We start from the raw sequence: 72,089 nt of genomic DNA on the forward strand, positions 1-72,089 counted from the left end.
GGGGAACGGGTGCACAAGACGGCCCTGCTTCCAGAATACCAGCTCATGTTTGAGATGGTGAACAAGGTCCTGCTCCCTCATATGGAAAGATATTCCATTGCATCAATAGCGGACTTGTTCCTCCTGGAGACATTGGATGGATACACTACTATCAACCTACCAGGAATCATGATTGAACATATGAAAAATGTGGCAGACTTCAAGGATGGGAACCATGGTTTGCCTTATGGGTTCCTTCTCACCAAAGTGTTTGAATATTTCAAAGTTCCCTTAGGGAGAGCAGCTATGGGAACTCAAAAGAAAATGTTCTCAATAACTACCTTGGGGGAGTGCGAGTGTATTGACAAGAAAGGGGAGTTGGCAGCAATTCTACGATTTCTCAGTTGATTGATGCTCAGACTGCTAACGAGGAGATAATTTGGCTGAAGGCTAGGAATGCCATTCTTGAGGGACAACTCAGTCAAGCCAAGGAGGAACCTGGTTCGAGCAGTGCTCAAGGTGTAGAGGTTATCCGCTTGACGGCTGAAAATGCAGACCTGAGGAAACAGGTTGAGAACCTAAAAGAGCAATTGATCAATGAGCAGCGGTCCGCAAATGCTCGAGTGGATGTTCTTCTCAAAGCCCTTGCCCCTTAATCCTTCCCTCCCTCTTCGAGTGCCCCTTAAACAGTCCCCTTGTCAGTGTCCAGTGTATCGGTGCATGTCTTAGTCCCAGTGTCATGCTTTGGTATTTTGTTTTTATAAATGTGGTACTTTAGTTTGTTTATTTTGTAGATGTTTTACAACAATGGTACTACTACTGCCTATGTTTTTCTTCTCTCCTTAATTAATGAGCATCTACGTCCTTTGCTATGCATGTTATACTCTAGTATTCTATTTTTAGCTATGTTATGTGCACACAAGTGGTATGAATTAACTTTGCTGGACTTTTTTTGCGTTTACTTGAAAAAAATCTTTTTATGATGCCAAAAGGGAGAAGAAAAATTGAAGGGGGAGAAACAGGTTCTCAGGGGGAACATGCCTAATCTGCAGGGGGGATCATATGGAGATCTGGTTCTTAGGAGAACTTCAATTCTAAGTTTGTCATCATCAAAAAGGGAAAAATTGATAAGTTATATGCCTTTGTGTTTTGATGATTTAACAAACTTCATATGAGAACCACATAGAGAACCTGATCCAAAGCCTCTGTGTACTCAGAACAATAAGTCACATATCTGGCACAAGTTCCAATGATATCAGTCAAGGGAACAGTACAGGGAACAGATGGATATCAGTTCCTCCAGTCACAATACAAGTCAACTCTTTACAGCTGTTAAAGCAGCTGCACTACAGACGCAATAGTGCAACAGTCACTGTTGAAGCATGTAGTGTACCAGATACTTGCTTGCATCATCCTAGTGACCTCACTTATATATTACCAATACGAGGCAAGGGATTTGATACACTTGCAAAACCTAAAATGTTATTTTCTCTCAAGTGTGCAGCCGCCTTCATTTACTCCAAAGCTTGAAGAACAAAGTAGCAATAGCACAAAGGACCAGATCCCAGCACCGATTTCATCGTGTGTCCTTAGTATTGTTGTATCTTTGTTAATGTTATTCACTTGTAATTCCTACTCAGCTTAGTTAGAAGCATCTCGTAGGATATCTTTGTAAACGATAAACGTTGTGTTTGTGTTTGACTAGAGTTAGTCAAAGTTGTGAGCTTTGTAATAGAGTTATTTCAAAGAAGCTCGCAATAGAGTTATTGCAAGTAGGTGAGGGATTAAGAGTTTAATTCCTAGGTTCCAATAGGTTGTAATCTAAAGTTGCTCGGTTAGTAAAGTTGAAATACTATGAGTGTAGGTCGTTGTTTTTTATCCCGCGAGTTGGGAGTTTTCCACGTAAAATACTGTTGTGTTATTTACTTACCGCTATGTTTGTGTTATGTGGGAACTGATAGAGAACCAAATTCTCTATACAGTTTGGTGGATTCTTAGTACTCTTAGTTTACATTAATTTTACTCTATTTAGACTCATTTTATACCAAAATACTAGTAATCGATTTGTTCTTCTTTTTTTTATAGCAAATTATGGTTCCTCTAAATTTTAAGGTTCTCTGAATTTCACTTATTCATATTTGAATTAGATATACTGCAACGACAATTAAGCATTTACTCTTCAATTAGGTGTATCGTCTATCTCGTATGATGGTTTATATACTTAGAGAAGATCGTTTTACATAATCATTGAACATTCTTTAATATCTTTATTTTAGGGAATAACTTGATATTTCCAATATTACAGTTCAAGCTTTTCAAGTAGGGACAGACATCATCGAACAAAACAGAGGTTTTGTTTATTAAAAAACCTTGGTAACTCTTTCTTGGAGAGACAATTGATGCTTAACAAATTACACTTGAATCACGACGCAAAATGGATTAAAAAAAAAATAATCTGTTCATATTATCCAATAAAAACAGATTGAATAATGAACTTTTTAAAAATGTGTCATATATGGATAAGATCTATATTATGTACTTAAAAATGAATAATGAATGAATTTAACTTTTACATTTGCAAATACTCAAATTGCGAGTTATTCAAATTTGAAAGACTAGAAATTCTCTCAAAAATAATCATATTCAAGAAGCGTTCTGCCGGTTAACCCACTTTCTATCAATATTAAATATGAATCGTATCAAATATTTTATCCGTTTTCAATCCGTCTATAGCCAAAGCGACCCCGTTTGCCTCCCCTAATCGTGATTTTGAATCTTAATCACCTTGTAGTCATTGTTGTTCTATTAAATCCCTTTTCACTTAGTAGCTATGTGGAAAAGAAAGTTTGATAAGTCCCTTTTCTTTGTGGTGATGGGGGATGGGGGCAAATGAACGTGCAAAGTGGAATCCATATACATGATTGCTTTTGGTTTTGGGGTTGGGGTTGGGGGTTGGGGGTTGGGGGTGGGGTGAGGTTTGGGGGGGGGGGGTTGTGCTTTGTTGTGTCCAGCGCAAATGCAAAATTGATGTCCATGGCTCTCCCGTCAAAGTAATGAATGCCCTATCTCTTTATTTATTATTATATTATAATGGACAAAATTTTATGACTTTATTATTATAACAGGTAAAGCTTAATTAATTAAATACGGTAAAAATTATTTTGTCGCTTGATTGTTAAATTAGATAAAGTTTAGTTACTTACAAAAAATATTTTTATTACTTTGACGTTCAATAATATTCAATGATCGGAACATGAAATTAATTCAGGGATCCAATTTTATGAGCTCTTGTCATTTAATGTTGTCTAGCTAAATGCCCAAATTTCCTTTCAATGGATGAAAGTATCCAGATAGAAAGGTTTGTCTTTCTTTTTAATTACGAAAATTGGGGGAAAAAAAAATCCATCTTCCAAATAGAAGGATCTAGAGTTATAAATAAATAAAGTGGGTGGGGTGGCTGGCAAAAATTTGAAGCCGCCTAAACAGGCAGATCACACTCATTTGAAACTTTATACAGATATAGATGCTTTATTCCAAATGAACAAAGGACTACACGACAAAAATGTTAAACGTTTTTCCATTTTTTTGCCAATTTGGTTAGTTACTCAAGCAAAGAAGTACTCCTAATAGTTCTATAACTAATTATAACAAGTTTTGAAGTAATATAACGATTCTTAAAATTTTCCTCTTTTCTTTAGATATTCTTGTTTTCAATAGCATCATAAGGTAGTGTTGTTTGCATTGTCCAAACATTAGGCCAAGGCACATCAGAGAAAGCTGGTCTTGGATTCACTCAAGAAATGTTGTATTCACTTTAATCAGGCAGGCTGATTCATTAAGTTCTCGCTATGCACGTGATCCGAAAAAGTATCGGATCACAAAGGTTTATTGTACGTATTCTTACCCTGTATTTCTGCAAGAGGTTATTTTCACGACTTAAATTTATAATCTCCTGGTCACATGACAACAACTTTATCAGTTTTCCAAGACTTCCCTCCATTCATTTTAACTTGGCAACTAACTTAAATTGTTATTGCTACAATTAGGGATATGGGTATACATGGACCAGGTTGACTCGGTTTCTATCAGAACCAAACCAAACCAACCATATCATTTTGGATTGGTTCGGTTTTGTCGGGTTTTCGGAATTTTTTTGTTACATGAATATATGATATTACTTGCTAAATTTTAAGATAAGTAAATATATGTTTAGTAAAAATTGAAAACATTAATAAATATATGATATATTAAAATATTCTTATGGGAAAGTTTTCTTAGTAACACATAATAGTATTTTTTTTGTTGTCTCACAATAATTTTTTCTTGATGTACACTTTCAAGGTTAACCGAATTTAATAATTAAATATAAAATTTAATATGATACCTAAATTATGTTCTATTTAATTTTAAATTATCGAAATACCACTTCAAATTTGAAAAGATATACGAATTTAATAGATCATGACATATGAATATGGAAGAACAAAGAGATTGACGCATTTCAATAACACTTGATAAGAAAGTGATCATATAACCCATTATTTAAAGTTAATAAAAAGGGAGCACTTCATATTCTATTAAATATTACATCCCATAAGAGAATCCCAAATATTTCTAGATATTTTTTAAAGAAAATTCTATATAAAGTCTTAAAAGTATATATAAAAATTATATATTTATATGTCGGTTTGGTTCAGATTTTTTACTCAATACCAAACTAAATCAGACCAAACCAAATCGGATTTTTTTAAGCGGTTTGGTTTGACTTTTCGGTTTGGTGCGATTTTTCGATTTGGTTTGTACACCCCTAATTAGGGACATCAAATCGACGGAATAAAACAGGGAGAAATTCAAAAATAGCCAAATTTACAAGTGGTAATTGAAAAATAGCCACAGTTTCAAAAGTAATCGAAATTTAGCCATTTTTCATGTAAAGATACATCTAGACGAAAACACTGTTCAAAATACGAAAAATATATCCAATATAATATACTGGAGTTCCAGCATAATATACTGGAGTTCCAGTATAATATACCAGTCCAGTATAATATGCTGGAAGTTTATACTTAGGTGCTCCAATTTCCAGTATATTATGCTGGAACTTTTCGCGTGTTGGAGTTCCAACATAATATGCTGGAAGTTCATACACAAGTGCACCAATCTCCAGTATATTATGCTGGATCGGTCCGTATTGCAGCAAAATAGTGCTATTTTTCAATGACTTTGCAAATAGTGGCTATTTTTGAATAACAATCCGACAACTGACTAGCCCGTGCTATTTTTACGATAAAACATATTGAATCAGTGACGAATTATGATCAATCTATTTCACTTTGGAATGGACTGCACAAGTCCGGAAGTGTTACTAGTATTTTCCTTTTAAGACAACAGGAAACACACATGAATAACATTCTTGCAATACTTTTTAGTAAAGTTAACAAAAAATAACTGATGAAAAAAGACAGAGAAATAGCAATTCGAAGGGGTCAAATTTTGTTACTACTATTTTCCCTTTAAGACGAAGAAAAACAGATGAATAACATCAGTTGATGTCTTATCAAAATAACCAACAAATAATGTTAATGATAAGCAATGCAAGTTTGGTTTATTTTGTCAATTTTGCAATAATTTTTGGGACAAGTGCACAAATAGTCATTCTAACAGCCCTTTAGAGTGGCTATCTAGTATCATCTCTACATAATTTTTAGTATAGTTAACACGAAATAACTGATGAAAAAGGACAAAGAAATAGCAATTCGAAAGCAAATTGTTTCTTCAAATAACAGGAGTAATCTTAGAACTTGAATGTAAGAATTGCTCAATATGTGGCACTATACACACTTTTGGGTGAAAACCCCCATCACTTGGACCACACTGGCATACATTTTTAAAAATAATCGACTTGTGTGTTCCTGGACTATTTCACCGATTACAACTATAATACAGATACATAATAACTTTGCCGACCAAAACTTAAGTAGATAGGACTATAATTCATTAGGTCGTTTCTGATCGGCCCACAAAATTTTAGGCGATTCGGAGCCCGTCGCCCCAATTCATAAAGATGGCGTGGACATTAGCACACGCACACGAAAAATCTCCTAGTTTTTGAACCATACAAACATACAGTAGCACTGATTTCCAACATTACCATTCTGTGGCAATGTACTATATGTTACAACTTGACAAAATTACAGAATCCTCTAATACAGGTAGAGGAAAAGAAAATGAAGAGCGACTTAAGCAGGAGCAACAAGTGTCATTGATGATGACATCTGCTCGACCCGATTGACATGTCTTTGATCGATTTCAGGATGAGCTTTTCGAGTCCTTTTGCAGCTAGCCCTGGTCTTAGAACACTAGGATCGCCCCATTCACCGCAAGGATCACTGAACCAATTTGAGCTACCTAAACACCAACCTCCAGGTGAGACCATACCCCGACCACGATTAAGAATGTGTGCATCAATCATGTCCAATAAGGGAGAATCTGCGGAAATGTTGCCAACGAATGCAACATCCCTTCTTAGTATTCTATCGGAATTTGAAGCTCTGAAGATTGAGGGATCCCGTGCAGTGTTGTCTGAGTTAACGAACCGCAAGTTGGAGTTGATGACAGCGTCTGAAGACTCCTTAGTATTGCACGCAAGAGTCTGAAAATATCCTTTATGAGAAGATCTAGTGTTCGAGAAGTATAGCAGAAGCAATCTTGGCAAATTTTCCCATCCCTGGATCGCGTACTCAACAAACTTCCTGTTCAGAATTACATGTTGAGAACCTGACGAATCAAGCAAGCTTTGGTCAACAAAATAGCATTCAACAAACGTGTTATTCTTGAAGGGAACCTCTCTGAGGATCCATAAACGACTTCTGAAGCGCTCAAAGAAATTATCAGAAAACATTTTTGCCTGACTGAAGAAGTGAAAAATGAAAGAAGCAATTAAGACCAGACAAACATGTAAAGAGGCACCAATAGATACTTGTGGAGTACAACGGGCAACAAAAGCCTAGGATTTTGAATGCAACACAGTTGTTTAGCGAAACAGAAAGTTTCAGAACTGATTTTCCTCAATAGGCAATTAAAATAATGCTCACTGCAAAAAAGAACTTCAAGAAGACATATGCTCGGTAGATGCTACCATAAATGTACTACTCCCTCTGTCCCAATTTGTTTGATGCATTTCGAACATCGAGAGTCAAACTTTTTGTGAGAAGGCACGGGAGAAAATATGTTATTGATATTGGATTAACAATACAATACAAGAGGTCCTTATTTATAGCTATACTATACAAGGACATACTACTCTTCTACCAATGTGGGACAATACTACACTATATACATGCTGTAGACTAACACTCCCCCTCAAGCCGGTGCATACAAATCATATGTACCGAGCTTGTTACATATATAACCAATACGAGGACCAGTGAGAGACTTGGTGAAAATATCTGCAAGTTGATCATTCAACCTCACAAACTTTGTAGCAATCTCTCCTGAAAGTATCTTTTCTCTAACGAAGTGACAATCAATCTCAATGTGTTTAGTTCTCTCATGAAACACCGGATTTGATGCAATATGAAGGGCAGCTTGATTATCGCACACAAGTTCCATCCGACTGATTTCACCAAATTTCAACTCCTTGAGCAATTGTTTGGTCCAGACTAGCTCACATGTTGCCATCGCCATTGCTCGATATTCTGCTTCTGCACTAGACCGAGCAACTACATTCTGTTTCTTGCTCTTCCAGGACACCAAATTTCCTCCTACTAAAACACAATATCCAGACGTAGAACGTCTATCAGAAGGTGATCCTGCCCAATCAGCATCTGAGTATCCAATGATCTGCTCATGACCTCGATCCTCAAAGAGTAACCCTTTGCCTGGAGCCGATTGTATATATCGAATAATGCGGACAACTGCATCCCAATGACTATCACAGGAAGAATTCATAAACTGACTTACAACACTCACAGGATAAGAAATGTCGGGTCTAGTCACTGTGAGATAATTTAATTTTCCAACCAGCCGCCTATAGCTTGCAGGATCGCTAAGCGGCTCCCCTTGTCCTGGCATAAGTTTAGAATTCGGATCCATCGGAGTGTCAACAGGTCTGCAACCTATCATCCCCGTCTCCTCAAGAATGTCTAAAGCATATTTTCTTTGAGAAATAACAATACCTGAGCTAGACTGGGCAACCTCAATACCTAGAAAGTACTTCAATCTGCCTAGATCCTTAGTTTGGAAGTGCCGGAAGAGATGCTGCTTCAGATTGGTAATACCTTCCTGATCATTGCCAGTAATAACAATATCATCAACATAGACTACCAGATAAATACAGAGACTTGAAGCAGAGTGCCGATAAAACACAGAGTGATCAGCTTCACTACAAATCATGCCAAACTCCTGGATAACCGTGCTGAACTTACCAAACCAGGCTCGAGGAGACTGCTTTAGACCATAAAGTGACCGACGCAAGCGACATACAAGGCCACGAGAGACTGCTTTAGACCATAAAGTGACCGACGCAAGCGACATACAAGGCCACGAGACTCCCCCCTGAGCAACAAAACCAGGTGGTTGCTCCATATAAACCTCATCCTCAAGATCTCTATGAAGAAAGGCATTTTTAATGTCCAGCTGATAGAGGGGCCAATGACGAACCGCAACCATGGATAGAGAAAGGCGGACTGAAGCCACTTTAGCCACGGGAGAGAAGGTATCACTGTAATCGAGCCCAAATATCTGAGTATATCCTTTGGCAACAAGACGGGCCTCAAGTCGATCAATCTGTCCATCGGGACCAACTTTGACTGCATAAACCCAACGACAACCAACAGTAGATTTACCTGAGGGAAGAGGAACAAGCTCCCAAGTACCACTTGTATGTAAAGCAGACATCTCGTCACTCATAGCCTGTCGCCATCCTGGATGAGACAACGCTTCACCTGTAGACTTAGGGATGGAAACCGAGGACAAAGAAGATATAAAAGCATAATGGGGAGATGACAGACGATGATAGCTCAAACCGACATAATGAGGATTAAGGTTAAGTGTGGTCCGTATACCTTTCCGAAGTGCAATCAATGTACTAGGAGCAGGGTCCGCAGCAGGAGCAGGGTCAGGTGCAGGACGAGAACCAATTGGGCCTGATGGAAGACGCAAACGACGATGATAAGTCAAGAGTGGTGTTCCTGTGGCTGGGGAACTAGGGAGAACAACACTAGACTCCTCAACGGTTGGTATGGATGAAACCTCTGTGGTCGAAGGTGGAGGAGGAGCTATAGTAAACTCCTCAAAGGTCGGTATAGGTAAGACCTCAGATATATCATGGTGGTCAGCAGAGGTAAAGAAAGGTTTAGACTCAAAAAATGTGACGTCAGCTGACATAAGGTACCTACGAAGATCTGGAGAATAACAACGATATCCCTTCTGAACACGAGAATAACCAAGGAAGACACACTTGAGAGCACGAGGAGCTAACTTATCTTTCCCAGGGGCTAAGTTATGAACAAAACACGTGCTCCCAAAAACACGAGGTGGAAGAGAGTATAAGGGTGACTGGGGAAACAATACTGAATGCGGAATCTGATTTTTGATGGGAGATGAAGGCATCCGATTAATCAAATAACAAGCTGTGAGAACTGCATCGCCCCAAAAACGCAACGGAACACGAGATTCAATTAGAAGTGTGCGAGCAGTCTCAATAAGGTGCCTATTCTTTCTCTCAGCAACCCCATTTTGCTGAAGGGTATAAGGACAAGATGTCTGATGAATAATTCCTTGAGAAGTCATAAACTGCTGAAATTGAGAAGATAAATATTCTAAGGCATTATCACTGCGAAAAATGCGAATAGAAACACCAAATTGGTTTTTTATTTCAGCACAGAAACTCTGGAATATAGAAAATAACTCAGAACGATCTTTCATTAAGAAAAGCCAAGTACATCTTGAATAATCATCAATGAAACTAACAAAATAGCGAAATCCCAAGGATGAACTGACTCTACTAGGGCCCCATATATCAGAATGAACTAAGAAGAAGACAGACTCTGCATGACTCTCAACACTACGCGAAAAGGAGGCTCGGGTATGTTTCCCAAGCTGACACGACTCACAATCTAATGTAGACAAACTAGATAAACTAGGCACCATCTTCTGAAGTTTGGATAAACTCGGATGTCCTAAACGTCTGTGGATTAGATCTGGAGGATCTGTAACTAGACATGTTGTGGAAGGACTGAGTGAGTTAAGGTAGTAAAGGCCTTCTGATTCACGTCCTGTACCAATTGTCTGTCCCGTACTGCGGTCCTGCATAATAAAAGAATCGTCAATAAAATATATACCACAATGGAGGGCACGAGTCAAACGACTAACAGATGCAAGACTAAAAGGACAGCCAGGGACATAAAGAACGGAATCTAGGGTGATAGAAGACAAGGGATTAGCTTGTCCAACTCCTTTTGTCTTAGTTTGACATCCATTGGCTAAAGTAACAGTGGGAAGAGACTGTGAATATACAATATTTGACAAAAGTGATATATTACCAGAGATGTGATCAGAAGCGCCGGAGTCCATGACCCATGGGCCAAGAGTGCTAGATTGGGAAACACAAGCAAAAGAATTACCAGTAACAGAAGTATCAGTCTGAGCAACTGAGGCTACTTGTGGAGATGTCTGCTTACTTGCTCGATACTGAAGGAGCTCATTATATTCTTCTTTAGATAAAGAAAATCCTTGGTTACCTGGAGTCTCGGTCTGAGCAATGTAAGCATTTTTGGGTGGACGACCATGTAAGGAATAGCACATTTCACGAGTGTGTCCAAGTTTGTGACAATAAGAACACTTGGGTCTAGATCTTCCAAAACGACCTCCTCCTCGTCTATGCTCCATAGTTTGAGATGCCCGAACATCCATTGTCTGGGATGCAAGAACAGAGGAATCAAGTATCTGTGATGAGATCACTGGTGGACTTGGTGCTGCAGCAAGGCGGAGTAATCGAGAGAATAATTCATCAACTGTAGGGACAAACGGACTAGCCAAAATCTGGTCGCGTACTGAATCAAGATCATTTGGAAGTCCAGCGAAGGTAAGAACGAGAAACATCTTCTGTCGCTGCTCTTGTTGTTCTTCCACACTAGCAGAAACTGGCATCAACTTCTCAAATTCCTCCATGACTGCCTGTACTTGACCCAAGTAAGTAGACATATCCAATTCCGGCTTCTTTAAGTTTGTCATCCGTGATATCACATCATAGAAGCGAGATATGTCATTAGTGTATAAGGTCCGTGCCTTTGCCCAAACCAAATAACATGTCTGGAATGGACGAAACAAGGGCATCAACTTGGAATCAATAGATCGCCACAAGATGCTACATAACTGAGCATCGATTTTTGCCCAAAGTGCTATTGCCTTTTCATTTCCATCGCTAGACTGTTTGATTAGATGATCTTGAACACCTTGACCTCTACACCATAACTCGACAGATGAAGCCCAAGCTAAGTAGTTTGAACCTCCCATTAAAGGTTCCGAGGTAATAATAGCACTAGAGCTTCCAAAACTCATGTTTCTAGACCCAAAAGTATCAAATCCCAAAGACATTGTTGCAAATTATTACCAAATAGGAGAAAGAATCAACTGTAATCCACTGAAACAGTGTACGGAAACACAGAAACAGAATACTGAAACTGTAGCTGCCGGAATCTACTGTAGCTGTCGGAATAGTACTGTAGCTGTCGGAATAGTACTGTAGCTGCCGGAAAAAACTCAAAGTTTTCGGAATGAAATGAAAACAGTAGGGGTAGGATCGGAATTACCAGGCCACCCAACTGTTCTGAAGGAAGATTTTCAAAAAATGGCCGGAAGTGGTCGTACGCGCCGGCGCGTGAGCTTCTGGTGGCGCGAGGAGGCGCGCGAGGAGGCTGCTACCGGAGTTTTTCACTGGGGTTTGGTCGCCGGACAGTGACGACTCTTGTGGTAGTGTTGGATTTTGCACAACACTGACAGAAATGAAGTAGATAGAAAACAGCCTTAAAAAAGTATTGATTTCTCTTTCCCGGAATCGCTGGAATTTATGCACAACGATAAGTCTCTCACAATTGCTCTGATACCATGTGAGAAGGCACGGGAGAAAATATGTTATTGATATTGAATTAGCAATACAATACAAGAGGTCCTTATTTATAGCTATACTATACAAGGACATACTACTCTTCTACCAATGTGGGACAATACTACACTATATACATGCTGTAAACTAACACTTTTCATGTTTGACAGCGATTTGGACATGGAATCCTTAAGTTTTTTGAAATAAAATTTACATATTTGGAAACTAATCAAAAGTACTATAAGTCACAATAATTAAGAATTCAAAATTTTTAAAAAGCATACGGAAAAAATCATGGTCAAAGAAAAACTCATTTGGCTCTCGAAATCCGAAATGCATCAAACAAATTGGGACAGAGGGAATATGAATCTTTTGCAAGACTAACCTTGAAATTTACTTAACTAGCTTAAACTCCAAAAGCAGTCATATTTAATACAGATAGAGCTCACACATGAACATGAAGTTGTCTTTATCGTGATGAGGTATCTCAGCTCCAGGGCACATTGCCGACAAAAACGTCGAGATAACCTCTTAAAACAAATGAATTTCCCATATTGAAAAGAAGACTAATGATTAGCATCACAGATTGGCAATCTCAGCTTCAGCGTCATTAGAGGAGGACAAACTACTAGCCCAGATAAACGGAAACCGAAAATGATCTGGCAAGAAACTTACCCATAAAAAATCTAAAAGCACTAGGAAGTTCCCGTTTTTTGTCACCTACAAACATCTTTCCTTTTAAGAGAATGTAGAGGCGAGAGTCAACGATAACTTCCACAGCCCTTTGATGTCTGAAAACAAAAAACAAACATTAGCATCTTTAAATAATTGCAAAACAGCAATTAAGTGTGAAGGACTCCGAAAGTATAATATTACTTACTCATCCAGGCTGGTATTCTTACTATACTCTATGAAATTCAAATTCCTTGGAACAAAAGACAGGATGTGGAGAAAATCTGCAAGAAATGTAACATTTAATGCATCAGCTCTAATATAGATGAAAAATCTACAGTTATTATTAGGGTGTGTAGACATCATATCAATACTATGATGAACTCGAGACAGTTTTGAAGTAAATAATGAAGCTAAAAACACTATGAGACACCTCACTTTAAGTTTAATAAGAATTTTAGGGAAGGCAAACAAAAGAACGAGAGCGCAAGCATGAGATAATGGCAGGCTTCTGAGAGATAACATCAACGGCATGAGTTCCATTCCACATTCTACAAGAGGGGCGAAACCAGTATATCATGCACTATGTATGAATGCTATCAGGAGTTAAAACAAGCTTGAGGAACTACACTTTGATTAATTTTATATGAAATGACAAGGAAGTGGTAATGACCCTAAAAGCTACTTACTGATGCCCGCAACATAACCAATAAAACTCATACGGATTAATGACTCCACAAAGAAGAGAGTTGTGACATTTTGACACTCGAGACATCTTAGCTTAGTGATGAGCCATTAGAGGACTATTCAATTCTTAACGATCAGTAGCCGACTTTTTCTTATTTGTTGCAAGTATACATAACTGTCGTTTGTCACTACCTTTAGTATAGAACATGTTTGAATTGGCCCAAGTTTGATTCTTAGTGGGAAACTTACTGCATCCTTAGTTGTGGCTAGTGCTAGAAAATTAACTTTACATTCCATATGCAAATATGGAAAGTGCTAAATTCATTATATGGGAGCAAGTTATTAGCCTTAGAGGAATCACTGCAAGATAGAAACGGACTATACCTTAAAAGGGATATACTTTTTGCTTTTAGAATGAGTAAAGAGGATCTGTATAGCCGGATCCGAACACAACTAATTTCGAACTGAGGCTTAGTTGATCGAATGATTTATTCCTTTGTAATACAATAAATGCAGTTTAACCTCAGCTCTATTTCACAGGATTAACCATCAATTTTCCTCAATTTTTGGGAACTCTAAAAGAGCGCATGAAATTTGCTAAACCATGCTCAGCCGAATCAAACCTACAACAAGTAACTGAATTTCACTAAGCTGTTACGAAATGACAAGGATGTGTATATGACCCCAAAAACTACTTACTGATGAATATATTGCCCTCTACATAATCAATAAAACTCAATCATACTAATGACACCTCAAAGAAGAGATTTGTGACATTTTGACACTAGACGTTTTGGCTTAGTGATGAGATCATTAGGGGACTCTTCCATTCTTAAGGATCAGTGCTCTATTCTTTCTTATCTGCAGCTATATAATTGTCATTACCTTTAGCATGGAAAAAGTCGGATTTGGGCCCAAGCTTGAATCTTAGTGAGCAACTTATTGCATCCTTAGTTGCCGTTAGTGCTAGAAAATTAACTTAACTCTTCCATATGTAAATAACGCAAAATGCTGAATACAGTACATAGGAGCAAATGATAAGCTTTAGAGCAATCACCGCAAGATAGAAATGGACTCTGCCTTAATGGGATATGTTTTTGTTTTCCTTCTTTTTTTATGAGGTATACTTTTGTTTTCACTTACTCCCTGGAAAGTTTCTATTAGAATCCCTTGAAATACAACAATAAAACTTAACCTCACATGGAATCCACAACCTTGACGATCAACTTTATGTCATCATTCATCGATTAGAAAATGGATTAACACTTGATGGCATCTATGTTTCTGCTCTTTTCATTTTGTTCGCTCCCTTGAAGTACAACTAGTGAATTTGGTAGCAATGTAAGTTTACTTATTGTTGATTGCCACTTACATTAGATCCCGCGTTTATTAGGTGTTCTTTTGTTCTGGTTAAAGACTTGTATGTCCTCGTCCGACTGTGAGATATAGAGAACCTCTAATTTTTGGAGAACCCCATATTTGCCTTAAAAGTCAAAATATTTAGTATTAGAAAAAAATAGGTCTGAAAAGAGCTGAACCAATAAAGAGGATTCATATAGCCGAACCCAACAAATTTGGAATTGAGGCTTAGTTGATAGAATGATGTATTCCATTGTAGTACAATAAATGCAGCTTAACCTTATTCACCTATCAAAAAAATGCAGCTTAACCTCACTTGATTTCACAAGCTTGACCATCAATTTTATGTCGTCAATATCTGGAAACTCTCATAAATGCTCATGAAACTTACTAACCCATGCTTGGTTTAATCAAACCTACAATAAATAACTGAATTAAACTTTAACAAGTTCTAATCAGCTTAATTATTATTTTTTTATGACGGGGTGTTTGGGCCAACTTATGCTCACCTCAACTATTCCACCAGGTACCCGCTATCTCCCACTAGCATAAGCACCGGTAACTCTACCCACCAAAGCTTAGGCAGATGGGATGAAATTACCTTATGTTTTTTTTGCCTCCTTTAGGATTTGAACTTGACACCTCATTTTTCTCCTCCCACTTCATTGGCCACTAGGCCACACCCTTGGGGTGCTTTTACTCTCAATTATCTCAAAATGTAACAGCTGAAAGGCCTTTCCCCACCCCTACCTTTCTGCAGTTTTCAGCAAATGCTAAAATCTCGTCAACTGTAAGCTGAAAATTGTTACTATGGGGATTCAGCAAAACCCACTACTCTCAGCTCGAAATGGAAGTTTTTAAATTTACACTCCCTCGGTGGCTCTATTTCTTAACTAGTCAATTCCAAAAAGCAGAGGCGAATCGAATCCAAGATTTAAGCTTTAAGGATTCAATAATATTTTTAAAGTTAAAGGTACATATCAGCTATTTATTGCAATCGTAGTGAACTTTTACACGTAAATTTATACTCCGCGTCGAAAGTACTGAATTCAGATGAACCCATTATTCCTAAGCTACATCCGCCCCGCCAAAAAAAAAACACATATCCAATATTTCCTTCCTTTTATGGTCACACAAATGCTATGGCGTATTTAAGACCACAATTTAGTATTAAACTAAATTTTGTGTCAAGTCAAACTACGACAAGCAAAGATAATAGACAGCACCCACTCTTTCAAACGTGTAACACAATCAAATAAAAGCAGAAAATTCACTCACCATCTTGAGGAATAAGGGGATAATCAGAGGCATCAAGATTAACAAACCAATCCCAATCATTCTTCCACCTCAACAAAACAGCAGCACCGTGAAGCACTAAACCCAAAGGACTCGACCCCTCTTGATTCACAGCATCAGCTTTTTCAATAACATTCACATTCTCAGCTGCAACAAACACATCCACAGAACCCACTTTCAAAGCAAGTTCCAGTCTTTGTTTGTTAGAAGCAAATTGGTCAAGATGAATTAAATAGTAGTTTCTTGGATGGTATACTGCTTGAAGTAATCTAAAGATTCTTGGGCCATCATTTTTAGTTCCAGTGATGAAGTAGGCTATTTTTGGCGGTGGTGAAAAAGGGTTTGAGAAAGTAGGAAAAGGGTGTTGGGTGTGGTGGTGAAAGTGGTGAAGTGGAAGGAAGAGACAAATGAGGGAAATTGGGACAAGAGAGAAAAGGAGGATTTGTTTGAGAAAGAGAGACATAATAGAATGAGGATTTTTGTGGGATTTGGACTGTGGATTCAAAGGTTGTTTCTTGGTTTTTAGGAAGTCATTTTCATATGATAGTTTTGGATTTGGGTTTGGGTTTGGGGGGAGGGGGAGGGGACACATAGTGGAAAGGTCCGCAGAGTTTGATATTAATTTCATTGGTTCAAAGTTAGGTGTGACACTATTTCATTTGAGCTTTGTTTTTGTTGAACAAAGATATTACTCACACACTATCTCTGTATTGATCTATATTGAAATAATACTGTAGATATCTTGTTCATAAAATTCTAATATACCCTTCTATTTTTAGATATTATTTATGTTTAACCTTCGTTATACTATCGGGTCAAGTTTACCATTACCGTTATACTATCGGGCCAAATTTACTCCTATAATCAGTAAACTTTAAAAAATTACCCTTCAGTCCGTCAGATGACCCAGAATCTCCCAAATCATTTTAATTAAGTTATTGATTCTTCTTCTTGGTCCACTATTTTCGAAATAATTGGCATTTACCTGCTTTCTGAATTGGAGAAAAAAATATTAAATAATACAACCGTTAATAAACAAAGTATTGTAAATTGAAAAATCTAAATTAGTTAGCTTTTCTAAAGTCTAAAAGTATTTACAACATCCTAATTTTAATGAATTCGTTGCACCAAATGTATGGAGACTTTGCAAGTATTAGTGATTGAAGTTGAAGTTCATCGGAAACTTTACATTGTCAAATTCAACTTTGCTTTAATCAAATGCCTGCATATTATGCACTCTTAAGTTAGTCGATCGAACTCTATAATAACCAGGCAATGACAAAATATATTTGAATATACATGTACATACATGATGATCAGCTGCATATAATACACAATAAATAGACCCACTAAATTCTACAATGTGTATATGATTGAAAAATAAATAAATTTTAAACAAATTCCAAACCCATTATTACAAGAAGAGAAGTGGGTGCATTGGTAATTAAAAATATTTATGAATAATTTGTATAGTCTAGTAACTTTAACATTCACATCAATAGTAATTTCTGAAAATAATGGAGCAAGAAAAACACCAAGTGATTTAAATAAAAGGGATTTGGGAGATTTTGGAATATTTAACAGATCAAGGAGAAATTTTTAAATGTTTGCTGATGATAGGGATAAATTTGGCCAGATAGTATAACGGTAGGGGTAAATTTGACAGGATAATATAACAGAGGTTAAATATAAACAATATTAGAAAGTAGAGGAATATATTTGACCATTTTCCCTATTAGTTATGGTTATTGATGTCTCAACTTGTGAATTGTATACCTTATATTCTACTGATTTTATTCCTCCATTCAACACTGAGTGTAAGTATATCTTGTTGCTTTTGTTGCCTTAGAAACATAGATTAGTTGAGTGACAGCTATTTGTCGAACAAACTACGGTGATGTTTATTTGAAATTTTTAAAAAACTAAATTTGCAAACTTGTTTTTGAGTTTCTTCAAAGTGCTTGTTTGAGCTGATTTTGCCAAAAAAGTTCAATTCTTTTAAAGACTTCCAAATAAGTAGGACTTTTTGGAACAGGTGAACTACACTTGCTTCTGGATAGATGGGTGAGACAGAGGGCTCGTGGTACCTACTGCCCACCCTTCCACTTCTGCTTTGAGAACCGTGTGAACGGAGAGTGGGCAGAAGAGAAGGAGGTCCTCATACGAAGTCACACACTTACTTGAGCAGTGCGGGAGACTAGGGAATGGGTCGAATAAACTCGCCTGGGGCCGGAAAAATAACAGCTTTACTTAGATAGGGCTCAATTTTGAACCAGAAATGAAAGTGATTTTTCAGGTTGCATATATGAAATATGAACCAAGGCACTACATGACCAATGATAGAAGATGGAAGAGAAATCCAGAGTCTAAGATGCTTCAGCAGAGAGATTCCACATCTTTACTCCATCAGAAGCTTCAAGCTTACAGTGGAGCTGCCATTGATATTGGAATCTATATTTTGATTTTCCCAGCAATTCTACTACAGGTTTCCTCGTCTGGACATGTCTCTGAGTCTACTTTAACTTGCTATATATCATATGCAGAAATGCCTTCAATGCAAAATGAACAGAGTTGAACAATAATCAAACCATTCTTCTCAGGTACATCTAGAAAAATAACAACACTGATGAAGAAAAAGAGAGAAATTAACACTGGATGACCCCAATTCCTGTCTCTGCCGACTACTGGAATGTTGTTCATATATGTTCCCATAGTTTAGCACAATATCGTTAATAAGGTCTATATTACATAGGAGAATTCAAAGATCTCCCTTCAATCATATCATGGATCTCCCTTTACGACATTAGGACTGGAGTAAGCCTCTCTCCTGTGCAGAAAACATAACTAAGAACCTTTGTGGATCGTAATGAGGCCTTCAACAACTGTATGCCCTGCAAGGACATGTTGAAAAACGAGTAATTATCGTTGAAAAAAAATGAAGAGAAAGCAAAAGCTGCACCAAGGTTACCAAGTCAGAGTAACCTTTCAATGCTAGTAAGGAACTACAACAGAAAGGCCAGCAAATCAAGGAAGGTTTGTTATTAGACACAGGATAGGAAAGTGATGATGAAAGAAATAAAAGTAAAGAATTTAAGATAGCTTAGTGCTTTTGGAGGTCCTGGAGGCATTGCTTTTTCGAAAGAAAAGCAGATGTAACATTTTAATGTATGAAAAAATTGGCCCAAACAGGAAAAAACGTATAAGCCCACAAAAAAAGTCAGAGTCCAAAATAGGAACTGAACCAAACCAAAACGTATCCCAAATCAGTCATCAGCTAGCCTATTCAAAACAAATACTGAACCAAAATAGTTCAAATGAACCAAACCGACCTAACCGAATACACTCTCCTACTCGTTATGCAGTCAACGTAGGACAAATAATCGGACCAGGGGAACACAAATATGAGCACAAAATCTCTAATTTGAAACATGGGTGAGATGCAGAACTGTGGCTTTTACAGAAACAAAAGAACATCGACGCACTGTAGGCCACTCATATAAAGGAAAAGAAGAAGATAGATCAAGGTCGGCAAAGGAAACCATAGAACTGAGTTCAATAATCCTCTGCTCAACTCTCGGAGTAACTGAGGTTGGATAGAGAAGTTGAAAGGATATAACGCCAGGAAAGGAAACCATTTTAAAGTGTAATAAAAGGAAGAAAGGACTTTCAGTAAATCAGGAAAAAACAAACAATATTATTATCACTGTCAAGGGAGGTTGTAATTGTGAAAGAGAGCTAACAGGCGATAAAGATTGGGTAAAAAGGGAATGAAGGATAGTTTTGTCGGCATAACAAATAAAAAAAAGCGGACGCTAATTACCTATGACTGTAAATTAACTATACCTAACCAAAGTCTCAGGTTATAGAAGTGGGACATTGGTATCATTTCTGCCAAAAGGCGGAAAATAAACACTAAATTTCTATTTTGGCGGAATACATCGATAACCCCTTAAACTTGACAACACATTTCATTTAGACACTCGACCTAAGGCTTGTTCTTTTTGTGTGTAAACACGCAAGTGCTATCTGGTCAAAAGTAGTGTCTTAGACACACTTTTGAAAGGTTGAGTGTAAAATGTTCCCGTGAAAGAGAGGTATGTAACAGGGACTTCGCTTCAAGATTGATGGGTAAACTATGCATTTTGACTTGTTATAACAAACAAAAGTAAGACTCTGAAAAAGAACCCAATTAATTAAAAACAAGACCCGCTCCGTTAAACAAAAGACTTGCTCCATTCGGAAAAAGATCAAGAGCTATTTTTCCAAAATGTCCTCAAAAAAAGAAATCAAATATCTAATAGGAATACCTCATCATGTGTTGTGCTGAGTTAGAATAGACCCTTAATTCGAGTGTCTAAGTATATAAAATATGCTGGCACTTAAAAAATAAATTCCTACCTGCAAGCACCATGGACCTATTTAGACATACCTCATAAAGGTTAATTCATTTGTACTGAGGTTAATTCATTTGTACTGAGGTTAATTCATTTGTACTGAGGTAAATTCAATCAGGTCATAGAGGATGAAGTATTGACAATACCATTTGTCCTAGGATTTCCGACTATTCTTTTCTTCAATGCCTGACTTTGAAAACCTTTGTCTAAGGACCTGCAGAACTTCCTCAATTTTTACTCCTCTAAGAGAAAGCAAAACCATGGCATGATACAAGACATCTGCCATCTCTGAGGCAGTCCGTCCTTTATCCTCATTTTCCTCCAGAGTTCGGCATAACTCGTCAGCCTCCTCCCTGCAAGAAATGAAGAAAATTGTAATAACCATCAAGCCCAATTTAATACCAGAAATATACATGCTATAGGGAGTAGGGAAAGCTATTTTTCTGAAGATAAGTCAATGATAAGATCAAGAATGTCAAGTAAGATACCGAATTTTGGAGCAAAGCAACTTGTCATCAAGCAACAATCGCTTCGTCCACGAGGGTTTTCCATTTGAAGAACTAGATGTTTCTGCTTTCCTTTCGTTGATTGTAGATTCTAATGCGTATAAAGTCGTCATAGCCAGCTCATTTTTCTCAACCTAGCACAACTAATACATCTTAAGCAGGTTGACATAGACCATTTTTCGGTAGAAGAAGATGAACTATTTTCATTTAATTCATGAGATGATGATAATATTTAAAACAGAGAAGCCGCAGAATGCGATGAACCTCAGAATGTTTCAGGATTCCATCAACTGATGTGTAATAACATGTCTCTGACCCCGTGTGGCATGTTGGGCCATCAGGCTTCCCAAGATATATTATCTGATAGGAAGTTATGTTTATCCTTTCAGTAAAAAGGCACATGCAATCAAAAGCATTCTAATTTAATTATAAAAAGGGATTCTAGAAACTTACAGAATCACGATCACAATCAAGAAAGACATCAAAAACATTGATAAAATTATTGGAGGTCTCTCCTTTTGTCCATAAAGATGAACGTGACCGGCTATAAAATGTTGCTTTACGTGATGAGATGGTTGTTGACAGAGCTTCTCTGTTGGCAAACCCTTGCATTAAGACCGCTCCTGTATCAACATTTTGGGCTATTGCAACTGCCAGGCCTTTGTCGTCCCATTTGACATTATCTAATAAGAAATCAACCTGAAGTGCTGTTATCAGACAAGAGACAACAAGCAGCAAGGAAAGGCGATATGATATGTTCATCCTTCCAGGACAATAAATAGAAGACATTTCAACTAGCCTTTGCAGGGAAGGTGTTGCATAATTCAAAGAGCAAGAAACTGTACGTCGCCAGAAGTGCAGCATAAACCATCAGTGGCTAAGTGCAACAGAGAAAAACAACACACTTCAAGAGAGATCAAAGTGACAGATGAGAAGCTCATCGACTTTTTTCTTCTTTGCTACCTTTTCTTTTCCAGGCATGTAAAGTACTGGCACAGTGCACACTGTAGACACCTAACTACGATGATATCTAATAACCTATCATGTGTTCTAAAGAAGAATATAGTTGTCTAATGTTCTAGTTAAATCGTGATGGGCAACTAGCATCCGAATGTTGCTCAATAATGAACGAATTATTGGGCCTCGATGAACACTTGAAGAGAGATCAGAATGATAGACGAGGAACTCAACTACTATTTTTATAATCCTGGCCTTTGTTTCCCAGGCATGTAACAAATATCCACCATAATGGACACAACACGCACCTGATTATGTCTTACATATAAATTAACTACAAAATAACTCATAGACAAGCTATACATAGATAATGGTAAACCAAAAACACAAAACGCGTGGCTTCTGTATCTACTGAATACCAAAATAGAACTAGTGCAAATATTGCTTCCTCAAAAAGCGCAAAAAAAGAAACTTTGATGAACAATATTAAAACGTTGTTGCAGGCATACCTTTGCTTCAAGACTGATATCTTCATGTGATTTTTTAGTACATGCCACTACATTATACCGTTTGAAGGTCTGAGTGCCGCTAGAACGAATATGATTGCTTCTAGGGAAAACTTTCAGGGGCCGAAAGCAAGGAGAGTAAGAAATTGTCATCTTAGGATCTGATTACACTCGGAAATCAAGTCCTGAAAACAGTATCACATGCTTTGTAACAATTAACAACTTCATATGAAGGTATGGATCATTTTAAGGTCATGTTTGACACAAAATTACATAGGGTCATTTGCTCCAAAATTTGAGGATGACAGCAAGTCAAGCCAATTAGGCCCAAGTTTCGAGCTGCACATTTTTCTCAATACAACATTATTCAGAAAATACAGAAGCTTAAACATTTACACTTTACCATGAGATACTTAAAGTGCAGGTAAACATAAAAAGATAAACATTTAAGAGAAAAATTTGACAGCAATATGCCATACAAAAGAAGTTATTCCGGTGAATTCCAATCCTATAAATTATTTTAAAAAGATGTTCACTGCCATTTGAATAGCCTTCAACACTACCACAAATTGCATGTGCACACGACTCTTTACTATCTAACAAGCTTGGTAGAGACGAAAAAGACTCCATCTGTTTCATTTCATATGAGAACATTACTATATGGGGAATCAACCATTTTTTTTAAAACCGTGGCGTCCGGACCAGCTTGTGCGCACCTCGACTTTCCACGGAATACCTGCTACCTCCTACCAGCAACAGGTAACTCTAATTCAACTAGTTTTTCTCTTTGACTATAACTTTCCCATACATTTTCAAATACATTTAACTATAACAAAATTTGTGACTTATACTATTATTTAGTTTCTAATATTTCAATCTTATCTTTAAAAAAACATTGGAGATCGAATAATGGAAAATTAGACAGCTTGACCCTTGTGCTACGAATCCTGTAATTTTGAGACAGCAGAGCTAACTATCAAGTCATAACATAAATTGAACCTAGTATTTCAAATTAAATGACACCAATGCATTGAATGAGATGGTGTATAAATTAAGTCGTTTAGATAATTAGAATAATTTGGTGTATAAATTGATATTTATGGCTTTCACACCCAAAATCCAAAATAATCACATGATAAAAGGAGCTTACAGCGCAACTTTGCAGGAAATAAGAAGGAGATTCCGATGAGCTCGCCGGAGAAAGAGATGGGATTGGAGCTTGGAGAGTGATGTCGATTTAATTGGCGGCCGGGAACAATCGCTTACTGTCCCAAACATTTTTCTAAAAGCAAAACTATATTTCGGTACCTAGATTTTGAAAACATAATCAATATAGTCCTTAATGTATTAGGATTGATATATTTTTGTCCTTCATATATACAACTTAACAGTTATAGTCCCTTTTTAAGGGTACTTGGGTTTGTGGTTCGATTTTTACTAAAATCAAAATTAATTTTTATTGGTTCATTTTTTTCGGTTTTATTGTATTTTTAGTTTTTTCCTTATAAAATATAAATTCAATCTCTTTTTACTAGAGTTATGGATAATAAGTCAATCTATATTTAAGAGCATATTATCAAACTTCTAAAAACCACTTATTTTGAGAAGTACTTTTGTTAAAATAATTTTTTCCAAAATATTATTATGGAGAGAAGCATTCATTTGAGATATTCTTTTTTAGTATATAGAGAGATTGTGTTTTGTCAATTTTATCAAGTTAATTTTGCAACGAGTATTATTTGACTAGAGAAATAATTTTAAATACTTTTTTATGAAAGATTTATTTGATTTTTTGTTTTAGTTAGTTAAAATTTACAACATAAAATAAAGATATTAATAAAGTTTTTAATCAATATAAATGTGGTTAAACCCAAGAGGGAAGAAAATAAAAGATTTATAGAGATATAAAGGTTCAATTAAGGAGAAATAGCTTAGTAAATATAATTTTTGTAAGGATAATTTTGTCTTACAAAAAAATAATTTTTTGCTTTTGCTTCTTGAAAGAATAAAAAATTTGTAACTTCTCCTTAACAACAGAAAAATTGTTTCTACTCAATAATATTTTTTTAATTTAAGCCAAACACCTCAAATCTTCAAAACAAGAATTTTTGACTCCAAAAAAATGCTTTTAGCTTGCTACAAGCTTGGCCAAACATGCTATTAGTAAGACGAACAAATTGATAAATATATAATCTATTAAAATATTTTTATAGGAGAATTTTTTTCATAATATATGATAAATTTTAAAAAGAAAAATTTATAACAATGCTTTCATTCATATGTTATTTAAAGCTTAATTTTTTAAATAATTAAACACAAGATCAACACGAAATCTAAATAATAACATACTCCACTTGATTTTAAAAAATGCCAATAAAGCTATATCATTTTTCCTATCCAAGGTATCTTTTCATATTCGATATGCAAAAAACATTCAAATACTAACATGCTGCCTTAAAACTAATAGGAAATAGTATAGTATGCATAGTAGCCTTGAACAATAAGAAATATTCTTATATTCAAAAGAAGTCACCTCCTTCTATTCACATTCAATATTCTTATATTCAAAAGAAGTCACATCCTTCTATTCACATTCATTCTTTAGATAGCCTACACAACAATAGTAGGGTCTTTGTATCCTAACTTAGCATAGTAATACGTGTAGTAGGCAGTAAAATAGAGCACAAATCCATGAACCATCAAACATGTCAAGTAGAAAAAATCAACAAACACTTGTATTTTTGATGTTCAGTTACATTTATAATTTTACATTATTCGTCTAAGCAATTTAAGCAACTTTAAGAAGGAAGTTTGGGATTTTGAAAATTTAGGCCTAGAAAACAACTCTCTAATAAGAAAGCAAACAAAATTAATGAAAAATGAAGGAAAATGAGACTAGGAGAAAAAATTCATAAGTAAAACAAGAAAAGATCAGAATTTAAACTATCTATGAGGAGAAAAGATAAGTTAACAATCCATAAATCATACTAACCTATTAAAAATCCAAGAACAATAAGAAAAGATCGGAAACACGTGTTTCATATTTCAATATATATTCAAATATTACAGGGTGTGACCTACCAATTTTATTTTTCAAACTAGAAATAAAGCACAAATGACATGAATGTGATGGTGGTGGTACTAGTGCAAGTGTTAAGATATTAAGAAAAAAATAAGTAGGCATAGTGAAGACTAAAAATGGGAAAAACTAATAAAATTTTATCTCAAAATCGAGAGAGACATAAGAGTTTAATAGATCTTGACTTGTGAATATGGAAGCATTAAGAGATCAAAGTATTTCAACAACACTTAATAAAAAATGTTAGAATCAAGCATTATTAAAGTACATAAAAATGGACGTACTATAATAGTTCTATTAAATATTACATCTCGTGAGAGATCAAAAATATTTCTAAACGTACTTTTAAAGAAAATCATATATAAAGTTTTAAAAATATATAATAATATATTTATATGTCAGTGTATTTCGATTTTTTTATCAAATATATTTGTTTTTTTATCCGGTGATTTGATTTGAACACTTTTACCAATTAGGTACAGTAACAAGATGTTGTTGACTGTTATTAACTTAGTATTGAGAATTCAGCACAAATTTCCACAGATGTGGCTGTAGTTTAGTGGTGAGAATTCCACGTTGTGGCCGTGGAGACCTGGGCTCGAATCCCAGCAGCCACAATTTTCGTTTGAATGTTTTTCCCTTTTTTCCCCTTTATATGAAATGACAGGCCATTCCGCAGCCACACTTTTGTAGGTACTCTTCTTTTCCCTTTTCTTGGGAGAAGGGAATTTAAGTTAGGGCTCGTTTGGCATAAAAAAGTTATTTTTTCCCACTTTTTTACGAAATCATTGTTTGGTCCTTAAAATTTTAAATTTCATTTGAAGTTGAATTCCGATTTTTTTCGAAATTTGAAAAGTTCCAAAAAATTATTTTTCAAATTTTCACTTCAGTCACTCAAAAAAATTCAAAAATAGTTCAAAATTGTATTTGTGTCCAAACATAATTCTAATTTTCAATACTATTTTCAACTTGAAAAAAATAAATTACTTTTTTTCTGGAAGTTCAGAATTCTTATGTCCAAACGCTCACTCAGGCTTTCCGTATTCCAATTGAGCTGAAAATGAGTCTTAATTTCTGTTTTTTTGTCTTTTCTACAGTATTACTTGAGAACTAGGGGTGGCAAAGGGGCGGGGCGAGACGGATATAAGATGGGTAAAAAATGGGTAATGCAAAAACGGATAAATTATCCGATCCGACTCATATTTAATACGGATAAAAAATAGGTTAACCGATAGATAATATGGATATTCATATTATCCATGACTTCTTGAATATGATCACTTTTTGGAGAATTTCTAGTATCCCAAACTTGAGGACCCCCCAATTTGAGGCTTTACAAATGCAAACGTTATACTCATTGGTTATCAATTTTCTAAGTGGATAATATAGTTCTTATCCATATTTGACCCATTTTTAAAAAGTTCATTATCTAACCCATTTTTTAATGGATAATATGAGTGAATAACTTTTTTTTCATCCATTTTGCCACCACTATTGAGAACAAAAGGAAATTTAACTTTTGAACATAAATTGTTCATTTTGCTAATAATAATATTATAAGGTATTCGAAGAAGCATAAATAATAGTAGTAATACTACGGTATAGGTCATCAACCCTTCATTTCTCAACGTAATCATGTCTTTACCAATACGTTTAGGGGATTTCACTATTAAATTTGAACTTTACGTTTAGTGATTCTAGCTAAAAAATATAGTGATTGGGCACAGGTTGCAAATAAAACATAACTATTCGTCTGTGACGATGTGTGTGAGTAAGTGATTGATCAAACATCGTTTTAAAGTTTTAATTGTAACGATTTATGTGAATAATTTTATTAAGACAAATATTGAGTTTACGATGATCTTCTAGGTAATATTGTAGAAAATATACAATCTTGATTTTTTCCCCCTCATCGTCAAAGTCATGTTTAGACGTAACACGCGGTCAATAATAGGAAAATTTTATCATTTTTTGATGATTCTTTTCACACCCTTTGTAAATTCTTTGAAAAATCTGTAAAAAAACATTTCAAATTAAATGTAATAACCCATTTAATTAGTATATATATACTTGGATAAAAGATACATAAAACTTAAAGAAATATGAAAGCAAAATAATGATATGTAAAAATCTGGATAATGCAACCCTGAGATGTTCTTTGCTTTTTTTCCTCATGCTTTTATTTTTATTTTTTTAATTCTTAAGAATTATTGACATCTACGTTCAATGGGATTAACATTTAAACAACAATAAAATATAAATTTTAAAGCAAAAAGAAAACAACAATTAATGTATCCCAACGCTGATAGGATCAAGTGCTCTAGTTCCTAATACTTTTCTTTTGTCTATATTCTCTTCCTTTTCTTTATCTCTTCCTTTGTTACATTTCTATAATCCCTAACTTTGTCCCTAAATTCACAAATTAACAAACCAAAGCCTATAACTCGAATTGAGAAAGAGAGAGAAAGATAATCTAAACTCTTACCTTTTGGATTTACTTTCCGAAAAGTAAAAAACTCTTGATTGCATATAATGAAATTGATATATCTTGATTGATAGGAGAAAGTGCAGTTAATTCAATGAGGCTACAATCAATCACAATGTCATCAGGTTGTTACTCTACAAATTCAATGAACATAATTTTTAATTCATCTTTGTTTAGAGGAAAATGAAAGAGAAACGAACTAAAACCCAATGACAAAAGTTATAAGAAAATAAATACACCATACTCAACATTAGGAGTGTACAAACCGAACCAAATCATATGTTAAGATCTATTACATTCTTATATCTTTTTCGAATGTGAAGTGATTATTAATATTTATGTATCATATTAATAGTTATTTTTTAGATGTAATTTTTATATATACTTTAAAGATTTTATATAGAATTTTCTTTAAAAAATGTCTAGAAATATTTGGGATTCTCTTGCGGGATATAATTTTTAATAGAATATGAAGTGCTCCATATTTATTAACCTTAAATAATGGGTTGTATAATCACTTTCTTATCAAGTGTTCCTCAAATGCGTCAATCTCTTTGTCTTTTCATATTCATATGTCAAGATCAATTAAATTTTTATATCTTTTTCGAATTTGAAGTGATTATTATTATTTAGGTATCATATTGATTTTTATGTTTAATTACTAAATTCGATTAACCCTAAAAGTGTACATCAACAAAAAAATTATTACCAGACGACTAAAAAGATAACTATCATGTGTTACTAAGTAAATTCTCCCATAAGAATATTTTAATAGATAATATATTTGTCAATTTTTTAAATTTTTATTAAACATATATTTACTTATAAAAATTTTAACAAAGTAAGATTGAAGTAATATTTAAGTAACAAAAATCTGAAAAATCCAACAAAACCGAACCAATCCAAACCGATATAATTGATTTGGTTTTGATAAAAACCGAACCAACCAGGTACATGTACACCCCTACTCACCATCAGTTAATTTTGCACCCACAAAGATCAAAAGTTAGTAGAAAATAAATGGCAGAATACATCAACAACCCTTTAAAGTTGTCTACACTTTTCACTTAGATACTTTATCTAGAATCTGTTCCATTTGAACATCTCAAATGTATCATTTAGACATAAAATTAATAGGCAACCAAATACAAAAGATGCGTGAAATTCACATGCTAGACTGCTGAATAAGATGGGCACACCTGAATTTAACTCAAACAAATTTAAATTGAAAAAAGTTTTGAAAAAATAAAAAAAATAAAAGAAAAGCAAGAACCCACCCCCACCCCTTCATCATCTTCCCTGATGTCCCCCCTCATTCTCTCTGCTGCCCCGGAGACCCCCCTACACCCCCCCACTTCATCTCCTGCACAAAACTCTTTGGCTCCTTTATTTTCTTTCCCCAGATCTGATGTGAAGAGGTCTTTGATGCGCTGCTTGCTGCACTCTCTCTCTCTCTCTCCTCTCTCTCTCTCTCTCTCTCTCTCTCGATCGAGAATTTTGTAACAAACTGAGGAAAATGACAATGGTGGTCCCTACTTCGGAGGAAGATCCTATCTGCTTCGTCGTCTGTTTTAAGGCTGAGATGTAACTGGTTGACGACGACACCAAGATTGCAGAGCCTCAAGTTAATAGATTGTGTGTGAATGCATGGTTGAAGGAAAGTGGTTGGATTTGGCATTACAGATGTTCACTTCTACGAATTTGATATACTCTTAAGCTTCTGAAAAAGATCTTGAGTTCATTTTCTGTATCATTTGCAAATTAAAAGAAACATCATCACCTAAGAACAAATGGATAAACCCCATGTTCTTCTTCGTTTTGTTTCAATTGAGAGCACTCAGGGAAAGGCTCTCCTAATCAAATTGAGAGTTCGCTTTGCCAGTCCATGGCCGCACCCAACAGTTCAGATCTGGGAGACGGAGAAATTCATGTCAATTTTTTCTTTTTTCTTTTATTGAAAATCCTTTCTTTAATAATTGTTTGATATCTTTGACTAGGAATGATTCACTAGTGATTTAATTTCTCTAGCGGCCTAATTGGAAAAGAAAAAAACTGGGTTGAAAAAGAGGAGAGAAACGAAGAAAGAATAAATATTTGGGGTTTTTCCGGCAATCTCCATTTATTCCGGCCATGAGAACTAAGATAGTAAGGTGGATGGTGGTGGACCTGTAACGACCCGATCGGTCGTTTTGAGCTCTAGCATCTCGTTCGACTCTTCGAGACCGTGAATAGATTCACTTCATGTATTATGACTTGCACATATAGTCAGATTAAATTTTCGGGAAGATCAGAGTTGGTTTGGAAAAATAATAAGATTTAACTTGAAAGAGTTGACCATGGTTTGACTTTTGGGTAAAAGACCTCGGATCGGAGTTTTGACGGTTCCGTTAGATCCAAATGATGATTTTGGACTTAGGCGTATGTCCGGATTTGAATTTGGAAGTCCGCAGGTTGATTTGATGCTTTTTGACAAAAGTTGGAAGATTGAAGGTTTAGAAAGTTGATAGATTTGACCGAGAGTTGACTTTGTTGATATCAGATATGGATTATGATTCTGGGAGTTGGTATAGGTTCGTTGTGTCATTTTGGACTTGCATGCAAAATGTGAGGTCATTCCGGGTTGATTTGGTATGGTTCGGCATGAGTTTTAGAAGTTTAAAAGTTCATTAGTTCATTAGGGTTGAATTGATGTGCGATTCATGGTTTTGATATTGTTTGGTGTTATTTGAGGCATCGAGTAGGTTCATGTTATGTTTTGGAACCGGTTTGTGTGATTGGGCGGGGTCCCGGGGGGCTCGGGTGTGTTTCAGATGTGTTTGGGTTGTGTCGCGCTCTTATTTGATGTTCCGACGTTGTTTCTGTGGGCATAAAGGGTACTATATTGAACAAATAACCTTTAATTTGTGATTAGATTGAACCATTAGATCCGTATCGTAATTACTGAACTATAGCAATAAGAATCGTCGAATTCCGAGGTATTTGAGAGAGTTATGCCCATTTCTGTGTCGGAAACGATAACTGATTTCTAGTGCGAACTTTTGTTCTTCACGAATGCGAAGAAGGATTTCTGGGTTGACCGGTCAACGCAAAAAATTTCTCTTCGCGAAGGTCTCCCGTGAAGGCAATGAATAAAATCATCTGGATAGTGTTTTAAACCGAGAATTTAAGTATCTTGAGCATATCTTGAGTTCTAGAGCTCCGTTTGAGGTGATTTTCACGGTGTTGTTCTCGTCTCTACATGGAGGTAAATATCAGACCTTTATTTTGATATTTTTCCATGAATAGTTTTGTTGGTTATTATTTTTATCCGTCTTTAGATTGTAGAAATTGGGATTTTGAGCCCCAAAGTTGAAAAATGGTAAATTCTTGATTTGAGAGTCAATTCGTGGGTGAAATTGGATGATTTTATGGATATATACTATATAAGTTAAGAATAATACTTATTTTTGATAATATTTGGAATCCGGGCATGTGGGCTCGGGCGTTGACCTTGTTGAATTTTTGAGCGGAGATAGGAATTATTACAAATTATTAAATTATGACTATTGGAGTATATTTTAATTGGTTTGCACATTGTTTTATTAGTTTCGGGTCATTTGGCATAGATTTGAGGAGTTAAAGAGGCGTTGGAGCCGGTTATCGGATTTCAAAGCGAGGTAAGTCTCATGTCTAACCTTTTTAGGGAGAATTTACTCCGTAGGTGTTATACTTATTATGTACTACATATTGTGGGAGCTACGCAGGTATGAGATGGCGAGTGTCCGTGCATATGCTAGAATTCCTGATTTTGTCCGAGTAGACTTAGATTCACGCCATGCTTTAATTGTACTATTTGAGTTATTCTTGCCTATTTAAATGCTTAAATTTCTATTTAGCATGAGACTAGACTCGCGTAGAGTATCAGACTTACTATTTTAGATACTTGACGAGCTACTTGATTAGCCGTGAAAATTGTACTTCCTTTACGGATTTCTTCCGCATTGTGCTTATTTGTCCGATAGTTTTTCTTGAATTTTATAACTCACATGTATATTTGTGAGTGGGGTCAGTGACCCGTCAAAGTTTCATATTCTAATGGGATCGGGCTGAACGCCTTAGCAATACTCTTATGGGATCGGGTCGTTCGCCTAGGTGGTATCACGTAATACACTCTTATGGGATCGGGTCGTTCGTCTCGGCGGTATCATGTAACACACTCTTATGGGATCAGACCGTTCGCCTCGGCAGAGTAACATATTCTTATGGTATCAGGCCGTTCGCCTCGGTAGGATTATGTATCACACCCTTATGGGATCGGGCCATTCGCCTCGGCAGTTCTATGAAACACTGTTATGGGATCGGGTCATTCGCCTCGACAGTTCTATGAAACACTCTTATGGGATCGGGCCGCTTGCCTTGGCAGAATCGTGCAAAATACTTAATAAGTAGTCCATGTACTCATGAGTTTCCTGAATTTAGTTGTGACTGTTGGTTTGTTATTGACCATTACATTTTCCATTTGAGGAGGTATCCGATAATTGAGGACTTTGTGTTCACTGTTCAGTTGTAGACCACACTATTTGCCTATATCTTTTCTCATTGTTTATTTACCATGTTTCATACTTGTCTACTTTATTATATTTGATTTACTGGACCATTAGTAAGTGTCAATGTCGACCCCTCGTCACTACCTCTTAGGGGTTAGGCTAGATACTTATTGGGTACGCGTTGATTTACGTACTCATGATGCACTTTTGCACTAAACGTGAAGGATCTGACATGTTCATTTGGTGGTCATTTGGACATGTAGGCGCAACTGCTGAGGGGACTTTATGGTAAGTTGCATTCCATGCTATGATTCGCAGCACACAAGTCTCCATCATAATTATTTACTTTATCCTGTCTATCTTGTATTCCATACTGGTGTTGTATTGTTATTGTACTTCCTAGTAGATGCTCATGCATGTTTGACACCAGGTTTTTGGATGTTCTAGAATTTGTTTATGGTTTTGCTTACCATTGACGCACTTTTACTTTATAATTCATTTAAATGGTATGTATCTACAATTTTTAATGCATTGATTTCCCTATCTAATAAGATTTATGATTTCAAAAATAATAAAATGAATAATTAAGTTGGTAGTTCACCGTTGGCTTGCCTAACGATGATGTTGGGTGCCATCATGACCTATAGTGAGTTTTGGATCGTGAAACGATGGTATCGAGTCATGAGCAAGTCGAGTAGAGTCTTGTAGATCGGTACAGAGACATCTGTACTTATCTTCGGGAGACTACATGGCTATTAGGAGAACTTCCCTTCTTGATTTCTTCATCGTGCAGTTTGATTTCATTGAAGCTTATATCTTCATTTTCTTCCTACTCATTCTTATACGATGTTGAGCGCTTGTTATTAATTGGGCATCGAGAAGTTGTAGTGGTGCTACAGATATATTGCAAGATATTTTTCCCTACGTATTCGGACGTACTATTATCGACACTTTGTGGAGGGGTGTTCTGTCGTTTCAGCCCAGTGTTAGCGTTGCCTATAGTTTCAAGGCTATGCACAATGTATTGTGATGTTCATGCGTTGTTATCGCGCAATGCTGGTGTGAATGGTAAGGTGCATATTTATGTGTCGCGGTAGTGAATGTCCCAAGAGGAGGATTTCTCGGTTTATGGTTTAGAGATTCGGCATTTACTTCCAGCAGATGAGAGGCAATCAGACTATGGATGTTCAGGCTTTGGTTGACAGAGTAGCGAGATTGGATATTTTTGAACTTGGTGGAATTCTTGTTTATGATGTGGTGTCGTCATCCTTGTTTGAACGTATTTAGGCTCGTCGGTGTGATGGTCTTCATTAGTTTACCTTTGGGACAGGGTGTTGTGAACTGGTACCTAAGAAGCGGGTATCAGAGATGACGGTGTGCGGCAGATTCAGTCTCGAATCGGTGTTTCTAGTGTTGATGTATCAATAAAGGTGATCTTTATGGAGGCTTAGAGTTGGTGGAAATTCATTAGTTTGGATGCTATAGAGATGGATTATGATTTGAGACAGTATTTTAGTAACGAAGGATGAGGAATAACATGGAGGATTATGTCTCGCAGTAGATGAGTTGTTAGCAGGTCAAGTGCGAGCAACAGAGATCATGTAGTTTGCTTAGGAAATTTGAATATGACGGGAAGAGTTTGCTTGGAACGTATATGGATATGAAAGCTTGATTATCGTTTTGGGATGCAACAAGACTTCGAGTTTTATAGCGTATTGTTGGACCTTCAATTGATGCTAATGGGATGAACATACTCTTGCATCTGGCGGATGAGTGTGGACCTAGGAGAATCAGCTGATTTCATAATGGACGTGGTTATGGCTATGCTGTTGAAGGATGTCGGTATGAGGTTACACAGGTGGGCTATCTCCTATGAGAAGGTTGGGGATTGCATGACTACTGATGAAGTTCCTATAAAGAGTCCTGCCTTCTATCCAGTGGGATGCATGTACGCGATGCGAGCGTAGATCGTTTGTAGAAGATAGTACGACTGTCAGGAGGTCGAGTGTGCGATTGTGGCTGATAATACGGGATGTGTTGTGATCAGTGCAACAAGAACCTATGAGAAATTTGGCCGAGCAATGGTGCGATATCATGGTAGCTGAGGAGGAAGAGTCATTGTGGGTTCTGGGTTTATGTGATTGTGGCTTAAAGCTAAGTGGGGGAGCCTACCGTCTATGATTGGGTCACGTGGTGATGTGCCTTTGCAGTTTCGGGTTATCGGTACGTTGGTGGATTAGTTATTACTAAGGGAAGAAAACATCAGGGGTAATTTGAGCAGGGGATTTGATGGATGTGATGTACATGGGAAAGTATTCATCCGGTTGCTTCATTAGAGTGCTCATGAGCTAACAGAGCACTAATGGTTTGGTCAAATAATCGGGATTCGACTAGAGTGGGCGACTCTCAATAATGGTTCTAGTTGATTCCAAATTTAAAGTGTGGTGCCTAAGGATTTTGGGTTCCTTGTGTGGCCGAGGACTGGGTTTTGCAGCAGAGTGTGAAGGATACTTAAGAAACTTCTATGTTATCATCGGGTCTACAAGGCAGTATTGGAGAAATGGGAGAAACGACTTCGGATTCGCAGAAGATCTTTTAGAACGGGTGTATCAGCTGGAGTTACTACTGAGTGTATGGGGAGAGTATGAAATGGCTTATGGGTGTTGAGGTGATGTAGTCTTGTGGTTTGGGGTCACTCTGGGTGAGTGTCAATTGAAGTCTGTTATATACTTGAAAATAGGTATTACTTCGAAGGCAAGTCAAGAGTAAATCGGAAGAAGTGTTAGTAGTGGTTTGGATTATTATGGTTAAGAATATAATCGGTTCCTTTGGTGCGATAAGGCCATACAGGTGTTTCGTGGCTAAACTTGCGGGTTTGGCAATCTCCGTAATTTGACTGATTTAGAGGTATTTGATTCGGATAGTTTTGTTATGTGTAAATGGGCACCAAAAGAGTTATGGTGGTTTAGGCCACAATTTAGGTTTGTGTTCTCTGCGTTTATGGGAAGTTGGCTGTGTGTTGCTATTCTTCTTCTGAAATGAGTTAAATGAAAGGTTTCTAGACGATGAAGTATTTATTCTACTAGTGTTTTGGGATTTATGATGAAATTCTTGTACCATCATGTAATAGCATGATAGTGGCAGTGAGAGGTGTGGAATTGGAATTGAAGGATCAAGGTTGCGATTCAGTTTGACAAGAATTCCACAGGCTCAGAGGAGCAGGGGGAAGATTTCAGATGTTCAGTGTATGCTGGCGCTACCTTAGTATTGCCGGAGAATGGTTTTCTGTGGGAGTTTGTTCCAGATTTGACGGTTGATCGTATGTGTCATGAATAGGGTCCCCACCCTTGAAAGGGTATTGGCCCAATATGGGATGATCAGAATCGGCTTGAGGTCCGTTGGTATATCTAATGTGAATATATGCTCTACATCAGGTCGTATGTGATTATTCAGCACAACATTGCTTATGGATGAGTCTTCGGGCATTGGATGTTTTTCGTGTCGTCAGTTATTCTATGTGATACTCTATTATGCCATGTGGGTTGTGATCCCATGGAGGTTGTGATGTTATATAAGCAATATGGCTCTCGAGATGCAGGACATTTATTGCACCTTAGTTGTGCTTGGGCCCGTGTAGCTAGAGTAATGTTATGCACTTGGCATACTTGTTGATGATATACATGTGTTTTGTGGGTACGAGCATTATGCCTTGGTGGGTATTTCCTTATTGATTTTTATGTGTGGATCGGGTGGCACGCCGCTACAGGTATCATGTTTGGATCGGGTTATACGTTGCAATGGTATCATGTGTGGATCGTGCACGCAACAACAATGTTGATTAAGATCCCTTACATTTATTTTGGTGCCTTGTTTTTCATCTTTGAGATAGGTTCGTAGCATTGGTTTGGTTGTTTTTGTTCGTTACACAGGCCGGATAGTCTTGTATTCGGGTTTGTTATTCCTTATTGGTCATATTCGAGTTGTGGCTTGTTGGCGCATTGATGGCGTCGTATGAGATTTTAGATGGTGTTTGAGGTGGCTTATTACCCGAGTAGTTTGTATTGGGTGAGACGAGGTTGTTGGACCTGGAATTAGTGCAATCAGATTTATATAATGTGTATTAGAGGAAAATTTTCACTAATCAGTTCAGAATGAGGCAATGGTTCTCATCAAGCGGAGAGACTCCATAAGTTATTGATTGGGCAGGTAGTTATGAGTTTTTACACATCTCTTACATCATTGCAGTAGTGCAAGAGTTGGAACAAGGCTTATATGTGTTATGAGGTATATTACAGGCATCAGCTTCGTGAATTTGCAGCTATTGTGGTTCCAGGAAATGGGTTCTTAACTCTATGAATGAATATGTAGTGATTGTTAGCGATAAATGAAGCCTCAGAAAGTGGGGGCTACTTGTTCATTTTTACGTCGCAATCAGGCGGAGTACCTACCTTTTCCTTATTTTCGGTAGTTTTCTTAATTAAGAGCCCGTTTGGACATAATTTTTTTTTCTTTTTTTCAAAAAAAAATTATTTTTTTTCGAAATTAGTGTTTGTTCATAAAATTTTCAATTTTCACTTGAAGATGCATTTTGAAATTTTTTGAAAATTTGAAAAATTTCAGAAAGTTGTTTTTCAAAATTTTCGCTCAAATCACTCACAAAACTTCAAAAATAACCCAAACTGAAATTTATGTCCAAACACAACTCTAAATTTCAAATACCATTTTCACTTGAAAAAGTTTTTCACCATTTTTTTTGAATTTTACATTTCTTATGTCCAAACGCCTACTAAAACAAATATGGCAATCTTGTGCCAAAGTGAACCAACCATCACATATCGATTATATGGTGGATTGGTAAGTATTCTTTTATTCCTAAGGAGATGTTTCGGGTTGAACCCAGGGTATGAAGTCATCTGAGAATGTTTAATCCTCCAATAATATGAATAGCTTTTCGGTGCGAATCTAAATCAATTAGTCAAGCCTCAATGCGGATATCGATCGAGAAACCAAAAAGAAAACGAACCATTAGCTTTCAGCTTGGGGCTCACTACTAAAAATCTGCTAAAAACCGACCAACTATTTCCGACCAACGTTGGTCGGTCAAAAAAAGTGACCAAACACCGTCCAGGTTGGACGGAAACTGGGGAAAAAAATATTTATATTTTTTTAAAACTAAATACCGACCAACGTTGGTCAGCAAATTGGTCAATGAATTGACCAAGCTGGTCAGACAAGAAAATTTTGGATTACCGACCAACGTTGGTCGGTAATCTGGATCCAATTTTTTAAATTTTAATAATTATTTTATTATTTAAAATATTTTATAATATTTAAGAATTTATATTTAAAATTACCGACCAACGTTGGTCGGTTAATGTAGGGGAAGCATTTACCGACCAACTTTGGTCGGTAATTGTTATTTTCTGCAAAATAACCGACCAAAGTTGGTCGGTTATTACGTCAACATTGATCAAACTTTCGAATTACTTTTATATTTACTATCTAAATAATATAAATGTAATTCGTTAACACTTTTGTAATACAAATAATTAATACACTAACATATACTATATATAACATGCTATTTGTAAATTGATTTATCGACTTATAACTTACTTAGATGCATCGATGAATATTAAAAACAAAACGTTTGACCTATATCGACTAATAGTAAAAATAAAACGTCTCGACTTATATCGATTAATCTAGCTATGCCATGTATTATTAGTGATGAATGAATGAAAAATAAAAGAATTAATACTAAACATCTGTTATATATATATATATATATATATATATATATATATATATATATGGATCACAAATTAAATAAACGAAAGAAGATATTAGTATTAAGTAAACGAGTTAAATTAATAGGTCAAACATGGTCAAACTTTAACAAGCTATATATATACACACTAACATATACTATAACAAGCTATATATATATAGTTAAAGTATTACAGTGAAGTGTGTTTGTATGTGTGTGTGTGTGTGTGTATATATATATAAAAGAACACGAAGCGCTAGGACCACAGGGTCGGGTTCTTTTAGGGATAGACTTGGGAAGATACTAATTAGTATATATATACTTTATCATCAAATATATCTATTTGTAAATTGATTCATCGACTTATAACTTACTTAGATGTATTGATGAATATTAATCGATGATTCATCAAAATGTCTCGACCTATATATCGATTAATCTATGTCATGCATTATTAGTGATGAACGAATAAAAAAAAAGTTATTAGCATCAATTACAATATAGTGTATGTGTGTGTGTGAGAAATTACTCACATACTTAATTATAACTTAGAAAATTTACTTAGATAGATGCTATTATAATTTATTAAAATTAAATAGTTAATATAATTATTTATAAAGATTATGCTTATAGTTTATAATTATTTATAATAATTGCATAGTTAAATAAAATAAATGCTTGTAGTTTATAATATTTTTTTTATAGTTTATAATATTTTAAGAAAAAAACACAAAAAAAAAAAGAATTTAATTTTTTTTTAAAAAAAACTGACCAAAGTTGGTCGGTTTTTGGTCAAACGGTCAGCACTTAATATACCAACCAAAATTACCGACCAACTTTGGTCGGTAATTCTAAAATCAGAGAAGTAAAAAACGGGGGAAACTCCCATTTCTCTGAAATTTTTCCCTCTTCACTCTAAACCTTCCCCTCTCTCCTTCTCCCAGCCCTCCCCCTCGCCGTCCAGCCCTCACCCTCGCCGTCGCCGTCGCCGCTGCCACTGCCACTGCCGCCCCTCTCCTTCTCCATCTCCTAAAAATTCTAGGTTTGAATTACAACCCATTTATTTATTATTTCTAGGTTTTGTTAATTAGTTATGAATTAGTTTCAATTGATTAGTGTTTCAATTATTTGAACATTGCATTTTATTGAGAATTAGGGTTTAGGTCTTGTTTTAATTAGTTTTGTTAATTAGTTTTATTAACTAATTAGTTTTATTAATTAGTCAATTAGTTATGAATTAGTTTAGTTTAGGGTGTGGGTTGAATTTCTTTAGTTTAGTTAGTTTATATTTAAACTCGTAGGATATGAATTGTAATTTTAGTTTTTAGGATTTGTTCTTGTGAATTGAACTTTTAGGATATGAATTGAACTTTTAAGATATGAATTGGACCTTTTGGATATGAATTGGACTTTTAGGATATAAATTGGTGTAATTAGGAAAAAATAATTATCTTGAATTAACTAAAAAAGATATAATTAATTTATAATTATAGAATAAATTAATTTGTTATTGTGAATCGAACTTTTAGGGTATGGGTTGAATTTCTTTAGTTTAGTTAGTTTATGTTTAAACTCGTAGGATATGAATTGAAATTTTAGTTTTTAGGATTTGTTCTTGTGAATTGAACTTTTAGGATATGAATTAAACTTTTAAGATATGAATTGGACCTTTTGGATATGAATTGAACTTTTAGGATATAAATTGGTGTAATTAGGAAAAAATAATTATCTTGAATTAACTAAAAAAGATATAATTAATTTATAATTGTAGAATAAATTAATTTATTGTTGTGAATCGAACTTTTAGGGTATGGGTTGAATTTCTTTAGTTTAGTTAGTTTATGTTTAAACTCGTAGGATATGAATTGAAATTTTAGTTTTTAGGATTTGTTCTTGTGAATTGAACTTTTAGGATATGAATTGAACTTTTAAGATATGAATTGGACCTTTTGGATATGAATTGAACTTTTAGGATATAAATTGATGTAATTAGGAAAAAATAATTATCTTGAATTAACTAAAAAAGATATAATTAATTTATAATTGTAGAATAAATTAATTTATTCTTGTTTTATTTGTATAGATGGAACATCGTACTTGGATGTACAATAGAAATTATCCTAATCGGCGGGGATTGCGGGAGGATTTTGTAGAAGGGGTTGATGACTTTATTAGACATGCAATGTCACTTCCACCATACCAAAGTGAAGGAGTAATTAGGTGCCCTTGTGTCAGGTGCGATTGTATGAAGTTTAAAAAATCGGAGGAAGTTAAGCTTCATCTTTATAGGAAGGGGTTTATAGAGAATTACTTTGTGTGGACTAATCATGGAGAGATCGATGGTAGCCGTGAGATATTTCATAACATGGTTGTTGGTGAAAGTAGTAGGTCGGTGGAGAATACAAATTTTGATTCTAGAATTCAGGATATGGTTGCGGATGCTTTTGGGGGTGAGCCCAATGAAAATGTTGAACAAACTCCTAATGATGACGCAAAACGTTTTTATGAACAGTTAGAGGAAGCTAGTCGTCCACTACGTGAAGGAAGTCCGCACTCTGAGCTGTCTGTTGCAGTTAGATTACTAAGTATCAAATCTAATTGAAATATTTTTCAAGCAGCCATGGACTCTTTCACTGACCTTATGAGTGAACTAGTTGACCCTAATATCAACTTACCTGGTGATTTCTATAAGGCGAAGAGATTGGTTTCTAAGTTAGGACTTTCGTCAATGAGAATTGATTGTTGTGAAGATGGTTACATGTTATATTATAAAGATGATGCAACTTTAGACAGTTGTAAATTTTGCGAAAAGCCTCGTTTCAAGAGGCTTTCCAGCGGGAATATGGTCGCTGTCAAGGCAATGCATTATTTACCTCTTATACCTAGTTAAAGAGGTTATATGCGTCGATGAGTTCTGCTCCTCATATGAGATGGCACTTTGAAAATAGAAGATCACCTGGTGTTATGTGTCATCCTTCAGATGGAGAAGCTTGGAAGCACTTTGATAGGACATATCCAGATTTTGCTAGTGAACCAAGGAACATTCGATTAGGTCTGTGTGCCGATGTCTTCACGCCTTTTTCTATATCTGCGACACCATATTCATATTGGCCTGTCTTTCTTACACCTTATAATCTACCACCTGAGTTGTGTATGACTAGTCCATATATATTCTTAAATTGTATTATTCCCGGTCCACGTAATCCGAAAAGTTTGATTGATGTATATTTGCAACCTTTGATTGATGAGCTAAAACAATTGTGGTATGGTGGTGTTGAAACATATGACATATCAACCAAGCAGAATTTTAATATGTGTGCTAATTTAATATGGACTATTAATGATTTTCCTGCGTATGGAATGTTGTCTGGGTGGATGACTGCTGGGAAGCTAGCTTGTCCTTATTGCATGGAAAATAGTAAAGTGTTCACTTTGAAACATGGCCGAAAGCAATCATGGTTTGATTGTCACCGTCAATTCTTGCCTGATGATCATGAGTTTAGAAGGATGAAAAATGCATTCAAAAAGAATAAAGTGGAATATGATTCTTCACCTCCGATACTTTCAGGTGAGGAAATTTGGGAGAGGGTCCAGAACTTCAGTAAAGTTACTGAGGCTCCACCTTATAGATTCCCCGGATATGGTGTTAATCATAATTAGACGAAACCGAGTATATTTTAGGAGTTGCCTTATTGGAAGGATAATCTTCTCCGACACAACCTTGATGTCATGCATATCGAGAAGAATTATTTTGATAATTTGTTCAACACAGTGATGGATGTTAAAGGTAAGACAAAAGATAACCCGAAGGCTAGAATGGACTTATAAGAATATTGCAGGCGGCCTGAATTATACTTGCAGACAGCAAACAATGGTAAGGTGTTCAAGCCCAAAGCAAGTTACACATTCACTTTGGAGGAAAGACGACAAATTTGTGATTGGGTTACGAAATTAAAGATGCCTGAGGGTTATGCATCGAATCTTGGAAAAAAAAGTAGATATGGAGGTAGGGAAGTTGAGCCATTTGAAAAGTCATGACTGCCATGTTTTCATGGAGACCTTAGTGCCTATTGCATTTTGTGGTTTGCCTGAAAGAATCTGGAAATCCATCACAGAGATTAGTTTGTTTTTCAAAGACTTGTGTTCTACCACATTAAAGGAAGAAAACCTACTTCGGATGGACCAGAACATCCGTGTAATTTCTAGTAAGATGGAAAAAATATTCCCATGTGGTTTCTTTGTTGTGAAGAAGAAGAAAGAGGGGGATCAAGATAGGTGGGTCGAGGACCGGGCCTCGACTGCATATGTAAGCTTTCAATTTTATTTAAGTATTATAATTTACTTTTATAAAAAACTTGAAATACTGATTTAATTTAAAATAATATAGGGTCGCTACCAAAGTAACGTGGAGGAATTCATCCGTAGTCATCCAGCTGGTGAATCGGGTGAGCCAACCCAACCTTCGGACGAGGATGCTGAAAGAATATGGTTGGAGTCTGTTGGCGGTCCAAAATGGGGGAAGGTATACAGGGCTTCCTACTAAAAACTTCCATCGCTATAAGTATGGAATGCGAGGAATAGGGACTTCCTCGCAAGGCGAGCAACTTAATAGGGAGAGCCTCTCCGCTATGCAGTGACAAAGCTCACATCAGAGCTAGAAGCGGCCAAGGAAAGAGAAAGGCTTAGAGATGCTCAATTCCTTGGCATGCAAGCTCAGATCAGAACTCTCCTATCTAGTGGAGCTTTTCCGTTGCCCCGATCTCGTGAGTCATCTCCAAAGGGTCGACCTCCATGTGATCGTTCCTCCCGCCCTGCTCGTGATCGTTCCTCCCGTCCTCCCCGTAATCGTGCTTCCCGTCCTCCACAAGACCGTTCTCTATATCGTCTTGTAAATGAAAGTTCATCAGACGATGATGATAATGTTGTAGAAAATACCCCTTGACTTTTATATACTTTGAACTAGACAAATAGAACCAGTTTTGAACTAGTTGTAATTAGTTTTAACTTGGTTTTGGATTTTTATGCTCAATTGAACTTTAATTTGTTAGTTTTAAAGTATTTATTGAATGTTTTGGTTGTTGTTGTTGTTGTGTTATTGTTGTTGTTGTTGTGTTGTTGTTGTTGTTGTTGTGTTGTTGTTGTTGTTGTTGTATTTTTTTTTTTTTTTTTTGTTGTTGTTGTTGTTGTTGTTGTGTTGTTGTATTGGTATGCTGGCAGGTGGTGTAGCTGCCAAAATAGGTATTTTATGCCAAAATTAAACCCAGAAAAATCGACCAAAGTTGGTCGGTTTTTTAAAAAAATAAATTATTCTAAAATACCGACCAAAGTTGGTCGGTTAATGAACATTGAATTCCCAGAATTCAACACTACCGTCCAACTTTGGTCGGTATTTTGCTTGCATTGTTGAGATTACCGACCATGGTCGGTCGGTAATGTTTAATTTTAATTATTTTTAAAAAATATATATTTTCAATTACCGACCAAAGTTGGTCGTTTTTTTTAATTTTAATAATTAATAAAAAAATATAATTTAGTTAAACCGACCAACTTTGATCGGTAAAATTAAATTAATAAAATATATTTTCGACCAAAGTTAGTCGGTAAGTAATTAAACTTGTCAGATGGTCGTTTTAATATACCGACCAAAGTTGGTCGGTAATTTCCGACCAACTTTGGTCGGTAAGCCATTCCGACCATCAAAACACCGTCCACACCGTAATGATCGCGTTTTGGTCGGTAATTTGCCATAACCGACCAACGTTGGTCGATATTTTTGATCAGTTTTTAGCGAATTTCTAGTAGTGACTTCAATTGAGATGTAGGTTTGATTATCAAGAAAAGAGTGTTATAAGTTAGTAAGTGGAGCAGACAAAAAATTTTGCCGTGCAGAAGATTTAAAAAAATTATAAGAGTTTAAGTTACATATGCTTGTCAGCCTAACGAATTTGTTATACTATTAGATCGGCCAGGATGTAGATATAGTTGAGGCTAGCATATATACCTAAAACAGTTAATTTAATCGCGCTTCGCGGACTTACAAAAATCTTTGTAAGAAAATAAGATGAAAAAAAATAAAAACAAATAAAAGTACTTCATACTCCTTTATGAAAAAAAATGAAACATAAAATAAAGTCAAATAAATGTGTTTCGTTCCTTTCTGTACGTAGTTTTATAATGACGAAGTTACTCAAGTAACATTACTCTCTGCTGGGACTATGCAATATTTTTTTGAAGGCAAAAACTATATAATGTTAGCCATCTCGCCTTCTTTTTCCTATGTTATAATGTTCATAAATAATTATTAATTATTATAAATAAGTCCTTTTGTTAGAGATTGTATTTATATGTTATAAGCAACATCTATTTACCTGCAATATAATGTGAGAGATGTTCGTTGTAGCGTAGTTGTATCATATATAGTTTATGTCATCCAATCTTATATGTAGAATATATATTTACTTAAGGTAGTTACCGAGGATTGAATGAGGAAAATTGCGGCTTGTAACAGTAGGCAAAACTAAGAAAATGCCATCACCTTACATTTTTTGTGTATATAAATCAAATAATTAAAAATAATACTAACTATTAGAAAAGGTTAGTACTGGTATAGTATTTACCAAAAATCATGTATTTGACTTTGTCAGCATGCCATATGCATCAACATGCCTCAAATTCCTTCTTTATACTCCTAAATCTTTTCACTGAATTGTATTTGTCAAAAAGAAAAAAGAAGAAGGAAAAAACTCCATCATTAACTTTTAGCAATTCCACAAACATCTCCAACTCCTTGTCTTCTTTTTTCGTTCTTCTTTATCCTTAAACACCCATTGGCCATTCTCCAAAATATTTATAAGTCCTCTTCCCGCACCAAACAACAAAAAAGAATCAGAAAGGCATTAAGAAAATTGAATATGTCAAAAACAAACGTTAAAGAAAAAATCGTAACTATGAGTTGTTTGAAAGAAACAAAAATCTCTTTAATGATTATTAAAAAAGAATGCAATAATATATTTAGACCATGAGAATTGAGAAAGAAGAGCAGATTGTTTACGAAAGAAAACGAACTGACAGTTTTCAAAAGAATACATTCTTTCAAATAATTCAAATAACACACCGTGATTGTCTTCTCCAATTCTGTTGCAACTTTTACGTCACTATTTCCTCCGGTATCTACTCAACTTGTGCCTTATCATTCCTAAGAAAATATTCCCTACTCTGGTTCCTCTCCCGACAATGTCACTTTCCAACAATTGATAACAGCCCAACACAAAGTCCAACTTCTCCCGGTCGGCAACTTAACCTGTACAACTCGGCGCCTCCCTCTGATCCGCTATATATTTAGTTATTGCTTTATCAAGTATCATATCTCAAGCCAACCTTCATCTAACATGTATATCAATGAAAAGAAGAACATGCGTGATTAATAAAGGAGTAATGAAATTAAGTGGAAGAGAATGGCGTGTAATTAAGATGATTACTGAAGAGTTGGTTACACATATCATTTAAGGTGTAATTTCATAATTAAAGGCAACGGTCTTTAGAAGGAAGGAAAATATTAAGAAAAGGCAAAAGTCTGAGAAAATTAGTAAATAGATTTCGTGGCTTGTGAGGCCTGCCACATCACTCCTTCATATATATATAGATTTGTTAAGGAAAATCCATGTCCATAATTATAATTAGATCATAAATCAAGATAGGTTAACCATAAACTGTAACAGTGTATGTTATTGATCATGTGAAATACATGTACAATGGAGTATTTATAGTAATTAAATACACACAAAAGACTAAACTACCCTTGTGTGCATTACTTATCACCCCCCTCAAGCGATGCGTGCCATGGAAGAACACAGAGCTTGTCACGTAACAAGCGCAATCTCGGTGAAGGAAGAGCCTTTGTCAATAAATCAACATATTGATCATTGGAAGGAACATACTTAACTTGCAAATCTCCAGAAGCAACTTTGCTGGAGAGATAAATGTTGCTAACATTGTCACAAAAAATAGTAGAAGTGGATGAAATTGGTATGTGAAGATCTCGAAGAAGTGAACACACATCCAAGTAACTTCAACAACAACATGAGTAATTGAGCGATACTCAGCTTCAACACTGGATCGGGAAACAATAAGAAAAAGACAGAATGCTGAGGTAGAATGTCGAGTTGATGGACAACCTACCCAATATGCATTACTTTAGCATTCAAGATGGTCAACAGAGCCACCACTGATAAACAACCCATGAGATAGGGAGCCATTTAAATACAGTAATATACGTTTTACAGCAGTGTAGTGAACAACCAAAGGTGAGTGCATAAACTTGAAAACTTGATTGACCACAAAAGCAATATCAGGACGAGTAAATGTTAAGTATTAAAGTTTACCAACAAGACTATAATAAAGCGTATGATAAGAAAAAGAAGGAGAATCAGTAGTATGTAATGAGTTTTTAGGAGAAATGGGAGTGGAAATAGGCTTTGAACACAGAATATTAGCATGGTGAAGATCTTTAATATACTTAGATTGACAAAGAAAGTAACCACCCTCTCGTGGTATGACAGAAATACCAAGGAAATAACTAATTAGTCCTAAATTATTTATAGAAAATTTTGATTTAAATGTATGAATCTGTTGCGGAAGATCGTGGGTTAACTAGTACACAATCACATACAAAGCAAATAGAAAAAAAAAATCAATACAAGGATTTAACGAGGTTTGACTAAGCCTAATCCTCGGGATAGACGATGAGAGAGTTTTTCACTATGAATGAGAAAAAAAGCACAATAAAATCTATAGAATCCTCAACTGCAATCCTTATATATACATATATCCTAAATAGTCTCAAACCTATAAGAGAAAGGTTTCCCAATTTGACAAGGCCAATAAATTTTTCTTTCCCAAATCTATTAGAACAACGAATTTTCCCAAACCTATAGGGATTATGGGTTTCCTAAAAATACAAGGAAATAGTTCAAGCCACAAAATAATAATTCTTTCCCTTAGCTTGAATTCTCTTCATCAACAGGAATACCGTCTCTCTACCTTGTCCTCAGCCCTCGCAAGGGCTCTACCCATTTCCGCACACATTAACCAAGTCTAGGCAACGCCTAAACTTGTTATAAGACTCAATCTCTTCAGCCATAACACTGATATGTGGATTTGGTTATATACTCAGAATAGCTTCTGGATAGCTATAACACTCAAACTCATCAGTAGTCTCTGCAACTGCCAAAGAAAATCTCACAGGATTTGTAAATCCAAGAAATTTTCCATCAACTATATTTGCAAACCTTTGTGGTCGGTTAATCATTCTCTTCTCTCTGCCTGTTGCAATGCTATGTGGTTGTTGTTGCGCAGGTGCATCACAATTATCATCTTGATAAATATTTTTCACCTCCTCCACTTCCTATATTTTAGAACTACTAGGCTAAGCTACTGTAAGGCCCCGAAAAATTTCGCTAAGGAATTTAAGGTTCCGTGGTGCCAAGGTAGGCTAATTTATTGTATTTTCGGACTTTAGGGTTGAACAATGTGTTGGAGAGTTGAATCATTTCGACCTCACGAAGCCAAGTCTGTAGCACACTAGACCGTGCTATATACCTCGCGAAGCCAGGTCTGTAGTGTGCTAGACCGTGCTATAGAGCTCGCGGCGCAAGGTCTGTAGCACGATAGACCGTGCTATAGAGCTCGCGGCGCAAGGTATGTAGCGTGCTAGACCGTGCTACAGAGCTCGCGAAGCCTGGTCTGTAGCCCGGTTCGGATTTCAGAGGGTCCATTTTTCTATCTTTATAACCCGACCCTATCTCGATAAATAGACACAAGGGACCATTTTTGAAGGAAATATCTGATATTTTTAGAGAGAGGAAGTGCCCTAGAGTGATAGGAGAAATCCCTAAGCGAATTATTCATCAAAATCTTTCTCAAGCCTTGAAATTCAATACGAAACCTCACAAGTTCTTCATCTAAGAGGTAAGGTTCCATACCCTAGTTTTCAATTTTGAATTTGAGTAGAAGATGGTTGATTGAGAGTGTGATTCTTGGGTGTAAGAGTATTATTTATACATGCATGTACCAATAAGGTTTATGGGAAGATTGTTGAGCTCAAATAAGTAAAGATTGCGTTGTGGAATAAAAAAAATCTTTAAAAGTACCTTATAGTCAAATCTGCACACCTAGTGTTTGATAAAATACTCAAATGAGCTGAAACCATGAATATCTTCCTAATTTGTGTTCAATTTTGTTATATCTCAAAATTGATTGGGATTGCTAGGATTTTCGAAATATTGTAGTAATTTAAGAAAAGCTCAAAGCGAGGTATGTTGGCTAAACTACTCTCTTAGAATTGAATTTCATGATGTTCCCGTAAGTTTCAAGTATGGTTGGCTCAAGTTCCTTATTCCCATGTTCCGAGTTGTTCCCAATAAATTCGATTGTTCCGAAAGTTCCTATCATATTATGTTATCCTTCGGGAATGTGTTCAAGTACGGTTTATGTGTTAAAGCGTTATAACTTCAAATCATATTTCAAATTAAAGTCCATTATGCTTGACTTGGAAAGGATACCCAATGCGCCTAAAACTCTTATTGCTCATATATATATATATATATATATATATATATATATATATATATATATATATATATATATATATATATATATATACACACACACTTAAGGCCTTGATTTCGAATGCTCTCACTATCTATAATCTATAAAAATGTTTGAATGTGAAATAAGTGAATTGGGGAATAGAGTGTGACCAACATGCCAAGAATGAAAGTTATACTTGTGGATAGTGGTGCCAATGATATGAGATAATGTGAGAAAGATTATGAAATAAGATTTGATTCAACTGTTCCAAAATTATTTCAAAAATAGAATTTCCTAAAAGCTTATATACTTAAGTCATGCCCATATGTGGCTGTTTAAACTAATGCTATGCTTTGTGAGTATTTTCAATGTGTTTTGCGTTCTTACATTTTTGTGAGTGGAAATTGCGTATTTCCCTTTTTAGGGAAAAGTATTTCAAGAATAAATGGTGTGTTACTTGTTTATGATTTTAACTTTCGCATCGATTGCCAATTATTTTACTCCATTTCTTGGAAAGAAATCTAGTGTGCTTAAATTCTTCATTTCTAATGAACTTAAAGTTGTGATTTCCGGAATATTATATATGTTGATATTTATGATGATGATGATACATCAGAGGAAAGAAATGAAAGTGTGGAATATGAAATACGTCTATTGTGCAATGAAAGTAGAATTATATGTATGGTCAAGAGAGCCAATGAAATAATGATGTTGTAAGTGGATGAAAATGCCAATGAGGTTATAAATGGTAAGAAAGGTTATGAGGTAAATGCATTTGTATTATTGTTTCCTTTGTATGCAAATCAAAAATATTTTTGGGAGTATCGTTAGTCACCGAGGAAGGGTAGGTTGAAATAACCTAACCTCGAAACTACACGTGCCGGTGTAGGAGTGGATTGTGATTTTTTCCCTTATTTGGGATGAAATTGATGTGATAAAAATACTTCCCCTCAATTGGGATGAGATTATTGATATAAAAGGATAATGTCAATCCACACGGCATTGTGGTGAGATAGCCTAGCCGATCGGGTCGTGATCGGACGCCATGCCGCACACATGGTGGTGATTGTGCTGAAAACTGTAATTGAAATGGTGATTGAGATTGTGATTGTGGTTGATGTCTTGGATGAGATGGCCTAGACGATTTGTTCGTGATCAGACTCCGTGCTAAAAGTACGGCGGTATTGTGAACGGTGGTATATCAGTACTAATGATCTCCTAACCAAAAATAATGTTATCTTCGTATTTTGGAAATTATTATGTTTTAACTTGGCATTTGGATATCATTGATTGTTGATTATTGTTTCCATGGTTTTCCCTTTCTTATATTGGCATTCTATTTTGAAAGAGGACAGTTAGATTTACATACTAGTACTATTCTATATGTACTAACGTCCCTTTTGCCGGGGGCACTGCATCTTCAATGGATGCAGGTGGTTCATCAGCGGGCAGCTTTGGTTCTCGTTAGCAGTTACTCCCTTTTCAGTAGGTTTTGGTGAGCCCTACTCTATTCCGGGCCTGATGTCATTTGATATTGTACTTTGTGTTTTGGGGTATAACCGGGGCCTTATTGCCGACACTTCCATACTACTCTTCTGTTATACTTAGAGGCTCCGTAGACAGGTTGTGGGTGGTGTTTGATGTTATGAATTGAACTAGATGTGTTGGTATTTTGGCAAACATGTTTTTCATTATATCTATAAACTCGCAATATTTTAGAAATCGTAAATGAATTTCTTTTGAGAAATGGGAAAAGAATGGGGAACATTACACTCTCCTCATGTATATCTCTTGATATCGATTTTATATTGTTCATGGGTAAAATTGGATAGAAGGAATCAAGTAGGCTTGATCGACCGGGTTATCTCGGTTGAGCGCCGGTCGCGCTCCCCGAGGTCGGGGTGTGATAGCTAGTGGAGATTCAATTTCTAGCTCTATACGGTCACTGATACCACGATCTATTTCTGCTATTGCCTTCTCCCTCTGACTGTCCAGTGAGGCAGATTCATTGAATGTCACATCCCTGCTAGGGGTGGGCATTCGGTATTTGGTTTGATATTTAAGAATTTTGGTTCGGTATTTCGGTATTCGGTTTATCAATTGTGTATACCAAATACTGTACCAAATTATTTCGATACAGTTCGGTATTTTTTATTTTGATTCGGTACGGCTTCAGTTTAATAATCGCTAAAAACATAAACTTATTTTGGTTCAATACTGTAGCACCAAACTGGAAACAACAAAATTGATTAATTGACAGAAACAATTTTTGTCCAGAAATAAAATTGACAGAAACAGTTCAAATGCTAAGACAGAAACAATTCGAATGCCAACAAAATTTTTGGCCGCCTGTAGTAGTATAGGGAAATTGGAAACACTTAAACTTGCTATCTATAATTCTATATTCTTCTTTTTTCTATTTGAAGACACCATATTTAAAACAAAATAAAAATACCTGAACATCCAACATTTCACACTGCCAATGCCAAGAACACCTGAACAACCAATATTTCAGGAAACACCTGCAATTACATTTACACACGGCAATTACATTTACCAATTGGAAACACTTGAACAACCAACATTCTTCGAAAAAAGGCCATGCACAAATAGAGCAAACATCTGAACATTGACATTCATTCACAATTCAGCAAAACCATAAATACAACATTTAAGACAGTAGCATAAACAAAGAGGGCATCAAACTCTAACAAGCTCAGTAAACTTTCACTTGAACTGACATCACTTACTCTACTTTCATCTGCCATCTATACAAATAAGGTAAAGAATTTATTTGTATGGATTCAACCATAGGGCAATATCTCAGCCTTATAAAAACAACTCACATTACTTAGAGCAATTCTAGAAAGAAACACCTTATAGTACTATGGTTTAAAAAGATATTCTCTTTAAAGTATGATACTGAAAATCTACACATAAACACACAAACACTAACTAAAAGATTCAATATGTACATGGAAGAGAAACCAAAATTGTGCACTTTCCAAGTATTAAATGAACCAAAGACAGCTCCTTTTGGGTAAAGAACTTGCACTTTAATATAAATGAAGTTTCCAATAAACACGAAATATATAGAAAAAATATTGTATATATCAATGTTGAGTCTGAAATGGGGAGAATGGTCCTGGTCAAGAGGCAGGTGCTATTCCTGGTCAAGGAACTGTCATTAAGGCTGTAAGAGTTGAATTGAGGAATGACATATAGGAATCTTATGCTGCATAAAGTTGCTTGTAATTAAACACAGGTAAACTTTTTGACATTCTCAAGTATGAAAGTTTTTTGCTGTAGTAGCTAATAACTCAAGTATGAAAGATTTTCTCTGTGCTATTCAAACAGAGAAAAAACTATAAAGTAGGGGCGAACAGATTCACATTTGGCTAACAAAGCAATCAAACAGAGAAATGACATTAAATAGGAATTATAATATACAAATCAAAGCTTCAACGGATCAACTCAAAATTCAAAACTCAACGAACAATGAATCAATTCTGTTTAAGGAACAGCAAGAGCTCAAAATGCACCTTAGCCAAAATGTTTACTTTCAATTTATTGAACATACCCAATAATCTAATTTCAAGGTAAAACAAATAAAAACTGGTAAAAGGGTTTTAAAAAAAGAGTCAATCTTTAGCAGTTCTAGCACAAATTATGAAAGAAACTAGAAACATACCTTTGAATTTTGATTAACAGCCGATCTCTTTGAAGTCCCAGCAAGCTTCTGAAACAGCAGCCGATATCTTTCTGAATTTGTGAAACTATTGCAACAACAACCGATCTCTTTCTATATTTGGTCTTCGTTTACCCGAAATTTGTGAAACTATCGCCCTAAATCGGAATTGACTTTCTGAGGAGTGAGAAGTGAGCTGAGTTCGTGACTGCCTAATGCTAATGCCCTAATCTTTAGAGTTTAGATCCTAATTGAATAGAGAGTGGGCTTGGGCAGTTGGGCTGGGGCGCTGGAGTGGGCAATGGGCTGAGAATTATATTAAAAACTTTTGGGCTGGGGAGCTGGACAGTGAGTGTAGTAGCTAACTATAGGTCTAAATTAAAAAAAGCCTTTAAAAATTCGATAATTCGGTATTTTTGATTTTTCAGATTTTATTCCCACCCCTAATCCCTACTGATAATTAGCCTTGGAATCTTTTAATATGTTCACCACAACCTATAACCTTTCACTCCAGTTTCATACCCTAGAAATATGAACTTCTTTGCCCCTCGGCTCAAGTTTTCCATCCCTCACATGAGCATAAGTAGGACAACCAAATATCCTTAGATTTGAATAATCAGAAGGAGAACCAGATCAAACTTCAAAAGGAGTTTTGAACTCAATAGTTATGGATGGAGATTTGTTGACCAAATAATAAGTTATATTGATTGCTTCAGTCCAACAATCCTTGCTAACACATGAGTATGAAAGCATGCTTCGTTCCATATCACAAAGTGTTATGTTCATATGTTCTGCAACACCATTCTATTATGTTGTTCCGACATAAGTGCGGGTGTCTCACTGTGGCCTCTTTGCTGCATAAATTATTGAACTCAGAATTGCAAAATTCTGACCCATTGTTAGTCCGAAGATGCTTAACTTTTCTTTCCGTCCGCCTCTCAACCATTGTCTTCCATTTAACAAATATCGTAAATGCCTCATCTTTTGTTTTCATAAAATACACCCACACCATCCCTGAGTAATCATCAATCAAAGTCATAAGTTACCTGGCACTACACTTGGAGGAAACTAAGTTTGGACCCCACATGTTTGAATGTATATAATCTAACTTGTTTCTGGTATTGTGCTCTGCCTTCTTGCTGAATTTTACCTTGTCTATTTACCAAACACACAATGCTCACAAAATTTTAAAACTTTATTTTTATATTCATCCAGCAAATTCTGCTTACTCAACAAAGACAATACTTTGTCACTCATATGACCAAGTCGCAAGTGCCACAATTGAGATTGATTTAGATCACTTTGTCCAGAAGCTATAGCAATTTCTTCTTCAACTACACTGGCCTGAAGAGGATACAATTTAGAATGTAGTTTACCATCATGAGTACCATGGAGCCTTTACACACTTTAAGTATTCCATTCTCGGAGTAAACTTTATACCCTTGATTATCCAAAGTCGAACGGAAAATTAAATTTCTCTTTATCGGAGGAACATGCCAATACTCAATATTTCTGGTAATTCCATCGAACATTCTTAATATAATGATCTCGTCTACTAGTAATGGATTATTATCTCTCATATAGACAGCCCCACTCATCTGCTTGTAAGTTACAAACCAATTTTTGTGTGGACATATATGAAAAGTAGCACCAGAATCAAGAACCCAAAAATTCTTCCCATGACTAGAACTCACAACACAGACTTCCCCAACATAGTCACTATCGTCAGAATTATTGCCAGCGTCAATGATATTTGCCGAAGTATCTATTTTCTGCTTTCCTCTTTTCTCTTTCAGCTTAGGACAATCTCTTTTGTAGTGACCTTACTCCCCGCACTCATAACAATTTTTCTTCCTTGCTCTAGACTTTGATCTGGCAGTTAATTTTTTTCTGTTAAAGTCCTTTTGTTATATTTTTCCTCTACTCACAAGACCTCTGCCCTTAATTCTGCTGTCTGGAAAGCTCATTTTCAAATCTTTAGATTTTAGTACATTATTAACAACTTCCATTGAAATGTTGTCTTTCCCATATAGCAGCGTATCAACAAAAATATCATAAGAAAATGGTAAAGAACATAACACAATCAAGGCCTAATCCTCACTCTCAATTTTGATATTCATGTTCTTCAAGTCTATTATAATTGAATTAAACTCATCAAGGTGAGTTTTAACATGTGTACCTTCATTCATACAGAGATTGTATAACCTATTTTTCAGGTATAAGTGGTTTGTCAACGATTTCTTAGAATACAGATCTTCCAACTTCTTCCGTGTCGTTGCTGCAGAAGTTTCTTCAGCAATTTCCCAAAGAACGTTATCTGTAACGCTCATGAAAATCGCACTCAAAGCCCTCTCTTTCAGGCCTGCCTTCTCTGTCTTTTTCATCTCTTTAGGAAAATCCTCATCAATTGACTTCCATAATCTTTGTAATACCAGGGACGATTTCATCCTAATCTTTCATAGACTGAAACTAGAACCCCCATCAATTTCTCTACTTCATACTTTATTGAAGATGGTGGGTTAACTAGCACATAATCACATACAAAGCAAATAAAAAAGAAAAATCAACACAAGGATTTAACGAGGTTCGGCTAAGCCTAATCCTCGGGCCAGAAGCAGAGAGAGTTTTCCACTATGAATGAGAAGAAAAGCAACAACAACAACAACAACAACAACAACAACAATCCAGTATAATCCCACTAGTGGGGTCTGGGGAGGGTAGTGTGTACGCAGACCTTACCCCTACCATGAGGTAGAGAGGCTGTTTCCAATAGACCCTCGGCATCCTTCCCTCCAAGAACTCCCCACCTTGCTCTTGGGGTGACTCGAACTCACAACCTCTTGGTTGGAAGTGGAGGTTGCTTACCATCAGAGCAATCTCTCTTGTGCAAAATGAATCAGAAGAAAAGCACAATATAATATATAGAATCCCCAACTACAACCCCTACATATAGATCCCAAATAGTCCCAAACCTATAAGAGAAAGGTTTCCCAATTTGACAATGACAATAAGTTTTCCTTTTCCAAATGTATTAGAACAATGAGTTTTCCCAAACCTATAGGGATTATGGGTTTCCTAAAAATATAAAAAAATAATCCAACCCATAAAATAACAGAATCAAAGAGAAAAGCAAAGATGAGGAAGATGCAGTGACAAGAATGTCATCAACATAGAGAAGTAAAGTAGCAATATCAGTTGTAGTGTTGTAGACGAAGAGAGAGCAATCTGGTTTACTATTTTTAAATCCATGACGAAGAAGAAAATAATTAAACCGATGAAACCACGCCATTGGGGCCTATTTTAAGCCATAAAGAGCTTTGTTCAACCGACAATCATGGTTTGGAAAGTTTGGATGAACAAAGCATGGAGGCTATTTTATGTATACCAGTTCATTAAGAGTTCCATATAACAAGGCATTCCTAACATCTAGTTGGTGAATTAACCAACCGTTAGACGCAGGAAGAGCAATGACAGTGCGTATGGTAACTAGTTTCATCAATGGACTAAATGTTTGATCATAGTCTAGTCCATATTGTTGTTTATACACTTGATCTACTAAAACTGCTTTAAAACGCTTAATAAAACCATCTGATTTTTATTTAACCTTATAGATCCAACGACAACTAATTATATTTACATTTACAAGAGTTAAGACTAAAATCCCAAGTATTATTAGTCATAAAAGCATTATAGTATTCGACCATTGCTCGACTCCAATTTGGATTCATATTAGCTTCCTTAAAAGAAGATGGTTTGGATGGGAGTGAGGAAATGTTAGAAAAAAGTGAAGGAAGTATTCGTGGCTTAAGACTACCAGTTTAAGCACGTACGATCATATGATGTTGTTTGGATGAAGGGAGCTTTGAGTTAAGAGAAGAGAGAAGAGGAGATTGGTTTGAATTAGATACTGATGAGGGAGGCGTAGAGGAATTAGCATGAGAAGGATTTGGTCTAGAATGATAAGATTTATCCAGATGACGTGATGGAGATACATAAGAGGGGTTGAAAACTCTAAAGGAAGAAGAGTCTTAGGGCGGCAATTTACTGCATTTGAAATTGGAGATATTATTGGTACATGAGGAGAGGAAAGATTTTGATAAGAAGAATGTGTAGATTGGTACAAATTGGAAATCGTTTGTTGAGGAGTATCAGGATTTGAACTCATCCTTGAAGTTAGAGAATGTGTATGACATGATTCAATGGACACGCCTGTAGGTTTCTAATAGATAAAGAATGCAAAAAATTTAAATTATAGCAGGGAAAAACTAAAGGAAGAGAGAAATGTAGAAGTGGATAGGTGTTGAAATTTAATGGAGTTTGAAACAGTTAGTTGGAGGAATTAACGGGTGATGTAGAAGATTTAAAAAAAGGATCAGGAAAGAAGCTCTCATTAAAACGAACATGTCTAGAAATATAGTCTTTGTTCGTGATTGGATCAAAATATCTAAATCACATATAATTTGACGGATAACCAAGAATTACACAATGTTTAGACAAGGGACTTAATTTATGGGAAAAGTAATCACGAATATTAGGATAACAAGAGCAACCAAACACCCGTAAATGATCATAGGTAGGAGACTTACCAAAAAGAAGTTCAAAAAGAGTCCTAAAATTAATTGTAGAAGATGGTAGAATATTTAAAATGTGGACAACTTTGTGAAGAGCTTCAACCCAAAATGTAGGAGGAAGTGAAGCATGAAAGAGTAAAGAACGAATCATATTTACAATAGAACGATGCATACGTTCAACTTTTCCATTTTGTTGATGAGTATGTGGACATGAAATTGTTGAAGTTTTTGTTATTTAAGATGAAATAGTCTTAAAATGAGGGTGAATGGAAAATGGAGGGAAAATAAAATTTTTGAGTAAAATTTTAAGTTTTCCCCTCTTGACAATGAGACATTGTCCCATATTGGAAAAGGAAAAGATTTTTGGTGGGTATATATATAATTGCTCTTCTTGTAGCTCCTAAAGAGTTAAGAAGAAAGCAAGCCTCGCGCCGTCGTCGTCGTCGCTCGCTCGGCTCGGCTTCGGCTACGGCTTCGGCTTCGGCTTCGGCTTCGGATTCGGTCAAATGATTGATTGATTAATTTTTTGGACCAAATTTATTTGTTAATAGTAAATATTAACGTAAGATTATCCGCATTTGTAACGGATATTTTCCAATCCGTGTATTGACCACCAGCTGCAATAGCAGCCGCCTAATGCTCTTCCCACCATGGCCAAGTGCTTGCTCCACAAATAAGCTAGTGCATGCTCTACCATGGAGGATGGAGGGTCGTTCATCTTCAAAGCTGGCTGCTATATATATGTGCAGCAGCTGTTGAAGAAAGACACGAACGAAAAACGAAAAACACCAACAAACAAAACTGAAAACGCTCAACTTTGGCTATACATTGCACTCCTTCCTCTCAGCATTTTCATATGATTTTCTGAGTTTCTACTCTTTTGTTCTGCATTGTTTTAACTTCAAACAAAGCAACTGTAAGTGTGATTTGCTACCGAACTTTGTGTTCGCTGAAACACTGGGGTTTGAAGTGCCGCTACATCAATGTGTGATTCGTTCTATCCTGGGAGGAAATAATCTATAACCTTGGGTACTAGGAGGGGATTAAATTCCTTAAGGAAACACTGTGAATTCAGTGGGCTCGAATTAATTACTGTTTTATTACGATATCTTATATTTCCCAGAATTATTATTTACAAATACAGCAATATTGGTGGGACTAAAAATCTTAAGGAATGTAATATTTATTTCCGTATTTGTGTTATTCTTATTATTCTGCAAACTAAAACCTTTGTGGTTTTGTGTACTCCCGTTTTGGAGAGTAAAGCCTTCGTGGCATTTTGTTGGAGATTAAAATCTACGTGATTTTTACTCCAGTTTGAAAACGTTTATTAAACGTTTGTTTGTGTCATTCTTTTACAGAAAAAATGACGACTGAAAGCGAAAATCAAGCTGTTCCGACGGTGACTGCCAACTCATCGACAAGCCGAACACCGGCGTTGGCACCGGCAGAAAAACCCGAAAAATTTTTCGAGATTGATTTCAAGCGCTGGAAGCAGAAGATGTTCTTTTACTTAACTACGTTATGTCTACAGAAGTTCATCAAGGAAGATGTTCCTGATCTGCCAGATAAAACTCCAGAGAATGAATGCTTTATCGTGATTGAAGCGTGGAAGCATTCTGATTTTTTATGCAAGAATTATATTCTTAGCGGACTGGATGATAATCTGTATAATGTATACAGTGGCGTGGAGACGTCAAAAGAATTGTGGAATGCGCTTGAAAAGAAATATAAAACTAAAGATGCCGGGATGAAGAAATTTGTTGCCGCAAAATTTTTGGACTACAAAATGGTAGATAGCAAGTCTGTTATTACCCAAGTCCAGGAATTGTAAGTGATTATTCATGATCTACTTGCTGAAGGTCTTGTCATCAATGAAGTATTCCAAGTAGCAGCAATGATTGAGAAGTTGCCTCCATTGTGGAAGGACTTCAAAAATTATTTGAAACACAAACGAAAGAAAATGTCCCTTGAAGATCTCATTGTTCGGTTGAGAATCGAAGAGGACAATAAAGCTGCTGAAAGGAGAGGCCGTGGAAATTCAACAATAATGGGAGCAAATATTGTTGAAGATAACAAAAAGAGGAAGAAGGCTTCTGGTCCAAAATACAACCCAAGCAAGAAGCAGTTCAGTGGAAACTGCTACAACTGTGGGAAAAACGGACACAAATCTACGGAGTGTCGTGCTCCGAAGAAAGACAAGAAAAGGGGTCAAGCAAACATGGTAGAAAATCATGATGATGTTGATAACTTGTGTGCCATGCTTTCTGAATGTAACTTGGTGGGAAATCCTAAACTGTGGTGGTTTGATTCAGGAGCCACTCGCCATGTTTGTGCAGTTAGAGAAGCTTTTGCTACTTATGCTCCTGCTGGACCCGGAGAGACAGTTTATATGGGAAATGCTTCAATAGCAAAAGTTGAAGGATATGGGAAGATATTTCTGAAAATGACTTCTGGCAAGGTCATGACTTTGAACAATGTCCTTCATGTTCCCGAAATGAGAAAGAATTTAGTCTCTACTGGACTTCTTGTTAAGCACGGTTTTAAGTGCATTTTTGTGTCCGACAAGGTTGTCATAAGTAAGAATGAAATATTTGTAGGAAAAGGTTACCTCACCGAGGGCCTTTTCAATCTGAATGTAATGGTTGTGGAAAACAATAATAATATTTCAGCTTCTTCTTACTTACTTGAGTCAAATGATTTATGGCATGTATGTTTGGGTCATGTCAATTATAAAACCTTGCGGAAAATGATTAACTTGGAAGTACTGCCTAAGTTTGAATGCGAAAAATCAAAATGTCAAACATGTGTGGAATCTAAGTATGTTAAACATCCTTATAAGTCAGTTGAAAGGAATTCAAATCCTTTAGACTTAATTCACACAGATATTTGTGACATGAAGTCAATACCATCTCGCGGTGGAAAGAAGTATTTCATAACTTTTATTGATGATGGTACTCGATATTGCTATGTTTACTTACTGAATAGTAAAGATGAAGCAATAGACGCATTCAGGCAATACAAAAATGAAGTTGAAACGCAACTTACCAAGAAAGTAAAAATGATAAGAAGTGATAGGGGTGGTGAATATGAATCTCCTTTTGAAGAAATATGTTTAGAATATGGAATTATTCATCAAACAACAGCCCCTTACACGCCCCAATCTAATGGGATTGCGGAAAGAAAGAATCGCACATTAAAGGAGATGATGAACGCATTGTTGATAAGTTCTGGTTTGCCACAGAACTTGTGGGGGGAAGCCATTCTTACGGCTAATCGAATATTAAATCGAGTACCCCATAGCAAAACACAATCCATTCCATATGAAAAATGGAAAGGAAGGAAGCCCAACTTGAATTATTTTAAAGTGTGGGGGTGTTTGGCAAAAGTGCAAGTTCCTAAACCCAAAAGGGTAAAGATAGGACCGAAAACCGTTGATTGTGTTTTTATAGGATATGCGACAAATAGTAAAGCATATCGATTTCTGGTTCATAAATCAGAAAATCCCGACATTCAAAATAATACGGTTATAGAATCAGATAATGCTGAGTTCTTTGAAAATATATATCCTTATAAAAAGGAATGTGAGTCATTTGGTGAAGGATCTAAACAACCTCGGAAAGAAACAAAAGAAAGTATATGTAATCAGGAGGATCCAAGACGTAGTAAACGTCAAAGAACGTCTACTTCATTTGGACCAGATTTTGTGACTTTCTTATTGGAGAATGAGCCTCAAACATTTAAAGAAGTTATGACTTCTTCGGAATCATTGTTTTGGAAAGAGGCAGTCAATAGTGAAATAGAATCCATATTGAACAACCATACATGGGAATTGGTTGATCTCCCTCCTGGAAATAAATCTTTGGGTTCTAAATGGATTTTTAAGAGAAAAATCAAAGATGATGGCACTATTGATAAATTCAAGGCAAGACTCTTAGTCAAAGGGTATAGACAACGAGAAGGTCTAGACTACTTTGATACATACTCTCCAGTTACAAGAATTACGTCCATACGGATGTTAGTAGCATTAGCTGCAGTGTATGGTCTTGAAATTCATCAAATGGATGTTAAGACGGCCTTCTTAAATGGAGAGTTGGAGGAAGAAATTTACATGGAACAACCTGAAGGGTTTGTGGTTCCAGGTAAAGAAAAGAAGGTATGTAGACTTGTTAAGTCTCTTTACGGACTAAAACAAGCACCCAAATAATGGCATGCGAAATTTGACCAAACAATGTTGTCAAATGGTTTTAAGATAAATGAATGTGATAAATGTGTGTACATTAAAAATGTTCCAAATCACATAGTCATTGTTTGTCTATATGTGGATGATATGCTGATAATGAGTAATGACATTGCCAACATAAATGCTACTAAGCGTATGCTCAATAGCAAGTTTGATATGAAAGACTTGGGAGTTGCTGATTTAATTCTGGGAATTAAGATCCATAAGACTCCTCAAGGTCTGGCATTGTCACAATCTCATTATATTAAGACAGTACTTGAAAAATTCAAGCACTTGGGCTTTAAAGTTGCAAAGACTCCAATTGACGTGAATCTTGCATTAGCAAAGAATAAAGGCCAAAGCATATCACAATTGGATTATGCTCGTGTGTTGGGATGCTTAATGTATATCATGAATTGTACACGACCAGATATAGCTTGTGCTATAAGTAAACTGAGTCGATATACGAGCAATCCAGGCCAATCTCATTGGATGGCAATGAAACGATTTTTGGGATATTTAGAACATACCCAGAACTTTGACTTGCACTACAGTAAATTTCCTGCGGTGATTGAGGGATACTGTGATGCAAATTGGATCACCGGTTCAACTGATTCTAAGTCCACGAGTGGATATATATTCACTATTGGTGGAGGAGCGGTATCTTGGAAGTCGTCCAAACAAACATGTATTGCCCGCTCTACAATGGAGGCTGAATTCATAGCCTTAGATAAAGCCGGTGAAGAAGTTGAATGGCTCCGGAATTTCTTGGAAGACATTCCATTTTGGCCCAAACCGTTGGCACCAATATGCATACATTGTGATAGTCAAGCGGCAATTGGAAGGGCTGGGAGCGTTATGTATAATGGTAAATCTCGTCATATACGACAAAGACATAAAACCGTTAGGCAATTACTCTCTAGAGGAATTATCACGATTGACTATGTAAAGTCAAGTGATAATGTGTCGGATCCACTTACAAAAGGCCTAACTAGAGAGGTAGTTGAGAAATCATCAAGGGGAATGGGGCTATGGCCGAGAACAAGTCATTGTGGCGGTAACTCTACCTAGAAGACTGGAGATCCCAAGATCTAGGTTCAAGGAGATCAAACAAAGTCATTAATGACGGTTCAACATTGTCAAATAAAATTTTAGTCCGTTCTCGTGATGAGACAATGTTCAGTACCAAGGATAAAGCATTAAGGCTTTTTAATGATTTCTAAATTTGATACAGGGTATATCAAATAGTGTTTCTATAGGATGACACGTTTAGGAATCACCTATGTAAGTGTGAAGTGTTAGCCGCTTCAAGGAGAACTTTGTAAGGCCAGTTCTCTACGCACTTATGAAATCAGGCGGTGTTCATGGCTGAAACGAACACAACAATGAGAGCCAAAGACGGTTAAGGGTCGGTTGTGTGACTTATGGTTGTCTAGGTATACACCAAAGTTCGACGGTTCAAAGATATCAAATCTACCGATTGACCGAGTATATCCGACATAAGTTCACTACGAAAAGTTCAAAGGGAAACCTACTTATCCAGATGCGATTAATCCTTGCTTGCAAATCACACAGTTTTTCCATGCATACTTCCGTGATATAGCCATTCCCCATTCATGTGGGGGATTGTTAAGATTTTTGTTATTTAAGATGAAATAGTATTAAAATGAGGGTGAATGGGAAATGGAGGGAAAATGAAATTTTTGAGTAAAATTTTAAGTTTTCCCCTCTTGACAATGAGACATTATCCCATATTGGAAGAGGAAAAGATTTTTGGTGGGTATATATATAATTGCTCTTCTTGTAGCTCTTAAAGAGTTAAGAAGAAAGCAAGCCTCGCGCCGTCGTCGTCGTCGCTCGCTCGGCTCGGCTTCGGCTTCGGTTACGGCTTCGGCTTCGGCTTCGGATTCGGATTCGGATTCGGATTCGGATTTGGTCAAATGATCGATTGATTGATTAATTTTTTGGACCAAATTTATTTGTTAATAGTAAATATTAACGTAAGATTATCCGCATTTGTAACGGATATTTTTCAATCCGTGTATTGACCACCAGCTGCAATAGCAGCCGCCTAATGCTCTTCCCACCATGGCCAAGTGCTTGCTCCACAAACAAGCTAGTGCATGCTCCACCATGGATGATGGAGGGTCGTTCATCTTCAAAGCTGGCTGCTATATATATGTGCAGCAGCTGTTGAAGAAAGACACGAATGAAACGAAAAACACCGACAAACAAAACTGAAAACGCTCAACTTTGGCTATACATTGCACTCCTTCCTCTCAGCATTTCCATACGATTTTCTGAGTTTCTACTCCTTTGTTCTGCATTGTTTTAACTTCAAACAAAGCAACTGTAAGTGTGATTTGCTACCGAACTTTGTGTTCGCTGAAACACTGGGGTTTGAAGTGCCGCTACATCAGTGTGTGATTCGTTCTATCCTGGGAGGAAATAATCCATAACCTTGGGTACTAGGAGGGGATTAAATTCCTTAAGGAAATACTGTAAATTCAGTGGGCTCGAATTAATTATTATTTCATTACGATATCTTATATTTCCCAGAATTATTATTTACAAATACAGCAATATTGGCGGGACTAACAGAAATTTATAAAGAAATACCATTGTCATTTAGAAAGGCATGAAATGAACCAAGCCGTATAAACTTAGCAGCTCCATCACATTGCAACATTTTAATCTTCGTCGCAAATTGATTTGAGATATGTCTAAATTTTTGAAAATGTCTAAATTTTTGAAATGCCTCAGATTTTCGTTTAATAGGAAAGACCCATGAAAACTTAGTAAAATCATCAAGAAAATAATATAATAACGAAAACTAGTAAATGAGGCAACATGAGAGGTCCAAATATCACTATATATTAATTCAAAAGGAAAAGTAGTACAAGATTGAGATTCCACAAATGGAAGTTTTTGGTGCTTGCCGAGTTGGCAAGCGTTACATAGTGAATCTAAATTATTTAAAGACGAACAAGAAATTGTATTCTGTCTAACTAATCGAGCTAGAATTACACGACTTGGATGTCTTAAACACTGATGCCATAGAACTGGAGTGAGACACATTGCAACAAAGTCTTTGGAAGCAACATCACCAATGAAGGAGGAAAAAGAATATAAGGGCCCGAGACTATTGCACTTGAGAAGAGTTTTCTTCGCCTTAATGTCCTTAATAGAAAAATCACAAGAATCAAATTCAATTGAACGCTTATTATCATAAATAAACTTGCGAACATTAAGTAAATTAGTAGAAAGATTGGAAACAATAAGAACATTATTAAGAGAAAAGATAGAAGACGGAGTAGAGATAGTACCATTACCGGTAAATGATATATGAAGTTTAAAATCATTACCCACAACAACCCTATCAGAACCAGTGTATGGAGACACAAAAGAAAGATTTCCTTCATTTGGAGTCATATGAGATCAGTCTCCTGTGTCAAACATCCACTGTGTAGCACCAGGAGAAACAAATGAATGATTAGAAGCGGAATACTGAAGATCAGAGATGTATGCCTTAGAATTAAGAGATGGACGTTCATAGGCACAATGATTGGGTTGAAGACAAAGTTGACACTGGACAAACGCATGCGTAGTGTTACGCGGCGCCTTCCTGAAGTTCCTTGGAAGGGCGACGTAAGGCTAAGTAACCGATGTCAATGCGGTTGCTATGCGCCAACTGAGGTCCTCGCCGTACGCTAGACTAGATTGTCAGTGCCGTACGGAAAAACCAATGTCGTGAGCAATTGAGTAGCGGAAAATGAGCAATTGATGATGAAAGCTGATGATTGTATTGATGATGATGAAAGCTATTACAAGATGCAATGCAGTGTCGGGGGGGAGAGACACCAGTACAGAGAATTGTTTGAATGCTTGAATGTTTGAATGCTTTGGTCCCCCTTAATAATGCTTTAAAAAAATAAACCAAAGTTACATGAGTTGACCTAAGAAAGCTGTAAAAGCACACTGAAAATGAATGAAGTAAAACTACTCTATAATTATAATAAAAGGGAATTAGTCTTCTATGGAAGCAAGTTCGATGGCAGCAACTTTGTCTTGAGCAGCAGGGCCTGCGCGCACATTGCTGTGAGTGCGCACGACACTATTTGGATCTGCCAGCGGCTGGGCGCTGGTGCTTGGCATTGGGTCTGCGCGCGGGGCATTGTCCGTGCGTGCGGCGCTGTTGGCAACATGATGGTTTGTGCGCGCGGCATTGTCAGTGCATGCGGCACTGATGGCATTCGCCAGCCGCTGGGCGCTGGCACTGATTATCGGTGGGACGACAGAGGCGCATGCGCGCTTGTCACTTGGCACTGCCGAGACCACGGGGCCGACCGTGGCGCTAGGCGTTAGGAGGCTTGCCGGGACGCCACGGGGCGCGTCCAAGGGGTCATGGGTCGATGATGGAAAGCAGCCCATGACATTCTCCCCCACCTGAGTTGGCGACGTCCTCGAAGCCTTACTTGCCGGATGATGATGATTGGTCAGGCTCTTGTTGGTTGGGAGGTTTGTTCCCCTCGGTGTTGTGAGATGTCTTTCTGAATGATCTTCCATGTATTTCTGAAATGGTCGGAGGCGGCTGACATGGAAGACTGGATGGATTTTTCACCAGGCTAGTGTGTTCAGCTGGTATGTGGATTTCCCGATGCGCCTTTCAATGGAAAAAAGGCCCGATGTAGATTTGCAATAGGCGAGGATCTTGGGTCCTCTTTGAAAATAAGTTCCGCCTCGGGGTTCTTACCATCACTTTGTCCCCTGCTTGATGTTGGGCAAAGCGAAGGTTTTGTTCGGCATACCTCGTTGCCCTCTCTTGGGCTTTGACAAGATAGCTCTGCACTATCTTCAAAGTTTGCTCCCATTCTGTCGAGAAACTGGCAGCTCGATGAGATGATGGCATGTTTGGTGCATTCACATTTTGTGGGAGTAGCGGTTGTTGTCCGGTAACAATTTCAAAAGCACTTTTGTTTGTATGGGCGCACTTTTGTGAATTGAAACACAGCTGAGCAGCATCCAGAAGCTTCACCCAATGTGTTTGTGACCCGGTTGCAAATTGGCGGAGATATTTCTCCAGCATGTCATTGAACCGGTCTATTTGATCATATGTTTGCTGATGATGATGGTTTGAGTTGTAACTCAATTTGGATCCGAGGCAACTGAAGAGTTGGGTCCAAAATTTGCTAGTGAAGCGTGGGTCGCAGTCACTAATGATGTTACTGGGCATACCCCAATGTGACAACATGAGAGAAGAAGAGTCGAGCTGTATCTTCTGCCGATATGTTCTGTGGGGCTGTGATGAAGGTAGCATACTTGGAATATTGGTCTACTACCACCATGATGGTTGCATGATTTCCGATCTTGGGTAATCCTGTGATGAAATTCAGAGAAATGCTTTCCCAAGGTTTCTGTGGGACAGGTAGCGGCTCCAAGAGTCCCGCTTGTGCTGAGTGATCCGACTTGTCCTTTTGGAATGCTTGACAAGTCTTCACACAATGAGGGGCGCCATGAGTTGTTGGACACCGATGATATGCTGTTTGTTTGATGATGTTGAGGGCAGCCGGAACCGTGGGTTCAGGTCTGTTGGTTCCCTCCTTTAACTGCATGGCCGTGATGTTTCCAGCGGCCATCTTCATGGGTATGCACGGTATAGTGCGGGGTTTGGCCCCGTTGTCTCCCATCATTAGGAGCATTTTGGCAAATGGTACCGGGATGGTGTTGGTCTGCCTGAGGAATTCCAATCCCACTATCAGTTCGAAGTCATCGATGATAGCTATGCGTAGGTCGAATATTCCCTTGTATGGGCCAAGCTGGATTGGCGCTTCTTTGGCTATTCCACTCACTTGCTGAGATGGAGAGTTGATAGCCTTGACACGACCCTTGCATTTTTGCACTGCTAGACCGAGGCGTTGCACCTGAGTTGAGGCCAGGTAGTTGTGGCTAGCACCCGTGTCTATCAATGCCCGAATAGGTCTGCCGTTTACTTTCATGTCAACGAACATTAAGGTCCTCTTTTGTGATGTGGGAGGCCTCTCGTCCGCCTTTCCTTTCCCTTTCTTGTCGATTGGGAATGCCTTTTTCTTGGGGTTGCCAACACTGGTTCCCGCCAAGGTATCATGAAGGGAGCAAACAAATGCGTCGAAGGCCCCTACCTGTTCTTCGCCGACTGAGCCGTCTTGATCTGACTCATCATCGTCAACAGTTTGTTGAGCATTGATTTGTGTATTGGGGCATTGATTGTTCCAATGTTCCCCGCCGCAATGATGATATTCTGATGAGGGCTTTCTCCCCTGATTGTTGTTGACTGATGCAGCACTGTTGCTGCTTGAGGAAGGAGTCTTAGATTTGGATGTACCTCGATCTCCTCCGTTTCTGTTGGGGCCACCGTTGCTAGGTTGGCTCCCGTTGTATCCCCCTCGAACAAGCGGCTGGGGCCTATCCTTCTGAGTTTCCAACTGATAATCCCTAAGGCACTCTGCAGCTTGAATGGCCTTGGGCAGGGTATCTACCCGTTGTCTTTGCAGCTCCATGCGAGCATGAGGTTTCAAACCTTCTATGAATGCGAACAATTTGTCTTTGTCCCCCATATCCCGTATGTTTAGCATGAGTGCGGAGAATTCACGCACGTAGTCCCGCACCGACCTGGTGTGGCGGAGTTCACGCAACTTTCTCCGTGCATTGTATTCCACATTTTCGGGGAAGAACTGCAGGCGTATGGCGGCCTTCAATTCTGCCCATGTCTGGAGAGTATCTTCATCGGCCCTGATGGCTTCGTACTTGACTCGCCACCAGAGTTTTGCATCACCCTGAAGATACATGGCAGCAGTTGCTACCTTTTTGGATTCTTCTAACGGCATCGAAGTATTGTTCGATGTCGAAGATGAAGTTTTCCACTTCTTTAGCATCCCGGGCTCCGTTATATAGCTTGGGCTCCGGAATTTTCAGCTTTTGTGGCATGGGGGCAATGTTCATGGTACCCCTGATGTGGTTTTTGCCTCTTTTGATCAGGCTTTGAAGGGCAGCATTGACAACATTGAGTTGGCCTGTCAAGTTGTCTATGGTTTGCTGCATGACGGTCAGTCTGTCTGCCTCTAGTTCCCGATGGGCTAAATCCTCGGCACGCTCCTGTTGGAGGTCCTCAAATTTGCCATGAATTTTGGTTGCCTCGACGGCAGCCGTTTCCCGGTCTTCCTCAGAGTCTTGACTGATGTTTGCTATGTCAATTTCTGCCTGCCGCATTCTGCGGTCCAGGTCGTCCAACCTTTGCACTAGGCTGGTTTTTAGATCAGGCAACGTATCCACGATGGGCCGTAATGCGTCAACCGTCTCTTCTAGGGTCGTGATGCGATCCCCGTAATTCACCATGGTCAGAAATGGTGATGATGATGGCAATGAGTTCCCTCGTCCGATGTCGAGCCTAGGCTCTGATACCAACTGTTACGCGGCGCCTTCCTGAAGTTCCTTGGAAGGGCGACGTAAGGCTAAGCAACCGATGTCAGTGCGGTTGCTATGCGCCAACTGAGGTCCTCGCCGTACGCTAGACTAGATTGTCAGTGCCGTACAGGAAAACCAATGTCGTGAGCAATTGAGCAGCGGAAAATAAGCAATTGATGATGAAAGCTGATGATTGTATTGATGATGATGAAAGCTATTACAAGATGCAATGCGGTGTCGGGGGGAGAGACACCAGTACAGAGAATTGTTTGAATGCTTGAATATTTGAATGCTTTGGTCCCCCTTAATAATGCTTAAAAAAAATAAACCAAAGTTACATGAGTTGACCTAAGAAAACTGTAGAAGCACACTGAAAATGAATGAAGTAAAACTACTCTATAATTACAATGAAAAGGACTTAGTCTTCTATGGAAGCAAGTCCGATGGCAGCAACTTTGTCTTGACCAGCAGGGTCTGCGCGCGCATTGCTGTGGGCGCGCGCGACACTATTTGGATCTGCCAGCGGCTGGGCGCTGGTGCTTGGCATTGGGTCTGTGCGCGGGGCACTGTCCGTGCGTGCGGCGCTGTTGGCAACTGATGGTTTGTGCGCGTGGCATTGTCGGTGCGCGAGGCACTGATGGCATTCGCAGCCGCTGGGCGCTGGCACTGATTATCGGTGGGGCGACAGAAGCGCATGCGCGCTTGTCACTTGGCGTTGCCGAGACCACGGGGCCGACCGTGGCGCTAGGCGTTGGGAGGCTTGCCGGGACGCCACGGGACATGTCCAAGTGGTCATGGGTTGATGATGGAAAGCAACCCATGACAGTAGGCATGGAGTTAGGAAAATAGAGAAGGAAGGTCGAAGGTGCTGGTCCTAAAATAGAAGGAGAGTATGGGCGAGGAGAATAATATGACGATGAAGGAGAGAAGTTCTTGTGAGACCCATGATTTTTGCCGACCCCTTCCACGACAAGTAGTAGAGTTTCGACCACCATTTTGGTGTCTACCACGCAGACGACCATGAGGTAAAGATTGTTGCTTGACAACAAGTGTTGTAGGGGAAAAGTCAGAATTTGTTTGGGAGAAGTTGTTCAATTGGGATTCATGGAGAAAGAGAAGAGATCGAGTTTCAACAGAAGGGGTAAGTGGAACTCTAGTAGAAATAGAGGTACTTACAGAGATGTAGTCTAGAGGAAGACCGGATAGGATTTGAAGGACAAGGTCAGTCTCAAAAATAGGATTTCCAAAAGATATGAGGGTATCCGAAATAGATTTTAAATAGTGAACATAATCATTGATTGAGAGAACACCTTTTTTGAGATTATAAAATTGTACTTTTAATTGAAGAGTCCGAGAACTCACTTGATCACGAAACAAACATTTAATTTCTAGCCATGCGTCTAGAAGTGAGTGAGTGATTTGGATGCAGAATTGCTTGAGGAATATCTTGAGAGATTGTTGTTTGAATCTAAGTTAATACAATGGAATCAAGTTGAATCCATTGTTAAAAAGCAGGATTAAGAGCGGAAGTGCCATCATCTTTAATGATGGTGCGGTCCGGGCAAGGAAAACTGCCATCAATGAAACCATAAAACCCATGCCCTTAAACACTGATAAAAGTTCTCTCCACAATATGTAGTTGGTATAGTCAAGAATAGTAGGAACTAAACTTTTATTGTTAGAGATAGAAAATTACCGAGTGTGAAGGAGGAGAAGACATAGAAGTATCAATAGTAGGAACGCGCGTAGAAGTTTCAGAGTGAGAGAAAGGAGAGGAAGACATGAATCTACAATAGGAGAGGGCAACAAACAAGAGACCTACGCTTCTGATAACATGTAATAGTGTATGTTATTGATAATGTGAAATACATGTACAGTGGAGTATTTATAGTGAATAAATACATACAAAAGACTAAGCTACCCTTATGTACATTATATAATACTTATCAGAATCTATACATAATATAAAGCTGCGCTTTGGAAATCTTATGTGGCATCTCTCTAATGCTTGAAAAGATATTTATCTTTTTGTTATTTTTTTTGCTTTTTTCTCTCACTTTTCTATTAAATATCTATTTTTCAATTCCAACAAAAGAATGTAACAGTTGCAACACATTAGCTATTGAAATAAACAGGTACAACGGTTGAATTCAAATTATAATGGCATGTGGTTGAATTCTCTTTTCATATTCATGATCCTTACATAACATTTCAGTTATAAACTAATTACTCATGCACAGAGGCGGATCCAGGATTTAAATTATATGGGTTCAATTTTAAGGTTTTTAACATTGAACCCATTATATTTTTAAAGTTATGGGTTCATATCTACTATTTTTGCAATTTTAATAAATTTTTACATACAAATTTTACTCCGCGTCGAAAGTTATGGGTTCAGTTGAACCCGTAGTCAGTACACTGCATCCGCCTCTGCTCATGCACTGCTTTAAATTTAGGCATAATACTCATCTCGACTCTAAAGTTGGTATTGTAATTTTGATGAAAGTTGAAAAATATTTCAAATACACAGGAAATTAATAGATTCCAATCAAGAGAGATACTACTCAAGCTTTTGGCTTTTCCTTTTCGTAGGAGGAAGAAGAGTCATGCATTTGATCTTCGGAGAAGAAGAGGGTTTGGCTAAAAGACATTTGCAGTTTATTAGGCCATAGTTCTACATAGAGATTTTAGGCGGTCCAGTTTATGTGTGTATATGCTTTAATGGTGTATTATTGTTAATATATTGTTGGTTCCAATTTGCAGTTTATTAGGCCATTGCCGAATGCCGATTGTATCACAGTGTTGCAATTTTGACAGTGCCCTTGATAGATTTTTATTGGTTGGATCAATACTTGATGAATTACAAAGTAAATACAGAAAAGGGTCATCCAAAATTTATCAAACTTAGAAGTAAGAAATACATAAAATTTCATGACGATAGAATAGAAAAACAATATTCATCCCATGGATATGAAATTAATGTATTAGTCTTTGCTGCTATCTTTGTATTTTTTTGGTGCTTTTCGCCATTAATTTATTTTTTGTTAAGATTATATGCCTAACTTTGTTGTGCCTAAGTTGCAGCATTTTGTTAGTACTATTTACATCACACTCCTCCTTTCATTGTTGATAAAGGGTGAAAATTGCATATTTTTTAGTATATTTGCATATTATTTTGTATGTGAGTTGTGGAAATTCATACAATTTTTTGAAGTAAAAATATGCTCATTACGTGCTTCTTATGTGTTAGAACAAACTT

At 36.8% G+C, this 72,089-nt stretch overlaps 2 protein-coding genes and 1 non-coding gene across 3 annotated transcripts; 1 reads left to right on the forward strand and 2 right to left on the reverse strand.

Moving 5' to 3' along the window:
• Window positions 1-5,749: 5,749 nt before the first annotated feature.
• Window positions 5,750-16,692, reverse strand: LOC107784151 (beta-glucuronosyltransferase GlcAT14B). The gene is made up of 4 exons (XM_075246366.1): window positions 16,082-16,692; window positions 12,966-13,041; window positions 12,761-12,876; window positions 5,750-6,756 (listed from the first exon to the last, which is right to left on the reverse strand). Exons 1-4 carry the CDS (start codon window positions 16,689-16,691, stop codon window positions 6,239-6,241), a joined length of 1,320 nt encoding a protein of 439 aa, XP_075102467.1. The 5' UTR covers window position 16,692; the 3' UTR covers window positions 5,750-6,238.
• Window positions 16,693-18,658: 1,966 nt separating this feature from the next.
• On the reverse strand, window positions 18,659-23,750 carry LOC107784152 (histidine biosynthesis bifunctional protein hisIE, chloroplastic-like). The gene is made up of 7 exons (XM_016605229.2): window positions 23,613-23,750; window positions 22,466-22,647; window positions 21,453-21,698; window positions 21,264-21,359; window positions 20,982-21,133; window positions 20,640-20,846; window positions 18,659-18,990 (listed from the first exon to the last, which is right to left on the reverse strand). The coding sequence occupies exons 2-6, from the start codon at window positions 22,613-22,615 to the stop codon at window positions 20,648-20,650; spliced, it is 843 nt and encodes a 280-aa protein (XP_016460715.1). The 5' UTR covers window positions 22,616-22,647; window positions 23,613-23,750; the 3' UTR covers window positions 18,659-18,990; window positions 20,640-20,647.
• A 2,336-nt stretch (window positions 23,751-26,086) lies between these two features.
• Window positions 26,087-26,158, forward strand: TRNAH-GUG (transfer RNA histidin (anticodon GUG)). The gene has a single exon. It is a non-coding gene; the product is annotated as a tRNA-His (tRNA).
• The last annotated feature ends 45,931 nt before the right edge of the window (window positions 26,159-72,089 follow it).

The sequence above is a fragment of the Nicotiana tabacum genome, chromosome 23 (assembly GCF_000715075.1).
Source record: "Nicotiana tabacum cultivar K326 chromosome 23, ASM71507v2, whole genome shotgun sequence".
Lineage (NCBI taxonomy): Eukaryota > Viridiplantae > Streptophyta > Magnoliopsida > Solanales > Solanaceae > Nicotiana > Nicotiana tabacum.

Bases quoted from the DNA above. Each gene is read 5' to 3' on its own strand.
- LOC107784151 (XM_075246366.1), bottom strand. From the start codon at position 16,691: ATGTGTCCCCTCCCCCTCCCCCCAAACCCAAACCCAAATCCAAAACTA. The intron at 12,877-12,965 runs GTAAGTAATATT...TTTTGTTTTCAG, and splicing joins AAGAATACCAGCCTGGATGA to ACATCAAAGGGCTGTGGAAG. The intron at 6,757-12,760 runs GTAAGTTTCTTG...TTGATTCGTCAG, and splicing joins TGCTTTTAGATTTTTTATGG to GTTCTCAACATGTAATTCTG.
- LOC107784152 (XM_016605229.2), bottom strand. From the start codon at position 22,615: ATGACAATTTCTTACTCTCCTTGCTTTCGGCCCCTGAAAGTTTTCCCT. The intron at 21,699-22,465 runs GTATGCCTGCAA...ACAGCACTTCAG, and splicing joins ATATCAGTCTTGAAGCAAAG to GTTGATTTCTTATTAGATAA. The intron at 21,134-21,263 runs GTTCATCGCATT...TAGTTGTGCTAG, and splicing joins GAATCCTGAAACATTCTGAG to GTTGAGAAAAATGAGCTGGC.